Genomic DNA, 68,055 nt, shown 5'->3' with positions numbered 1-68,055 from the left:
TGTTAGATGGATTGAATTTGCTGGCTGCAGATGGTTTAAGGAGCTATATTGCCCAGGCAGGGAAATATGGACATTACATGTGAAATACTCTCTTTTTGTCTATGTAAAATGGGCAGAGTCAAGACAAACTCTGCCAAGGCTGAGGGCTCAGCCTTAGCCTGTTCTTGCAAGTATTATTGCTGACCTAGAGGAAAACAGAAAATCACTTGACATTAAGATTTTGTGGTCTAAAAACTAGCTCAGTTCATTTGCCCTAAAGCAGAAAGTGTTGCCCTGAGCAACAACAAAGCGTACTTACTCCTGGCTCCTGGAAAAGCTCCTTGGTCCAGATGCAATACTCATATATGCAAGATCATGAAAGCCATGGCTGCTTGTCTACTAAAGTCTCCCCATTTCTCTCTCATATGCTCAGTCTCATTATTCTTCCCTTTCACAGCTGTTGATGTAGGCTAGCTGGCTCCAGGTTCAGTGTCTATCTACTGGCAGGGACAGTGGTTCTCAGCCCACAAGGCTGGGGACGTTCTAACCACTGCAGCTGGAGTTGGCCACTTGACGGAAGTGTGACCCTTCGCTATACAATAGGTTTTCATCCCGCCTTCTTGTCATGAATATTATTATGCATGTTTTCAGCAGATCGTTTTCTGATAGCGGAGATGTGACAAGTCATCAGGAATTTTTGGGTCTCTTTCAATTTATAAAGAAACATGATCTCTGGCAGGTATTGTTCTCTCTCTTTTCTCTATACCTTAGTATTTTGCAAGTGTCCTCTGCATTCTTTTCCAATACATCTCCACTCTACTGACATTCACATGATTTTCCTTCCCTCCCTGTCTTTCTTGTCTAATATCACTCTGCATTATTCTTACTCCCTATTCTTTTCTCCCAGCACTAGTTCTTAGGCGGAGATTCTCTCTCTCCTTTCCACATCTCTCTCGGTTTGTCTTTTCCTCTTAATATTCTCAACGTTAATCCATCTCACTTGAACAACCCCCGCCTTTGTCTCCATCACCTTGGTTCCTAGTTTCTTTGCCCAGTTTATCACAATGTCACCAGTGAAATCTTCCGTCTCTGATTAGGTGCACCCTCCCCAGCATCCCTTCGTTGACCCAAAACCCTACTGACTCTCCCCAGCCTCATTATCTGGAAATGCCACCATCTGTTCCCAGCTCTTTTACACCCCATGGCTCCTTTTAAAAAAAGACTGCTCCCCAGCCTTCTTACCCACCTTCATATCTGTAAAACCCCACTGATGTTGCACAACCTCCACCCTTCCTTCCCACAGCCTCCGCTAGTCCCTTGCACTTCTCTCTCCCTCCAGTCTCTGGGAATTCAGCAGTTGCCGTAAAACTTCATTGCCTGCACTGATAGCCTTGAGCCTTTTTTGAGCCTAGAGGTAGAGGAAATAGGATCAGTTATTCTGCTTAGCTGTAGTTTGATCAATGCTACATATTGTGAGAAGTGATAGTATATAGAAAGGACAGTCTTTGCAGATATTTAGACATTAAAAGGTGATGCTCTTTTTGAATATAAGCACACTGCATTTTTTACATCTCATAGTAGGTCAGCCTAGATGTAGGTCAGAATATATCTGGTGATTTCACTCTGTTCACTCCAGCTTCATGGCAGACTATTTAGCCTGCATATCAATGGCTGAAAGCTCAATAAGCAGTTGGTAAAGTCAACCAAGTGCTGCGTATAGCTCATAGGATAGAAATACTGAAATTTTGCCTCTAGACCATGGCAATCATGTCACAACCTGCTGTCAGAAAGTTCAGAGAAGAGGGAGGAAGAAATGATTCATCCCAAATACACACAGAAGTTCAGAAATGTTTGCAGTAGTTACACAATGTTTTCTGCGTTGCAACACTCGTGTGGTACCCTAGCAAAAACACGCATACGTAGTTTCTCTGATAACTCAGTGTCATTCTGGGCAGAATGAACCAAGCCCAGTGCTGGTGTGGGTAGTCAAAATACTAGTGATGACCATAAGTGTCCATCTTTTAGCAGGACTGATGTGGTTTTTATGTACTTGCCCTGTGGTGATGTTACTGACAGGCATGTATGCAAATTACATGGCTATTAAGTATTATGTGCACCTGAATACATGGTTATTTTCTAAACTCATGTAGCTATAAATGCAAAATATGCCCTTGTGTTATTAGACACTTTCCTTTACGTAGGGTTGTACAGCTCATGCCACGGCTGGACGACAGTCAGGACTGAGGTCTCCACTTCAGAGCAGTCTAATTAATGGTCCCGTTGTTCCTGAATGATTTTGCAGCACTTCAAGTGTTATAAACTGTGTTCACCATCAAATTCCAAAACAAACACGGCAATGTAATTCAGGTCCCGATCATCAAGACATTCAGCAGCCTTGCTGTAGTTATTACTTCAGTTAAATACTGTAATAATATCATTCTTGCTATGGCAAGCAGTTGAGTGGGTGTATATGTAGCAATTGCCTCAGTGGGCAGAATTTGCACAGACGAAAAGGAAGTAGATGAGCTGTAATATCAAGTGTGGGTGACATGCCTCCTTCATACACCCTTTTAGCTTGCCTACGCAAGATGTACACACCAAACAAGGCAGCCTTCTGAAGGGCTGAAGGGTCAGAAAACCTTACAGGAACATGAGTTTTGCTGAATGGATCTGTCTAGGATGCTTTATGCTTCAGGATTTTTAGAGAAAAGTGCTTAACAAGACAGTCTTTAGTTTTGTGGAGGTTTTTTCCTAACACCTTCTCATGTACTATCAAGTAATTTTCATTTGGACATTTCTGAAACTGTAATTTCAGATAGAATCACAGAATGGTTTGAGTGGGAAGGTACCTCTAAAGATCATCTGGTTCCGACCCCCTGCCATGGGCAGGGACACCTTGCACTACACCAGGTTGCTCAAAGCCCCATCCAACCTGGCCTTGAACACTTCCAGGGAGGGGGCAGTCACAACTTCTCTGGGCAATCTGTTCCAGTGTCTCACCACTCTGCCTAAAATGAAAATTTTATAAATGTTTTCTTCTGCATCATTAAGAAAAGGCCGTGTGAATGATAATCTTAATTAAACCACAGCAGATAGAAAAGGTTAAAGCCTGTATGAATTTCTTGAGAATCTGAACGTTAGAGAACACATTTTTTTTCATAGAGGAATATATTTAAAGACAAATGAGAAAATATTGTAACTTATTTCAGATTACAGGAATGTTTCATTCTTAAATAAAACCAGAAAACCCAGCCAAAAATGTGACAAACCTCACATGTGTGTTGATGAGAAGTCAGAAGCTGTACTCAAGTTTCTCACTTGAGCAGTTTTTCTTTTGATATAAAGTACAACAGATTAATGCCTGTATAACATGCTTGGTCCAGCATCACTAAGATGTTTGAACCATTTGTTCAGTAAGCCACCCTTTCAGACAGAGAACAGGAAAACTTTTGGACTATTTTATATTTTTATTTATTTTTATGTATTTAAGACCAGGTTTTACTGGTAGGCCAGTCTGTCTCTAGTCCTGGTAACACAAAAGGCTGAATTCAACCACACCTGATGGACTTAACCATAGAAGGGCAGTGACAGTGATCTATGGTATCACTCCACAGACAAAAATGTTGCTCAATTCTACTCAAGGAAGTAGAGGGGCAACCCTCTATGGCCAGAGCGGGACTGGAAGGGATCAGGTCAATTCAAGAGGTGATCAAGTCCATCCCCTACTTAAGGCAGTGCCTCCTATGTCTGTGTCTTCATAGATGTTTGTCTGTATTGGTCTAATAAAAATCTACTGATAGGGATTACCCCACAACACTACGAGATTATGATTACTACTATTTTATTACGATTATTATTATTATTATTATTATTTTGTTATGAGTCTTCTGTAAAGCAGATAGACAGTTAAGAAGATAGAGGATTGGTCTGTTGGGAGGGATTGAAAGATGATGAATTAAAGCACTCTAATATTCCATTAAAATTAGTAGTAATCACCGATACACATCCATTTTCTTTGTTGCAATTTTAGATGTTCAGTTCCTGGCACATGAAAAAAAATTAGGAGATCTTCAGGGGTATGTAAAATTAAGTCATCTTTGCAATAAAACAATAATAAATCATGACTTCAGGTAATTTTGCAAAAGCAATGCTATTAACTGAAAGGAACCTGAATAATCGGGAAAAAAAATTAAGCTTATATTTTAGTAACAAGAAAGTGAATCCAAACCACCATACTTTCTTAATTAGACTGCTTTAAACCTGCATGTCTTTAAATCCCCTTTTCCTTTCAGGAAAAGCACCAAGGTTCTTCCCGAACATAGTTCTTTTTTCTAGATTTTAGACTTCTAGCTTTTCAGTGATTTTTCAAGACCTTGCTGACTAGCAAGGAATTAAATTGCTGATTTACAACACAGTGACTTTATTCTGTCTTAGATTTACTGGTATCTAACGTTACATTTATAGGTGTAATGGCTACTAATGAAAAGTTTTTAAAAAAATATTAACTCGACATGTTTCTAAAATAGAGCCATCCATGAAGGAAAACGTGCAATCTTTCGCGTAGTCATGTTTCAGATAGAATCTGAATTTAGGAGACATGATGCAATGTGTTAATCTGCATTCATTTTACTTCACTCACTGTGCCACAGATCTTTCTAATAACGCTGCCAATTCAACAGAGCAGGATTTTTGGTTCTCATCCACATTTGAGCTCATTTTACATGGCTCTAGCAGTGTGAGGACAGCTGAAAAGCTGCTTACTATTCATATATCTCTAGGGCTTCTTCACAGTCTTAGAGCCAGGTCTAAAATAAGGATTCTCTACAAATATGCAGTTCATATTTAAATGCAATTCATGCAATGAAAATGTAACTCATTTAAAATGCAGTTACTTTTAAAAATATATATTGTATTTTCACGCATATTCATGCCTATGCCCACCATGTGAAAGTGCCTATGCTCAGCCACCTGGGTTCAAATAACTTAGGGTACTCTGTAATAAGTACTGCTTGCACCTGTTTGAGGATTGAACTCATTTCATTTTCCTGTCTGAATAACTAGAGTTTTATTCCAGAGTTCATGAAGCGGTTGCCTAGAAAATATTTCTGGATAAGAAGTCTGAGCCACAGAACAGTCTATGCAAGTAGCTGACCAGCAGGAGCTAAGATGGTGTTCCCAGGTAAGAATGCTAGCCTTGATCTGGACAAAGAACTTGGATGTAGTTTTGCTTCTTTTGTCCCTGGCTACAGGAAAATAGGTAGGATGTAACAAGTCCTGGTGAGAGATATTCTCATCACTGATTGCCAGCTTTGCCTTTGAGAAAATTATGGAATCTTGGTCAACCCGATATATTCTAGCATGTCATGATTAAAATTGTACTTGATAATTTAGCATGCATATTCCCAGGTGTTTTATTCTGGATGAAACAGAAAAAAGAATTAAGTAAGTGGTTTTCATATAAAATTTCACTGGTTTTTTTCAGTGAGAAATCCCAGGAGTTTGCCTTTTTCTTCCCAAATTACTAGCACAGAACTCTGTGGTGCTCTTCCATCCCAACCCACGGATGCCTGACACAATGGCTCAAAAGGCTGCTCATCTACATTCATAGAATGCGTGCTCTTTTCTTGTAAAAGAAGTGCTCACTAACTGTAGAAATGGATCCATGAAACTTATTTGACAAAATACACCAGCTTATCAGTCTAATGTATTCTTGGGCCTTTCTATCTGCTCAAAATTTTTTTTAAATCTTGAACTGTCAGTTGGAATTGAAGGAGTCTACCATTTTTTTAGGTCAGGCAAGCACTATGTCATCTGGTAGTTAACTTAGGCCACTGCATGGCATTTCTATTTTTCAATATTTCCACAAATATACATATTTCAGTATTTTCATATCTAATTATGCACACCTTTTTAAAGGGATTGACCAACTTTTTCCTATCTGTAAAAGACTGTTGCTTAGTAAGGTCTGATGTCAGTATCCGCAGCCTTCCTGGATCCACCCTTTGAGCTCCTGGAGATTTATTCATTCCGTGTATTCAGGAAGGAGTTTTTCCCAGGGATAACAGCTGCCATGAGGCTGGAAGAGATTGAGACCAGGGTGACTGCTTCTTTAAATGTGGTATTTTTTTTCAGTGGGGTAACTCTGAGACTATTTTTTCCAGATGTTAAAATTTAATCAGAGAATTAAATTACCTGTTCCTAAACATTGCAACTCTGAGCCTGAGGTTTATGCTGCAGATATCAAGAAGGCCATCTCTTTTTACTTTCTCAACAATAGTTTTTTCAGGTGGCCTGGGAAGCTGATCACATTAGCAGCCAAGAAATCCAGAGGTACAGTCATCTCCACACTGAGAAAGCATAACTACTGTGGGAAAATAACAAAACATTGGCAAGGAGGATTGCAAACATGCTCAAGTGACTTGCAGCTGGGGTGTAGAAAAACTCATATATCGTACTGATCGTATAGTCTTGTGTGCTTGACAAGTAGAACATCTGTGTTTAGATAACATAGGCCTGTGATAGACTCAGAGGCACCTTGTCGAACACGCTTGAGATTCCTGCCCTGCTGTGGGAAAGATCAAAGCATGGTTGTAAAATACACCTGTGTGAATCCCTGATACATAGGCAAAAAGAACAGGTTTGAAAAACTCTCTAGGAAGGACTGAGCTCTGTGGTGCCTGCGTTCCTGCTTGTGTGCCTCTGCCCGAGTGCTGCTTCGGAGATCCCTCAGTTCGCGATGTAACGAAAATGATTTTACTCTTTGCATTTCATCCGTGGTTTTGTGGTTGTTCCTGCGTCCCGCCTGTGTCAGCTCACACAACTGCAGAGCAGATTGTATCGAGGCTTGTTATGACACTGCTAAGGTGGATGGAAGTGTCCTCTGTCATCACAGCCCACACCACCAGAGTTCAAGCTGTATTTGTGGCCTCAGTGTCCTGAGGATGTGTACTGCCATTCTCACATTGCCCACGTCCCATCTGTAACTGCATCCAAACTGCTTCCAACAGCCCTGCCACTACTGAGCCCTCCAGAAGGACTTCCACTAGTGATAAAGCCTTCCACATTTCTTATGTGCCTCAGGGATTATGAAACCCATTGCTCAGTAACTGTGAACAGCTCCTGAAGGTCTCCCATGCAGTTAACGTACATATAAACAGCCACTTGAAAGTAAAAAAGAAAGTGACTTCCCCCAGCTGCAGTCCTTTGGAATGTATTGCCCTTATGGATATTTACTTCTTGCCATTCTTCCTTTCTCCTCCAGAATCTGCTAAGAACATGGGTTCTGGGATTTTGGCATCAAGAGAGAGTCTGGCTGGCTTCAGACGTTTTCCGTCCCACGTACTCATGCAGTGGGCATGAAGAGAGTGGGAGGGTTCATAACCTACATACTCACTGGTAAGACTGAAAACGCTTTAAGCTCTGAGGACTGGACACACCAGCATGCAAACCTACACATGGATGGCACACCCTCAAGACTCCAGTTACTTTGCTGCTGAGAATACCTAACAGTTGGCATAATCTGGCTAGTTTTTAACGCAGTAGCAGATTTGATACAGGACACAGGCTCAGGACTGTCTCATGTCAGAAACAGTCCTAGCTTACTGACCTCGAGAAGGAAAAGTTTGTTCATTCCTAAGAAGTGAAATAATTCTGGTGAAAGATTATAAAAATATCTATACATTTTTAAATGCTCTATTATTACCTGTAATTGTTAGGTAAAGGATGAGTCCTAAAGAGTGCACTCCCTGATGATTTGGTCATGTTATTACAGATTTCATCTTGAATGAATGTCCTCTTTCAGCTGCTGCCCTAGGCCTTGTGACTGCATGTCTGCTCTATGACTCAGCACCGCAGCTGAGATCATCCTTGTTTCCAGCCATCAAGGGTACTGGTTGTCCACATAACTCCAAACCTAACTGAAACTGCAAACAAAATTCTGTTGCTCCTGGTAGTATGTTCTTACTCCTGGTAGGATGTCCTTACTCCTGTCATACGCAGGTAGGAAGCTACTGAAATTTTTACCATTTATATTTGAGAATGTGTAGTTTAATTCATGAATCAAAGAGTACCTGAAAAAAAAGTCCTTCTTAATTCCCTGAATCAGGACACACAAACTAAAAATACGTTTTCTTATGTTCTTTTCAATTTTTTAAATTTTTATTCATTTTTATGTGCTTAAAATACATTTCTTAAGATACTTTAAAAAATAAAGGATATTTGTTGAGAAGTGTCTACAGTTAAGGGCAGCTGTTGTCACACTGACGTTTTCTACAACATTATGAGCTAGGTAGATTGCTAGATAGCCTACTTAGTTAACAGGAGTTTCAGAAGTTCTGCTTTATAGTAATATAATCCAAAGACCCTTAACAAAACACTTGTATCCTATACGCTGTAGGGTTGTCAGAGCAGTGTTTTTGTCAGAATTATTCACCCAACAAAACAGTTCTGCTAAATGTGCAGCTGAGAGTAGCCCATAAGAAAAAAAATAATTTGAGTAGATTTTTATTTTCTTAATTTTCTTGCCTCAGTGCTGTGCCTCCATGCGGTGATGCCTCAGTGAAAAAGCATCTCCTGACCATCACAAATGTGGCCAGTATGAGAAGCAGTTTAAAGTCGGGGACTTCTTCAAGATTCAAGATCCTTTTGTATCCTGGTCAGAACTTACCAGGATCATTAAAGTAAAAGTGAGAGAACAAACCATTAATTGATTTCACATCTGTGGGTCAAGACCATCACTGAAACCAACAGGAGTCTCATTTACCTACAGTCATAGAGCTATATTAAAGTTATACTTCATAAGCAGTTTAATTGAAATTATAACAAATAATTAACTCCTCCATTAACACCGCCCAGATGTGGAAATAATCTTATTAATCATCCCGGATTAGAGCACTGCCTGTAAATAATGTTTTGTAAGAGCTGACATTATCTAAAGCCTTTCTGCATCAATATTTTTCTTTTTCTTTATACATTTTATATATGTCTAGATACAGACTTTGTTTCTGGGTTTTGTTCTTTTTCTAAAAAGAGTTTCCAAGAAGAGGATAAAAAATGCTATTTAACAAGAAGTTTTTAGAAGAGCAACAGCAATGTTAAAAACAAAAGGATTCTTCGTACTTTAGTGCCTTGATGCATCTGCATCCACTTGCACCAGCTAATATGTGTGTCCTATGAAAGGAAAATTATGCCATATTCATCTACAGAAGAGATCAGCTAATGTTGCAGTAGTGAGCCTATATTGACAATTTATGACTTTACATTAGCAAATCTTAATATCCTTTCTATTTAGTGCTTGTTTGTATAAATTACTTGTAAATGATACAAAACCAGATTAAAAGGTCCTAAGTATTTTACATGCATTACAGATGTATTTGCCTCCATGTGATAGTGGAAGTTGCATTGTTTGTTGAAACAATCTGTCAAAATTCCACAAGACTAGATGTATTTTAATACAAGGTTACCATTTCATATTCCACTCCTTCTATTTGTTAATGAAATTTTCTTTTCCTCATCTTACACAAAATTATTCCGAATCATTTAAAAAGGACATTAATTGCTTAGGGTTAAAGACCTGGCACCAATTTCAGAAAAGGTAGCCTGCCTTATGTTTAAAGCTGGAGAAAGCTAGTAAGATGGTTACTCCCAGCGTAAATGGAGACTTTGAGGGAGGTTAGAGGCAGTTTCTGACAAAATTCATTAGAGTACCACAATTTGATATCTGATAGATTAGAAACTCCTGTTTTATTGACATGTTACTATTACTTCATAGTTTAAAGAAGTCCCTCAGGCATTTCTAAAAATTGTGCGTACGACGATAATTGCCACTTTTCCTAATTGGTTATGAAAAGAAGTCTTAGGTTTGGAGGCTGAAATGTCTTTTTCATCTGTGACATTGTATGCTGTATGGCCACAAAAGGAGGACCAAGACTTTGAAAAAAATAGCCAGGCATTGCAGCAGTGGTCTGAAACGTTCAAAAGCATTGGCTGCTGAGGCTCTTAGCAACCTGATCTCAGAATATTCGCCCCACTATCATCCTCCCAAATTATCACACCAGAACCAAATTCTAACCAGGTTCACATAAAATGCAGTGGAATTCCTGTGAAAAAACCCTGAGATACAGCGTAAAATTATAAAATGCAATGCAGAAACTCTAAGAGATCATCTTGACCATCCCTGGTCTAAAAGAAGTTCAGCCATCTCTGATTATCTCTGACTGACAATCATTTCACATTTTAAATGAGAAAGCAGGCAGCTCTGCAGTCCGGAACGATCAGGATTCAATGTCTCATTACTTCGCCCTGTAAAACTTAGGGTCTGCCACTAGAACCCATTAACTGGTAGTGTTCTCCTATTAATGGACTTCCTATCCTTCATATTTTCTTGTTTGCTTTTCAGACAATCTCAGCACCTTGGCTGGCAAAATCTTCTCTGTCTAAATATATCTAGGCTTGAATTAGTGAAAGTGCATTTTTGAAGTCGCTCTTTCACCACCATTTATATGATGGGTTCACAGATTTTTCTGACAAGTGAATTGAAGTATATCTGTAATTTCCTGATTAAATGCGTAGCCATAATACATAGAGTTGTTTTGCTTCCCTCTCTTCCCCAAAATATGTCAGACAGCTAGTATTCAGTTCTTGAGATGTGTTCATGCAGCCTGCATGGCCACCTTCGTGGACCTTCATGCAGCTCCACTAAGTGCCAACACACTGGCCTCAGTCGTTGCATTCCTAGAAAGTAATAATTACTCCAGAAGGTCAGTGGCATTAGACTCTACAAAAGGGATGACATTTGCTCTCAAAGAGTACAGATCTCCAAATATATCTTGTGGAAGGCTGTAATATTAAGTTTCATTCATGACTGCTTAAAAGATTTTTGAGTTTGTTTTTTTTTGATCATCCTGAGATTCTGGCAGTTTCTCAAGTAAGGTTCTTGATAAAGAGCAATTGATGGACTGATCTCACACCTCCCTTGATATATCAGTAGAAGAGAAACCAAGTGAAAGGTCACATTTTGCACAGATGTTTCTTCTCCAACATGTGAATTGTTATCGAAAGTGTGAACACAGTTCCCTCAGTTTGCACAAGCTAAATCTGGATTGCATTGTTAACAGTTTTTGACGAAATGCGATTCCAGAATTTTTTTTAATCTTCTATAAATTAAAATTCTTACTTCTCACAGTATTATTTTTCTTTGGCAGTTATGATCAGGAACAAGATTATTTTCTATTGAAAATAACTCTTAAGTTCTCTAATCATAATTTCAATATTGGTGCAACATGAGGTTTTTGTACACAGCTCCACTTGCTTTTGCTTTCCTGCTTGAAGAATACTGTTTCTTAACAACTTAGAATGCATAAATTTTTAGTATTAAGATTCCTATTTGTCAATTAAATTTTGAAATATTATTAGGGAGATACTTTTCTTTCTGGCAACATTTGTACTGTTTTAATTTATTTCCTGTATTGTGATTGATATTTTCAATAAAAGTAGTTCAAAATCAGTTCTAGAGGCAGTTCCTTGAAGGAGTCACAGAGCTTGAGTAACCACACAGCTCATTCTACTGATAAATTACAAAGACCGAAAGCTGCTTGTACAATTTGAGTCACAACTCAGAAAAAAGATCCTGGTCTTATCATCGAAGGTTGTTTGAAATCATTAGCTGAATGCTTAGTGGGAGTTAAAAAACAAGACAGAGGGTGTCATTTTGTGACCATACAAAAATATGGTGCTCCCAAAACTTGAGTAATTTGTCTGGTTCAGGTAGCTATATCTTACAAGGTCTGTAAGGGTCTGGACAATGAGGTTAAATGTCTCAAGCATTCATCTAAGGTGCTAATGTGAAGGCCAGAGCCTGTGAGTGTTGGACACAGGGCCGTTGTACTTCTCTTGAGCACTGGTCCTGAGCAAAAGGCCTGCTCATCCTGGCGCCTGGCAGCCTGGTGCTCAGTCACCCAAGTGACACCTGGTCCGAGGGAGAGACCCTCACAGCCCGATGCTGCTTTGGTAAAGCTCAGCAGAACACTTGTAATTGCCTCCATATCCAACTCCCTTTTTACAACTAACAAGTCAATAGTCCTGCACCGGGAAGAGGTCAAACAGAGGTAGATGTGGTAAGGGGAGATCACAACCACCCACTCCATTCAACACCCAAAAGACTTGCCCCCCCCCTACCTGTAAGGAGCATGCGTGCTACTTTACATGGGAAGCGAGGTTAACTTAGCCTACAACAGAAAGTGTGGTTATCATCAAATAATTAATTAGCATGAAAAGCGAAAAACTCAGCTAAGGGGAGGGGGCTAGCTACCTATAAAAACTGAGAAAATCACTGTGAAGACGACGTCCCTCAGGACCTGGACACACACCTCCACCCCCACCCCCCGTTTGCTGGATCAATGCTGGACCCAGGACTGGTGATACCTTTTTATTTCTTCTTCTTCCTCTTTTCCTCTCTAACTTTGCTTTTCTGTTCCCCCTTATGTTCTTTTCCTTCTCCTCTGAAACTATAAAGCAAGGTTTATCATAATCATACCACAGTAACTTGTCAATCATAATCACACTACTGTAGTTTACTTGCTGTAATCATACTACCATAGTTTGCTTGTTGTAATTGTACCACCGAAGTTTGCTTACCATAATTGTGACCATAATCATGCCACAATAAGTTGATTTATCACAATTATGAATAGACCTTGTAAAGTAATAAGGACCTCTGGTGCCGTTTCACCTTAACCCAACCAAGGAGATCGGCGAATCTGAGTCACTCTCGTTAATGGATTGGGGCATTTAATCGCTCTCGTTATTGGGGTGTGACAAGGACATAGTCAAGTTAGAAAGGGCATAGAGAAAGGCAACTAAAATGATGAGGATAATGAAACAGCTGTCATTTGAGGAGACACAAAAACCTGAGAATCCTTGGTTTCCAGAGAAGAAAGCTGAGGGGGATGTGGTTGGGACTTATCCTGTCGTGAAGACAGCAGCAAAGGTGAACAGAGAACTGTTCATCAACTCCCACAGTGCTAGAGCTAAGGCACACTCAGTGAGACTAGTAGGAGATTGCTTAAATAAAGATAAAAGGAAATACTTGATTACATAGCAGACAGCGGACTTCTGCAATTTGCTACCAAGGAAGCTCATAAAGGCAGAGGGTGTCAATAGGTACAAAAAGGGATTAGGAAACATCATGAATAACTGCTCCTTAAAGCGGCACAGAGAAGGACAGGCAGAAATGTGCCCTCTAAGACTCCTAATACATTTCTGCATGCTGGGGAAATACATAGGTAAAAGACTGCAGAAAACAGCCATGCTCACATGGACTTCCTGAGGAGCATCTCCTGTTGCCTTTCTCAGAGCATACTGGGCTAACTGGAATCACTTCTCTGTTGTAGTACGGCATGTCTTATATTCCTAAGAAAAAACATTTATTTTGTGCCCGTTCTAGATGCACCTCCTTGCAGTGTGGCATCATTTAATTACTGTATATGAAATGCATTTGTTATGCTGATTTAAAAGGCTATTTTAAATGGTTCATATTTTTGCTTGCAACTCTGACATCAAATAATTGTAAAAATAATTAAGTAATTAATTCTTCCAGCTGACAGCAGTTGTGTCTGAATCAAGCATAAGTGAAATACTGAACAGAAAAATGGAAAATCCATTCAGTATATTGTGGTATGAAGGCTGGTGTCTGAATTTAGATTACAAATTTAGGCTCTAAACATCTTATTTACTATAGAAGTATTTACCTGGTATCCTGCTGATAAAGTGATTAGTTGCTGAGTGGCAGAGCTAGCCTGTGTTAATGCAGAAATCAACTGTAATCTGTAAGAGCAGCATCATGGTAATAAGCAATAAGCAAAGGTCCTTCCAGTGTGGTTTCTGTATCATGCTGTTCATAAACGGTCAGGTGCTCAGAATGCTGTGCTTCCAATAATAGCTTTAGGCAAGGCATCCTGCAGTTTAACTCTTTGCAACATGCTGAGGATGCAGTAAATGAAACTACACATTAGTCAACATTCAGTGGGCAGTCAAGAATTAAATATTTCAGCAATTATCGTTGAGTCTTGGCAGTCAAACATTTCAGAATTCTAGTATGGTCGAAACACTGTGAAGACAAACCAAGAGCATAGCATATGGCATGCTTTGCTTGTGAAGCATTAATTTTACAGAGGTCTAAAATTTCTTGATTATATTGCTTCTGTGACACTTGCGTAGTTCTTACAAGTCAATGCAATAGCAGCTTTTTTAGCACCAGTATAACTTATGTATAACTTATGAATACATGAATAGGTGTACCATGCTATAATTTGTAAATTAAATTTATGCATAAAAATAACATCAAAATAAATGAGTACATGAGGGAAGTAAGAATAATTCTGAAGTCAGCAAACTGACATGACGAATGTGAAATCATCACATAGCTGAGCACAGGAGATCGTCGTAATGACAAAAAGTTACCCATTTTTGTGATCAAACTTTTCATTACACTTTGCAAGGAAGCTGCTTAAGAAATCTGCACCTGAGATTTTATTTGTCTCTTGGATTATGCACAATGTGGCGTTTGCGCATACAATACAATACAATCAAGAGTAGGTACCTACTTCCTATGAGAAATATTCAAATTCATGGTTTACTTCTCTGGTCATTGTGATTAAAAAGAAGCAAGCATTGCACATGCTTGTCCAAAGAGGAAGATGAGTAAAGAAATTCACACTTAATTCAGAAATGTGGAAGCAAATGAAGACTCCTAATGAAAACGGCAGTTCTGAAAGCAACACCCCACACACACAATTTCAAAATTCGTTTTTTAAGAAAGCAGAACTGGTAAAGAAAGGCAATCTATCTAGGGACAGTCCTTTTGTTTATTTTCTAGGTAGCACCAGGACCTTCACTTCCTGCAGTCTAAAAGCCTCATGTGAGATTGCACTTCCATTTTCAGCTCAAAAATCAAGAATTCTCACAGACTTCCTGCAGTATTTTCTGAAGTGTTTGAAGAAGACATCTGAACAGTTACAGGCTTTACAGGCTCTTGGATTTGATGACATTGTAGCAATACTCAGCTGATGCAGAGGCTTCTGCCAGCTTGAAGAAACACCTTTTCCAGAAGAATACCTAATACATGTTTCCCTTGGATGTAGACATAATAACTAGACGATACTAGACAGTCCCTTTTGTACAAAACAATTGTTGCCAGAGAACATCTCTTCATATCTAACTCCTAATAAAAACCAACTGTAAAGATCAGGAAATATTTTTATTTTTAAATAAAAACAAAAAAAATTCTTCAATAAAATAAATTTATTTTTAGTAAAACCACAAAGCCACGAAGATGATCAAAGGGCTGGAGTACCTCTCCTATGAGGACAGGCCGAGAGAGTTGGGGCTGTTCAGCCTGGAGAAGAGAAGGCTGCGGGCTGACCTTAGAGCAGCCTTCCAGTATCTGAAGGGGGCCTACAGGAAGGATGGAGAGGGACTTGTCACGAGGGTGTGTAGTGATAGGACAAGAGGGAATGGCCCTAAACTAAAAGAGGGCAGATTTAGGTTAGATATTAGGAAGAAATTCTTCACCATGAGGGTGGTGAAACACTAGAACAGGTTGCCCAGAGAAGCTGTGGCTGCCCCCTCCCTGGAAGTGTTCAAGGCCACGTTGGATGGAGCTCTGAGAAACCTGATCTAGTGGAAGGTGTCCCTGCTCACGGCAGGGGGGTTGGAACCAGATGATCTTTAAGGTCCCTTCCAACCCTTACCATTCTACGATTCTACGATTCTAAAGAAACAAAGCTATTTTAAAGGAAGTTGTAGTCACTTATTACATATTGATTCACATTTTAAATAGAAGTGATTTAAAATAATATTTCCAATGTTGTTCTTCAGAATATGCATATTCCAAAAGACAAGAGTATTCTCTTGGAAATTTGGGATAATTTTAGAAGAAAACTTCCTTATCTCCTAGATTCCAGCAAATTTTTTTCCTGGTTTTTTTTTTTTGTTTTGGACACTCTGTAGACAAATTTTTCATTAATCTGGGCTGCTAGAGAGTTCGGAAATATATTTGGCTTTGAAGTTCAGAAGTATATTTTGGTCTATTTGAGTTTTTGAAATGACGTACCATGGACTTGCCTTTCAACAAAAGACTGTACTTTTTCAATGTTTGTCCCCAAACCAGGAGAAAAAATATATATATAAAATGAAAATAAAATTTAAAATAAAAGGTAGAAATGAAAACCTGTTTTCTGACCAGCTGTGGTTTAAAATAAGTAGCAGAATACATATGTCACTACAAACCTGCAATAATATTCATTTGGAAATTTCAAGCCAAAATTACTTTGAAAGCACTCTAGTAATAAAACCAAGGGAGTGTTCTGAAGCAGCTTCTCATGGAAGCAGGTGTTGTGGTTTAACCCCAGCTGGCAACCAAGCACCACACAGCCACTCGCTCACTCATCCCCACACAACAGCATGGCGGGAAGAGAACTGGAAGCAGAAAAGTGAGAAAACTTGTGGGTTGAGATAAGAACAGTTTAATAATTGAAATAAAATAGTATTAATAATAAAAAAAATGTAATGAAGAGGAAAATAACAAAGACAGACAAATAAAACCCAAGAAAGAAAAGTGCTGCAAATGAAAACAATTGCTCACCACCAACTGACCGATGCCCAGCCAGTCCCTGCGCAGCAGCCCCCCAGCTCACCCTCCCCCTAGTTTTGTGGCTGAGCATGGCATCATATGGTGTGGAATATCCCTTAGGTCAGTTTGGGTCAGCTGTCCTGGCCGTGTCTCCTCCCAAGTTCTTGTGCACCCCCAGCCTACTCGCTGATGAGGTGGTGTGAGAAGGAGAAAAGGCCTTGACTCTGTGTAAGAGCTGCTCAGCAATAAGTAAAACATCCCAATATTATCAACACTGTTCCCAGCACAAATCCAAAACATAGCCACATAAAAGCTACTATGGAGAAATTAACTGTACCTCAGCCAAAATCAGCACAGCAGGTTACGGCCCAGTGCTCTGGAAGCTCTTTGTTTTTAACTTCTGAACATCAGGTTCAAAGCTGCACAGCTCTCCTGCAAGTGCTTTTCCAAAATGAGTGAGGCTGAAAGTAGCCCATGACTGCTAACAGAGATGGCAGCTGAGAATATAATTAGTAAATAGTAGCATTTACTGTGCTAAGGAGTGGGGATGAAGACATGTTAGCATAAAAATGAAAGCGAGAGGTAATAAAAGAACATGGCTAAGGCTTTGACAGGTAAAAGGAGCTGGGGTAAATGAATCCCACTGGGAACAGTTAAGCAGCAGAAACTATAATCATTTTCCTGCAGACACTGTAGTAGCAACCAATGTTATGCCGCTATCAGCAAAGATCTTTGAAAACCATTGGCAAAACACCTCCTGCTTGCAGAGACTCACGAGCTACCCGTGCTGTGGCATGGACAGCCCTAATCCCACTGACAACAGCAAGGGAGTTGAGTGAACTTCACAGTGAAAAATCAGCACAGGAAAGATATGGACCTGTTGCAGCAGGTCCAGAGAAGGGCCACAAAAATGATAAGAGGGCTGGAGCACCTCTCCTATGAGGAAAGGCTGAGAGAGTTGGGGCTGTTCAGCCTGGAGAAGAGAAGACTGCGGGGAGACCTTACAGCAGCCTTCCAGTGCCTGAAGGGGGCCTATAAGAGAGCTGGAGAGGGGCTTTTTACAAGAGCAAGTAGAGGTAGGACAAGTGGTAATGGCTTGAAGCTGAAAGAAGCTATATAGATTAGATATAAGGGAAAAATGCTTTACTGTGAAGGTGGTGAGGCACTGGGACAGGCTGCCCAGAGAAGTTGTGACTACCCCCTCCCTGGAAGTGTTGAAGGCCAGGCTGGATGAGGCTTTGAGCAACCTGGTCTAGTGGAAAGTGTACCTGTCCATGGCAGTGGGGCTGGAACTAGATGGTCTTTAAGGTCACTTCCAACCCAGACTATATTCCTTGGAAGAGTATAGAGAAGCTGCCCAGTTGTGTAGGGATCGGGTCAGGAAGGTCAAGGCACAGCTGGAGCTGAACTTGGCAAGGGATGCAAAAAATAACAAGAAGGGCTTCTACAGGTATGTCAGCCGGAAAAAGATGGTCAAAGAAAGTGTACCCCCGCTCATGAGCGAGACCGGCGAACTGGTAACAGCAGATGAGGAGAAAGCTGAGGTACTCAACAACTTTTTTGCCTCAGTCTTCACTGGCAACCTCTCTCCTCACCCCTCCCGAGTCAATGGATGGCATAAAGGAGACCAGGAAGGTAAAATCCCTCCAGCTGTAAGTGAAGACCAGGTTTGGGACCTCCTGAGGAACCTAAACGTACACAAGTCCATGGGACCTGATGAGATGCATCCCAGAGTCCTGAGGGAACTGGCTGATGTAGTTGCCAAGCCACTCTCCATGATATTTGAAAAGTCATGGCAGTCAGGGGAAGTCCCCAGTGACTGGAAAAAGGGAAACATTGTGCCCCTTTTCAAAAAGGGTAGAAAAGAAGACCCTGGGAACTACCAACCTGTCAGCCTCACCTCTGTGCCTGGGAAGATCATGGAACAGATCCTCCTAGAAGATATGCTAAGGCACATGGAGGCCAGGGAGGTGATTCGAGACAGCCAGCATGGCTTCACCAAGGGCAAGTCCTGCCTCACCAACCTGGTGGCTTTCTATGATGGTGTAACAACAAGGGTGGACAAGGGAAAACCAATGGACGTCATCTATCTGGATTTTTGTAAAGCCTTTGACACGGTCCCCCACAACATCCTTCTCTCCAAATTGGAGAGCCATGGATTTGATGAGTGGACCGTTCGGTGGATAAGGAATTGGTTGGATGGTCGCAGCCAAAGGGTAGTGGTCAACGGCTCAATGTCCAGATGGAGACCAGTGACGAGTGGAGTCCCTCAGGGGTCCGTACTGGGACCGGTGCTGTTCAATATATTTATCAATGACATGGACAGCGACATCGAGTGTACCCTCAGCAAGTTTGCAGATGACACCAAGCTGAGTGGTACGGTTGAGACACCAGAAGGACGGGATGCCATCCAGAGGGACCTGGACAAACTGGAGAGGTGGGCCTGTGTGAACCTCATGAGGTTCAACAAGGCCAAGTGCAAGGTCCTACACCTGGGTCGGGGTAATCCCCGGTATCAGTACAGGCTGGGGGATGAAAGGATTGACAGCAGCCCTGCTGAGAGGGACTTGGGGATACTGATAGACGAAAGGCTGGACATGAGCCGGCAGTGTGCGCTGGCAGCCCAGAGGGCCAACTGTGTCCTGGGCTGCATCAAGAGAAGCATGGCCAGCAGGTCAAGAGAGGTGATTCTGCCCCTCCATTCTGCTCTGGTGAGACCTCACCTGGAGTACTGTGTTCAGCTCTGGAGCCCTCAGCACAAGAAGGACATGGAACTGTTGGAGCGGGTTCAAAGGAGGGCTACAAAAAAGATCCGAGGGCTGGAGCTCCTCTCCTATGAGGACAGGCTGAGAGAGATGGGCTTGTTCAGCCTGGAGAAGAGAAGACTGCGGGGAGACCTGATTGCAGCCTTTCAGTACTTAAAGGGAGCCTATAGGAAAGATGGGGACAATCTTTTTAGTAGAGACAGCAGTGACAGGACGAGGGGTAATGGTTTTAAACTAAAACAGGGTAGGTTTAGGCTAGATATAAGGAAGAAATTCTTTACAATGAGGGTTGTGAAACACTGGAACGGGTTTCCCAGAGAGGTAGTGGAGGCCCCATCCCTGGAAACATTCAAGACCAGGTTGGACAGGGCTCTGAGCAATCTGATCTAGTTAGTGGTGTCCCTGCTCACTGCGGGGGGGGTCGGACTAGATGACCTCTAGGGGTCCCTTCCAACCCAAAACTTTCTATGATTCTATGATTCTGTGATTCTATGATTCTATGATTCTATTCTATGATCCTATGATTTACTAGGATTTTCCTTGAAGTACTGAAAATGAAGCACCTGTATGCACAGATCTGCTTTGAAAGGAAAAATAAATTTGTGAATGCTGTGCATCTGATGTCTGGCTTTGTATCTCCTCTTATTCTGTCCTCAACACTACAAGACTTGTTGTAAAATCTATTGACATGGCATATGGATGGTGTTTCCAGAATAGTCTTCTCGTCTCTTATTTTCATTTTAAAAATCAGTTTGGTAATCTAATCTCTCATCACTTACATACGAATCCCTGAAGATTAGCAGGATGTCACTTGCAGGGTTTTATGCCATCTATTGCACAGCCAACCTTTCCCAGATTCATAAAGATGTCATTCCTTTTATCTGATACCCTACATTCATATGCTACCTTGCCCAGAACATCCCACGGTACTTGCAGAGTGTGTAAAAGATCCTACTTTTTTCTCAGATCTTTCCACTCCTTTAAATACCCTAATTTATGCCTTTGAAGCCATCTGTTGTGTGCCCAAGTGCCATGACCCTCTTTTTTCCACCCACTGCCCCAACCACTTGCTTTCTATTCAACCAACAGAAAATCCCTGTGTTCTCATCACTGTATCAGAGCCCTGTTGGAAACACAGAATCACAGAATGGTAGGGGTTGGAAGGGACCTCTGTGGGTCATCTAGTCCAACCCTCCTGCCGAAGCAGGGTCACCTACAGCAGGCTGCATAGGACCTTGTCCAGGCGGGTCTTGAATATCTCCAGAGAAGGAGACTCCACAACCTCCCTGGGCAGCCTGTTCCAGTGCTCTGTCACCCTCAGAGGAAAGAAGTTCTTCCTCATGTTCAGAGGGAACTTCCTATGCTTCAGTTTGTGCCTGTTGCCCCTTGACCTGTCGCTGGGCACCACTGAAAAGAGTCTGGCCTCATCCTCCTGACATCCACCCTTCAGATATTTATAAGCACTTATAAGGTCCCCTCTCAGCCTTCTTTTCTTCAGGCTAAACAAGTCCAGCTCCCTCAGCCTTTCCTCACAGGAGAGATGTTCCAGTCCCCTCATCATCCTCATAGCCCTCCAGGAGGACTCTCTCCAGTAGCTTCTCATTTTTCTTGAACTGGGGAGCCCAGAACTGGACACAGTACTGCAGATGGGGCCTCACTAGGGCAGAGTAGAGGGGGAGGAGAACCTCCCTTGACCTGTTGTCCTGGATAACCTCCCTCGACCTGCTCTTGTCCTTCCAAGCGAGCCTCTGAAGGGAGGGAAAGGCCAGCCTTCAGGTGGGAGAAGCTGCTCCCCCTTCAAGGCTGGTATTACCCTGTGTTGAGGATATTTCTGCTTGGATCCTTCCAGTCTCCACTCCAGCCTCTTCCACCATCTGCCCCACAGCTCAAGGGAGCAGCACCACATGAAGTACCGACAGGGAGCCTGCTGGGACCTCCTTGCCCAGCCCTTCTCCCTGGTGTTGGCCTGCTTTCAGCTTCAGCACAGCCACCTGTCTCCTGGCCTCGGGTTTCACACTATCATCCTTCCTGTCCCAGGAGCAGACCTGCAAACTAAAATCTAATGCCACCCGAGCGACATGCTGAATGGATGCCGACAGCAGCTTAGTGTGGTCAGAAGTAGCTCTAAAGGAGAGGGAGAAGGGAGCAAGGTTTGGGCAGTTAGTTGTGCCAATCTTCACATCCATCTCTGGTTTGTCATCATCCTTCCCTCTGTACTAACTGGTTTTCCTCATCAACATTACCCTACTGCACTTCTGTCCAGTTCTTTCAGCTCCTGCTCATCAGTCAGGGGACTGAAGAACTGGTAAGGGGAGATATTGAGCTACCTAGACCATCCCTTTACTGGCCCTGCAGAAACCCACCCTTTTTTGAAATGAAGATTAGACTGGACTAAAAGCATCTGTACAGCTCATTAGCATGTATTCCTGCTCAGGCCTTCTGCAGAACCTACGGTGCCATCAAAAGTCCCCAACACTTAGTGCTGCTGGATTCACATTCAAAGCATGAACTGAACGGCTGCTGCACGGGGGGCCTTCTGAGCCCCAGCCAGCCTTCCTTCCCTAAACACGATGCCTGCTCTGTAAACTCCAAACCCTTCACATGGCAGTAGTTGCTGTCTTACCATTCACTGCTCCCAGGGGAAATGTCAGGTGGCTGGAAAGCTCAGACTGTTCCCTGTAACAGACAGTGGGGAGTCAGTCAGGCTGCAGTTGAACCATGGCCACAGCATCTTCCACAAGGCAGGCTGCGCTGAAATGCCTGGCTCTGGTAGCACACTGGACTTCCTGCAAGGCCTGTCTTCCCAGAACGCCTGCGGCTGCATCGACGGAGAGGACGTGTTCCTGATGTCTCCTGTAGTTTCATAGTGACATCGGTTTTATGTTGTGCCTAGCATTGGGTAAAGTGAAACCAGTAGCCAATTTGAACAGAATTCATTGTGAAATGAAGCAGTGGAGTGCTCACGATGGGCTTCCTTTTGCTTTCAGAGGGCATACAGACTCTGCTCAGAGAAACACATTTTGTTGGCATCAGCTCTGGTGTTCTGAGCTGTGAAAGGCAGCCTGCCAGGGGGGTCAGTACTGACTCGATGTGTTGGTTACTCGATGAACCATCACTTCACTCAGTTAAAGAGACTCGCATGTTAGGACAAATACTGTCTCCTGTTCTTAATTCAACTCTTCAACCACTATTTTGTTTCCTTCATGACCACAAACCGAAACAGCGCAGCCAGCTAATATCCTTTCCTTTCTTTTCCAGTGCCCTGATGGGGAGTGCTTCTGATCATCCAGAAGTGTACCATCCACACATTCATTTATATTCCAGGATTACTTTGCCTAAGTATGGAAAGAATAAGCAAAAGAAAGGGACATGCATTTTTAACTGATTTCTTTAAGATGTTGCTGACAAATTAATTTAAAGGTAAGAGGTCTGTAGTTCCTTACTTGGCTTCATAATGCTATGTTTAGTATCACCTACTCATAAACTCTCCTGATCACCTGAAGAACTACTTGAAATGACTCTGAAAATTACTGTCATGCTCCCTTAGTTCCTTTAAAAGCTGTTTATATATCATATATCTCTACAGCAATAAGTTATTCTATTATTTAAACATAATTTGTCGTTCCTTGTTCTGCTCTTGAGGTTCCAGAATAATTAAACACCAGAGCTTAAACAGAGTACCCCTTCTCCTCTTTCCTAAAACATCACCATAATATTATTTCTAGTACTTGCCTTTTCTGTAGTCTGACAAAAACTGTAATGTCTGTTTCTCCCTTTTATATATCTGTATCTCCATCTATATTTGATACCTATATCCAGCCTTGTCTTATTCCTGCTGGCTGGTATATTACTATGTTTTATACTTACGTTTTCTCTGCCTTGTAAGTGTGCTCTGACCTCTCCTCCAAGTTTCTGTGTGCTTGTCAGGTTTGGTTTTATTTTGTAGCTTTCTTTACTGCAGGGTTTGGAGTTTTTCTGCTTTAACTTAATTGACTACATATTTTGTTTTCTAAACTTCCTGAAAAATGTGCCAGTCTGTGGAACAGGCAGCCCAGGGGCACGGAGAATGGGGTCCTGCATCCTACACCACTCCGGCAGGCAGGGTGTCCCACGGCAAAGGTGACACCAGGACGGTCCAAAGGAGTGGGGCTGCCCAGGGCCCACCGTGCACGGCTGCCGAATGATGTCTCTGGGAGCCCCTGTCAAATAACGCACTTTTGTCTCCGAGCCCTGGACTTCAAGCTGTAACAAGACATTTAATACAGATAAGACAAAATCTCTGTAGTTAGGCTTACATCTTGTTTATGTGGGGGCTGGTATTACCCACACTTGTTACCCACAGAGAGAGGTATCAGCATGACAACAGAGACCAGTTGAATGTGTATGATTCACCGCTTCTTTCTGTATCCTTATCACATCAGAGGTGATTTGTTTACATTGTCATTGCAAACCACCACTAAACTGATTTATTTTCCACTTTCTTCTTTAATGAATTTTCTTCCAGAGCTTTCTTCTGATATTTCTTCCCAAACATGATGCAAGGCAGAAGTTTCAGATACATGTTTTTTTTGATCTGTCACTGTCACCTCCAGACATCATCTAATAAAATAAGGGGTTTATTTCATGCATTAAACCACTTAATTTTTTTATATTTATGCTTTATTATCAGGAATAGTCTTCTTTTTTGACTGCAAATTCTTTTGTTTTTGCTAACTGTGCTACTTTTTGTTATTATTTATTGGTCTAATTTATTCCTCTTTCTTAGGTACTCCAGCAACACAATTAGTTGCTCTAACAAACAAGGGTTTCACCTTGTAAGTAAAAAAAGTAATTCACACTTAACAACGTGTACTTTTTCCTTTTGAAATCAGTGAGAGTTTTTTCATAGGTTTTAGTGAGGCCATAGCAAATACCTAGGAACTTCACATATATGTATATGAATATATAAAAAAATATACACACACACACATATGGAATTATCATTAATTTCAGTAAGGCATCTAAGGGTTCTCTGTTATGTGTGGGATTGGGGTACAGACTGGCACACTGGAAACTGAAGCTATTTTTTTTTCCATTTCAAGCTACAGAACATGTTCAGAAAATATAGTAGCAGCACGAGCTTCCCTGTGCTGGTACTTTAACACTCATCTGAGGATCCACCTTAAGCGCCATGTGATTCAGTCTCCTTGCTTGTACCTACCTTAGCAAACCAAACAGGACAACTGAGTTCCTTGGCCTTGAGGACAAGAGGTCCTTATGTTCATGGGACTAAACTCCCTTCTCCTCCCTCTCCCAAAGCAGGGTAGCTTCATCCATTCTGCCTGATGGGAACAGCCAGTAGCTAATTCTCCTTCTCTGGAGATATTCAAGACCCGCCTGGACGCAGTCCTGTGCAGCCTGCTGTAGGTGACCCTGCTTCGGTAGGGGGGTTGGACTAGATGGCCCACAGAGGTCCCTTCCAACCCCAAACATTCTGTGATTCTGGCCCCCAGACTGTGCCCAGAAACTGTCTGGGAGGCTGCTAGAGGGCTTGGGCCAAAACTACTCTAGGGACTATGCCAGCATTTAAACAGAAACATTGATTGCATCTCAGCACCTGACCCTTCCCTGTCCTGCTTGATTTCCCGGCATAGTTAGCACCTGAGGCTGTCAGCAAGGATAAACACCACCAGCTATGTTGATGTTTGTTGTCCTCATGGCTAACCAAGCTAATCTCAAGCTTATTTCACATCAGGCAAACAGCTTATATGAAGATGGAAATAGCCTTCAACCATTAGTCAAGGATGAAATAAAAAACACAATGTACTATATTCTGTATTCCACTTGCTAATGCTCTGAATCATACTGTCCCCTCTTCTGATCACCCGTAACCACATTTTAGCTACCATCTTTCAGTTTATCTTTGCAGTCCCTGTATCTCAACCCTTTCATAAGGCTGTGCGTAATGCCTTAATGATTGTATGTAAAAGCCATGATATATATTTGTGAAACTCTACCTGCGTCAACCTCCCCTATGCTGTTCCCCCTGAGAGCAAGAGAAGGTCTCTGTAGGAACTGCCAAGCTCCCTGGATCGTTGGTTAATACACACTGTTTACACACAGGTTTCCTAATGGATGAGGATCGGATAAATTTTCAAGGTGTGCTGTTTCGGATCGCTGTAAAAGAGGATAAAGACTGAGAGATGATTGATGGTCATAGGGGACCTTCAGGCTTTGCGCAGACCTCCTTGCTACAAGAAAGTATGTCTTAACTCCTAATCTGCTTATCATTAGGCCAAATGTGTTTTGTCTATTATGGTTTGTAGTAAACCTGGCAGAACTTAGACACTGAGCTAAACCACTGTAAAAACAAGTCTGAATGCTGAAGTCCCTTCCTTATGGTTTTGCAAAGTGTCTGAGACCCCAGCCTTATACATCAGTAACGCTGGAAAAACCCCCGAGACACATCAGCAACACTGGAAAAACCCCCACAGCAGGGCCAGCACTGAGACAACCCCAGCGACCAGCAGCCACACAGATGGTAGCTGCTCAGACAGATGGTCTTTTCTTTTTGATCTGTTTTTCTGGTTTCTGTGGACTTCTCAGAAACAAGTCTAGGAAAAAAAAAACCCACCATACATTTCATATTCTAATCATGCTTTAATATGAAATCGTATCTCTCTTTCTACAGCGACAGTATACTTGCTCCAGCATCACCAGGACAGGTTATTACCCTGGCATGGAGCTGACGAGAGACTGAAAACATGAATTTTCTTCAGATCCAAAATCTCTGCCTTGGATTTCTACAGCGTTTCCTTTGCATCATCTTGATTTAGGCCAAATGTTTAGGGACTTGTAGGTTAAAAGAAACTGCTGGTAAAATCACACAACTGTGAATAATTTTATCATACAGTACAGAGTTTTGCTTTTCCAAACACTGAAAGACACAAGCAACCAGGGAAATCTTCCCTATTCACAGTTCAAAACCTTTTTTGGCCAGCACCGTGATCCAAAACACATTCTCCCAGGCCTCTCTCAGGGTTACAAGCCACTGCCGCTAGGAGATACTGAAACATCCTTCTCTCTGTTGAACAACACAACTCATTATTCCCATCTCTGATAAAGTACTGCCCCTCAAAGCAGTTCGACTCATAACAGTTTTGCATTTACCCATGTTTTAGGGAATAGAGTATTTCATCTTAAATGAAAAGCAGAGAATAAAACTACCACTTAAGTCAAATTTAACAGAATGGAATTAGAAGAAACAAATCATTGGTGTGGATTAGCAGTAGAAACAGCTTTTCTAATCCCTGTGGTAGGACCTGGCGTGACACCCTGTCCAGACTGCCCAGTGAGCCCACTCCTGTGTCTTGAATTGCATTCATGTGCCAAAGTCCTAGGAGTCTTACATGCTTTAAAGAAACAGCCCAGCAAAAAAGGACTAAGGCTGCTTCCTCTCCCCTCCTCTCCTCTCCCTCTTTCTAATTCAGAAGAAATGAGTGACCGTGGCTGATCCAGACTAAACATGGGCTTACAGGGCATCCTACAGGGCCCATATCCAAACTTCATTACTGTCTGATACTGCCACAGGCACACTAATTCAAAACCTGACCTGGCACACTGATGACTTGTTTGGACCTGTGTAAAACAGGATCAAAAGAACCTTTCAATTAACAAGAGCCTAAAATATACACAATACACCTCCTATAAAATTGATATTTACTAGGCTACTGAGGATTAAAAAAAAAAAAAAGGCAAAAACCCAAACTCCATTAAGCAAAACAAATCCATTGAGTTTGTCTCATTAAAATAAAAAAAGTACATATGAAATTAGTAAAAAAACGCTATCCTTTTTTTTGTTAATCCCCATATAGTAGCAACAGAAATGATAATTTCTCTCCATGTTACTTTATCATATAGGTACCTTTTGCAAAAATCGTTGCTAAAAACAAGCATGTTATGAAATAAAAATTCACGGTAAGGTGAAAATGTTGATAAGAAAACAACGTAGTAATAATAGACATGAAAATAACACTAATGGAAACATAGAGGGATGAGAGCAATGGCCTACCAAATGCTGCCTTAAACTCTCTTTTAAACTCACTTTTTTTTCTGAAATGGACAGTAAACACAGTTCAGAGTGATAAATTCTTTCTGTGATTCAGATTGTCTGATTCTGTATCTCTTGTTTGGAAAACAGGTAGTAAGTCTTTTGATGTTTAGCTAAAACAGATGGAAACTGTCTGTACAGTAAACCCTTGTGATGTTAAATAGAAAAACAGTTCAACAAAAAACATCACCATTTCACTCCCTGTGACTTTACTGTTACATTCTCACTCCATAAGTAGGTCATCTCATCTCTTGTCCTGTCTAGAAGCAGCCTCAGATAGAGGCTAAGAGAAACAAAAATAAGGAGGAGCAGAATTTCTCAAGACCCAGACCAAATGCTTGCACCTGCTACTTAAAGTTTATAGCAACTAGAGGTCAAGGAAGGTACAAGCTTATCTGGAATAGATAATATACCTCAGACATTTTATAGAAAAAAGAAAATCGACTATGAGTACAGTGACTTTGACTTTTAAAGAAAATACATTTAAATAAATCTATTAAAGAATTTCACAAGCTCTAACATTTCATTAATTTGAAGATTTCTTAGGATAAAATATTTCAACATATTCAACTTATTAAACATATTCAATATATAAGTCAACTTTCTGATGTCCATGAAATCTTTCTAATAAAGCTCTTAGCATGTTTCCTGGTGGTTTTTCATGTCTGTCTCTTAAAGTCTGAACTGAGATTTTTGCCCGTTAAGAAATGAAAAAAGAAAAACAAACACACACATCTCGTAGTTGCAGGAACTTCAGTTTTTATATTTATGACATACACGGGTAAAATACATCGTCTAAAAGGCTTTAGAATTTATCTTCTAATCTGGAAATGCAGTTATACAGGCAACGTTCAGAGGGAACCCCGCCTGAGAAACTCATTTTGAAGAATTTCACTTCTGGCCACCAACATGTTACCGTATATTTGACAATAGCTTAATTCCTCCAAAGAAGTTTGCCCATATGGAGCTCAAGTAGGACTGGTGTTTATATCCAGCTCGTTCTCAATGATGGCTATGTACATGAAATCTTCCCTGTAGCATAAAAGCAGCAAGAGAGATGGAATAAATAATTAGGAGATACTGGAAATGCAGCAAACACGAAGTATCAGGAGACAAGGAAAGAAAACCTAAAGAGGGAGGAGTGCTTCCCTGAAGTGTTCAGCTGTATGTAAGGAATATTCTGCACTGTTGTAGTTGCAGGCAAAAAGCAGTTAGAGGGTGTTTCACAGCATGAACAGTGTGATGCACATCAGACCATCACAGAATATCTGTTTATTGATAATGAAATTTTTTCCTTTGAGCATATAAATTTTAAAAAATGTGATTTTCATCAAATATTTCACCTCTACCTCTTTGCTGGCTTTGTATTGAAGGCAGGAGGTCTTGCACCATGGGAAACTAGATCCTTCATAGTTTATACTTTTACAGATACGTGGCAAGCACTTTATCATGCTGAACACAAGTGATTTCTTTTGAAGGCTTTCCTGCATCCCTAGGGCCCAAAGAAAAACCTTCTGCCCCGGTGGCTGCTGCTGCCTTTCTGCCAGAAGCCGCTGCTCTCACACACCAGCTGGTGAAACAGCTCGTGTGGACGCTCCTGGCCTGTTTCAAACTAAGTCAGCCTGTTTGGTTCACCCTGCTTATTTACATATTACGCTAACTCAGCTTATTTTGTCTCTGGTGGACAAATGCTGGTCACAAATGCTCTCCCTCCTGAGCAGAGCTGCGGGGATGGTAATTCCTGTCAGCGGAGCATCACTAAACTGGTGAGCAGGGTGATGTCCTTCACTGCCTCATCCTCTGGCTAAGTCCTCACCTGGCCACAGCTAGAAGAGCTTTATTTTAGAGCTTGAAAGTCAATAATAAAAACAATTTAACAATGCATTATCTAACTTGTGTTATTTCTAGGATGTCATCCAATGTCATGTTTTCTCTGGTGGCAAACCGGGTTTAGCAAGTCCGCGGCCCTTGCTCCCATGTCCCTGTCACGTGCTTCTTCACTTTTGGCAGTCCTTAAGGCAAACTATGCTCAGAACTGGATCAGGGAACTGGCATTTTAAAAGCACCGAAAAATCAAGGTGCATGGAAAGAGGATGGAAAGGAAATGTCTTGGATCTACCTTAGATAAAATGCAATGTTAATAAAAGCGACACAGAGCAGGAGAAAGGGCACTGCTGTGCTTTGTGTTAATAATGCTGTGTTAATGGCTCCTGGAAAGCTATGTCCCCTTAACAATTGTGAGCAACAGCACACCACAAATTTCCTGAGACTAAAGTCTTAGAAGTCACATGATTTCTGTAGTGATAAATAAGCTCGATTTGGGATAGACAGTGAAAGTCAGCTAGGAAAGAGATCCAAAACTTTTAACAGATATTTTTGTGAAAATGTTATTACTGTGTCCCATGCTCAGTTATGGTCAACAGCAAATTGAATGCTGGCAATTACAAGAAAATAAATAGAACACAAAACTGAAAATATCATTATGCCACTATATATCGTTCAAATTTATCTGGGGAACTACCATAGCACACATGGCTTATTTTTTTCCTTAGCCTTGGTTAGCTACTGTTGGCCATGGCTGAAGAGTGATGACTAGGACAACTGCCCCTTTGGTTTGTCTCTTTATGTTACTCTTTTCTGATCAGAATTACTGCAGATACATATTTGTCTTTGAGTTTCTTCACAATATTTTCAGTTAAAATATTTCTTACTTCACATTCTCTCATACAATTAGAGTATTTCCCTGGTATATGAAATGTGAAATGACCAGCATATATTCTGGCTGGATAAGCCAGCAACGAAGTACAAGGAGTCAGCAGGGATGGCTCCAAGGCAAGCCATGGACCACCTGGCATTTCTTCCACCCCATGAAGCTCCTCACCTGTCAATAATATGAAATGTTATAATAGTAATTTTCTACCAGTCAAGGTTTGAGGTAACAAAACCTCCTGACAGACCTGTCCTGATAGCATGGCCTGGATAGTAACTGGTGATATGGCAGGAGTGTGAATGTAAACAGCCCATGTGGACAGGACACCTAAAACTGCCTGCTCTGAGCAGAGGTTACCCCAAAACAGAATGAAATGGGAAACAAACAATGACAAGGTTTGTTTACAATAGGCATCCGTTAGCAACCAGGGGATTACCAAGAGGCTTTCGAGAAAAGAGAAATCTGGAGAAGTATAAAAGATAGAAGGCAACCTGTGACTGCGGAGTGAGACCTGGGAGCGGGAGGGCATTGAGCACAGCAGCCACACTCCCACCTCGGGGTCTGCCAGGAGCCACCCCGCTGCCACCATGCCCCTGTCCCAGCCGGACGCAGCGTCCTCCCCGTGCCACGCAGAGAGCAGGGCTGCCAGCGCTGCGTGCAGCAGCAGAAGGACCCAGAGCTCGGGGTGCGTGCTGGAGCGCATGGGGTGCCTTCCTGCCAGCACACTTACCCGCGGGCGGCTTTCAGAGCCAGAGCAACCCCACCTCTGGCAGGAGAACGTGTGTGGCTGAAAGAGCCGTGCTGTAAGAGAGGGGTGTGCACACATGAGCGTGCTCCTGCACCATTAGAAATGGTGGGGATTAGGGTGTTTAGAAACTTGTAAATGCTCTTTAACATCTTGCAAGTGTTTTGCACTCTGGTTTATCTGTTGGATGGCTGATACTGATCCAGAATGCGAAGTCCTCTGACTGCCAGCTAATGATGTGTCATTAATAAATCAGTAAACCACTTTGATCCTGGTTTGAGCTCAACCACATAAGTCGAGCAAGTCTTCCCTGCCACACTCCTTTGTGTTAAAAAAGTCATATGCTATTAAAAAAACAGTAAGCAATTACCTTAAGTACCCCTGAATTACACTCAAGTTACAATAGCTCTTTAACTCAGATGATTGACTATTTCATTTCCTAGCATAAATGTAGTTAGAAACTAACAAGCTGCTTCTTGATCCTCTAATTATATTGCTCATCATCTCAAAGAAAGTTGCTAGTTTGGTGCATTCCTGTCCCATTCCTCTCTATATGTGGTCACCCTTTAATATAAGCTTGTAATAGAGAAAGAAATTTCTTATTTGTAAATTATGTTTCAGTAGGTAGTCTCTCCTCACACACGTCAGTGTTATTTGCAGCTGAACCACTGAATTTGGGAAAACACCTCCCAGACGAAGAAACTGTCTATAGTTTCTCATAGTCGTATGCTGTAACTAAGGAAATTAAAAATACTCATGGGCTAAGAGACTGCAGAAAGAGCAGAATGAAATAAAAGTTTCCCATTCAGAAAAAAACATTGAAAAGAAAAATGTAACTAAACCTTTTGGATCCTCAAATATGAACTGGGAAGCAAAATGGTTCAATGATGAGTTCCAGAGAAACAACAGATCCCGTAGAATTTTACCGAAAATACTAATCATGAAACACAGCAAATAAATTTAAAACATAATACAAAGGTACCATGAAAGAAATACACATATAATTGTTATGAATTTAATAGGAAAAAAAAAAGTTACTGGTCACTTAAAGTTTTAACATAAAAAGAAGCTCTAGCAAGTGGCCAGCCTATTACTGCTAGAGCTCGCCCCAACTTCAGATGTTAAGTTGCAGGTGAGGGCATCCTTCCATCTGCGGTCAGGCCCTCAGCAGGACCAAGTTCAATGTCAGAGGAAAAACCCTGTATGGAAGGCCTCCTTTTTATTATGGAAGCACTAACGTTAAACTGCTTTACTGCAGATAGGCAAGGGCATGTCCCTTATTTGCCACCCTGTTTCCTGGGAGGGTAGATCCATTAGATTAGCTTTGTTATCCTGCAGTTACTTAAACTAGTAGGATCTTGTTTTGTTTGATTTGTCTTTCTTTCACATCACTCTTTGGCCTGAAAGCATAAAAAGTTGCTACCCACTCTTTAGATTAGAAACAATCTTTTCACTCAGTATGTACATACTATTTAGTATAATGGATATATGATTAGGGCTCTTTTATACAATGCCAAAAAGTCCACAGATTTGCAAGTAGAAACAGAAAGTTATTATTTTCAGAGCTACATTGGAAAACAGAGATGTAATAAAGCACTATAAAACTCCGTTACAGGAATAGGCACAGAAGGCTGCACCTATGAAAACTAACTCAGTTCAAAGAGCAACATACTTTATGGTAAAGAAGAATGAAAGCTACACATCTTCAAACTAACATTTCAAGATGTCCCCAATGTGTTCACAGCCTTAGGATGTGGTCTCCTCTGGCTGACACTACACCAGCAGCACTTCCAAATGTGCAAATGAATGGTCACTGCTTGAAAAATAAATGGTTACGCCCATTATCTAGGACTATGTAACTGGATATGATTTATCTGCATGTACTACCACACAAAAAAAAAGGAACATAAACAGCTAAACCAAAGACTACAACAATGGGCAGAAACAGAAGTATTAGGTTAACAGTGTCTGATAACTGGCAAGACCAAACAGGTACTGTTCCAACTAATTATGGTTTCCACGGGATTCAAAGGTGCTTTGAAGACAGCAGGCACTGACAGTATCCATTTGGGCTGTGAAGACATATGGAACCAGGGACAATCAATGCCATGGTACAAGCACTTTAAAAGTTATCTGTCATCTTTCTGGTCTTTCTGGCTTTTGCCTCCAAGCGTGAGCTAGAAGACTCTTTATGCAGGAATTACAGGTACCAGCAATAGCTGACGGGACTCGGACTTTCCAATGCTGCAACAAACCAATTATCTATTCTGTGGCAATTTCTCTACTCTGGTGAAATGTCACATATGCTTATTTGGCCTTGTCTATACAGAAAAAGAAACAGAAAAGACACCACCACCACCAAAAAAAAAAAACAAAAACACCAAAAAAACACACGTACACAAGAAAAAAGAAAATCCAAACCAAAAGAAAAGAAAAGAACAACAACAAAAAAATCCCAGAGCCCTTCACTGTACAAAAATAAGAGCAATTAAAATTCATATTCTGTCCTGGAATCAAAGGATGTGGAGCTGTGACTGAAGCACCCTTTATTTCTTGTTTTCCAATAGACTTTCTCTCAAAGACCTTTGCTTTTCTTCTGTGAAAGTGAAGTAATTACTCTTTAACAGTGTTATTGTTTCACTGTAATTGCAAATGCCAAACAAACCATCACAGCTAAGGCAACCACAATGACTACAAGAACCTGTATCTCCCACAGATTTGTCTAATGACACAATCTGAGTACAGCTACAGCATAATCAGAGGATTCTGCCCATTGCTAGCAGGCTGAGACTTAAGGTGTCTTTAAGCAGGCAATTAGGGGATCAAAAATGCACCATATAGTAAGCTACAACCTAAATAACATGCCTGGATACCATGTTTGCTTTGTGTCCTTTTAAATGTTTGTTTGGCTCATCAATCATGTAAAGAAAATACTGAACCTAGCTGGGATGGCTTCATGTATTTGAAAATAAAAGCGAAAAATTGTTATGTGATGAACAAGAATTAGAAGTGCAAGGTTCTGGGGACTAGAAAAGTTTAATTCTCACTGAGACAATGTTGCCACACAAAATTATTTTCTCATGTGCCAGATCACCCATATTTAGACTTTGACACAGAAAAAAAAACCTTCTCTCACAGATGGTCACAAAATCATACGTCAAACTACCTTGACCTTATGACTTGCAATTGCTTAGTGGCCTCTAGTCTTTACAAAAAAAGTGAAAAGGAGATAGTAGTAGTACTCTAGTTCTGCAAGTCATGAATAATATTTGAGTATTTGCTCATTTATACATTGACAAATACCTTTACAGCGGACTGGAGGGTCTCTGAAGCTTAAGCGAATTGTACGTCCTTCTCTGTACATCTGCAAATGGAGAAGTGACATTTCCTCCAGTTCCTCCTCTCTATTAGAGGCTAGTAAGCCTCAGTAAGTTTGCAGATGACACCAAGCTGGGCAGAAGCGTCGATCTGCTTGAGGCTAGGGAGACTCTGCAGAGGGATCTGGACAGACTGGATCGATGCGACAAGGCCAACTGTATGAGGTTCAACAAGGCCAAATGCCGCATCCTGCACTTGAGTCACAACAAGCCCATGCAGCGCTACAGGCTTGGGGAGGAGTGGCTGGAAAGCTGCCTGACAGAAAAGGACCTTGGGGTGTTGGTCGACAGCCAGCTGAATACGAGCCAGCAGTGTGCCCAGGTGGCCAAGAAGGCCAACAGCATCCTGGCTTGTATCAGGAACAGTGTGGCCAGCAGGAGTAGGGAGGTGATCGTGCCCCTGTACTCGGCACTGGTGAGGCCGCACCTCGAGTACTGTGTTCAGTTTTGGGCCCCTCACTACAAGAAGGACATTGAGGTTCTGGAGCGTGTCCAGAGAAGGGCAACGAGGCTGGTGAGGGGTCTAGAGAACAAGTCTTATGAGGAGCGGCTGAGGGAGCTGGGGCTGTTTAGTCTGGAGAAGAGGAGGCTGAGGGCAGACCTTCTTGCTCTCTACAGCTACCTGAAAGGAGGTTGTAGTGCGGCAGGTGTTGGTCTCTTCTCCCAAGTAACTTTGTAATGGAATGAGAGGCAATAGCCTCAAGTTGCATCAGGGGAGGTTTAGATTAGATACTAGGAAAAGTTTCTGTACTGAGAGAGTGGTCAGGCATTGAAACAGGCTGCCCAGGGAGGTGGTTGAGTCCCCATCCCTGGAGGTGTTTAAAAAACGTCTAGATGTGGCACTTTGGGACACGGTTTAGAAGGCATGGTGCTGTTGGGTGGATGGTTGGACTTGATCTTAGAGGTCTTTTCCAACCTATGATTCTATGATTCTATGATTTTCAACCTAAATGAAGAAATCCTCACTTATCACACCGTAATTTTCCATACAAGTTCCACAGATTTGTCACCATTTGCCACCTTCTGTCCCACAGTTCATTGGAATAATGTCCCTTTAAGCCATCCTTTCTCTTGGAAATGTGAAGCAAAAGACTGAAAGGGTACAGAACACCGGGCAGAAAAACCTCAGGTACAAAGAGCACTGTAACTGGCATCTGGATCCGCCAGAACCAGGGCACACGTTGCAGAAAGTTGTCCAGATACTTCAGCCGAATAAATTCTTCCAATATATAAATTGCAGAGATTAGAGATTCTCACATATGGCTTTCAGGTCTACATATCCCTTCCTGCTAAGAGAGAATACAGTACACCAAATTTAATGCTCTCAAATATTTCTCTCAGCTTACTCACTACAGGAGGATGATAGAACTACTTGTCTTTTATTAACACATAACTTAGACAATTTTACTGTTTAAATACTGTTCTTAATTTTATCTGCCTATAAACCATGATGTTGATAAAAGACTTGGGGTTTTTTTGTTATATTCAAATACATACATAATCTGATAATATCCTTCAAGAAAACAGTGAAGGCTCTATTCTATAAGCTCTTACATAAACATATAATAAACCCCAGCTTGACTCAGAAATATTTGCCCTATTTCTCCAGCACTTCTCACACATGGCAAGGGAGACTTGCAGGTAGGGCTGGAGCTCAGAATTACATGAGCAGGTAAGAACACATTGTATGTCTTTGCTTTTATTTTATTTTTAATAGCTAAGGATGCTATTATCAGCATCTCTCAACTTATCGTTAATTGGTCAGTATCTGTCATGGAAGTTAGCCTGGAAAAGGGATTTAAAAAGAAGGAAATAATGAAGAGCTTTAAAGTCAGCTGGGAGGCCAGGTCACGTTTTGAGAAGCACAGATAAAAGCAGCAAAGCCAGGATAACCGGGAAGTGGAGGTCTTCACTATCACCGAAGATATATTAAAAAAATAGCAACAGATAGGTTCAAGAAGGGCTTTGAAGCTGAGGCCCAAGATGGTGTGTGACAGCAAGGAGCCAGTAAGGGAAGCGGAGAAGGAAGCATTTCAGAACAGGACCAGCCAGAGGAAAGCAAGGGCAGGCAGAGGAGGGCAGGCAGCCTGGGGAGCAGGCTGCAGAGCCGCCAGCTCCTTTGGCTTCACTCGTGTGGATCAGGTAAATCACTTCAGGTTCCAGTGGAAGGACATGTCAGCCCCGTACTGACTCAAGGTGAAGCAGTCCAATGTTTCCCTAAAGGACAGACTCCTTGTCAAGCGCAGACTTAAACCAGCTTCATTAGATACGACTTTTTAGATCGGCAGCATCTCATCAGTGGATATTTCTTAAGGACGTCTTATTTTACTTTAACTTGAGCATGTTATTTGCCAGTGCAAGCTAAACTGAAACAAATGTTGCTACAAGCACCGTTTTGCTAGTTAAAGAGTAGCATCTTAAAATCGTATCTGCTAAAAATGACACTCCAAGTGCACTGCCCTGCCTAGGTCAGACGTATCAGCACAGTCATGGTCCAAAGGGGATGTCGCTGCTATGATACAGCATAACTAGAAAAAGGCCAGAGAAGAATGACGAGGAAAAACAGAGGTATGGTATAGACTGGCTGCTGGAGAAGGAACATTGAATATGCCAGGGCTCATCACCTTGGAAAAGAGAAAGATGACAACGACTATGACTGACATCTATAAAATCCAGTGGCACAGTAGCTGAGTATGGATAAATTGCTCACTTACTCTTCCAACAGAGGAAGCTTCACTTGAAGCTGGGAGAAGACACATTCAAACTGAAAAAGGTGAACGCTCATGGAACAGCTGACAGACCTGTGCAGTTCACTGCTGCATGATGGGTGCAGGGTAAAACTGGACAAGTATCATGAGGAGAAATCCACTGCCTCACTAAACAGGCAGAAACCATATGCCGTAAGATGCAGAAGGCTGGAGAACGGGAAAGTATTAGGAGGCATTCCCACACATCTCTGACCTTACCTGCTGGTGGCTGCTCCTGGGGGCTGCGGGATATCAAGCTTGGATATTATAAAAGAACAGCCACCTTGTTCTTATACAAAAGTATTCTCTGTATTTCACTTGAAACACAGTATTGTTTCCTCAAGGAGTATAATAATTCTCAAACTATTTTGCAAATCACAATTCAACTTTTATACATTCAGCATCTGTATGTTGCTAAACAATTTGTGTTGAAAGATTTTTATTTTACTGTATTTTCCATTTTGAAATATGAAGGTGATGTAGCATCCTAACTGCAGACGCAATTATACCCATATGAGCCCTAGAACTAGTGTAATCTTTCCCTGTATTTCTAGGTATTTAATTACTGTGGCGATAGATATATACAAGTCCTAACTAATAATGGCATGTAATATTTTTGGTTATATCAGATGTAAGATGGCGCATGATCCAGGTAACAATTAAGATTGTTTTTTGTAAGTGGACGGAATTTGTTGTTGGATGGTAGTTGTGCTACTGTCACCTGAATGGTCAGTCCTTCTGCCTCCAAACGCCCTTCTGCATATTTCCTACATCAAACGTCTTAAAAATCCTGAGGACATCTTGCATCCTCATGAGACTGTATAGCCTCGTTACCCAAAACGTACTGATGCAAGCGGAATGAGGCAGCACAGCAGACAAACCGCAGGGCACATCATGTGATGAACGTAGCTAACGTAAAGCCCAGTATCCCAGCTTGCCAAAAGCAAACAGCTTGCAGGGGGCCTAAAGGCAGGGCAGGCTTGTGTGACATACTGCTAAGGCTCCCCCAGCATCCAGTAGGTAGGCTAGCAGATGAGAAGAGATCACAAAGTCCATTATCATCTGAGAAATCCTGACACAGTCATGTCTAGGATGGCTTGTAATGGTTTTCAGAGAGACCTGGATTTCATGCACTTTACAGATAAGCTCTGAATAACCTAAGTAGTGCTGAATAGCCCATTGCTCAGTGGTTTGCGTAGGAAATCTCTCAAACCTTGTGCATCATCATATAAAGTCTCTGCAGTACAGGCGAAGATAAAATCTAATTTTACAGGGGCAGCACTCCACAGTCTGCTCAGCATCGCACCTGCCCTTCTCTCCCACCAGCCTCCTGCTCTAAACACCCTCCAGCTCTCCCAACAGCTCAGCAGGTCTCCCAGGTAAAGGTCACTCCAACTGCACAATGGTGTTCTACCGGGTTGTATCTGGTCCCGTGCCTGCAGCAGGACCCCACAGGAAAGCAGCCTGTGGGCAAAGCACCATTCCCCGTGCCTCTGCACCCCACCAAAAGTTGCCGCTTCCCAACGCTCTCCCTCCTGCCTGCCAACCCCGCTCCGACCCTGCCCCCTGCTCACCGGCCTCCGACCTCATCATCCTGTCCCCATTCCCTCCTCATTTTAAGCTCTCCTGTCACTTCTGCTCCAGTCACTACTCCAAGCTCGGGCTTTCATAGAATCACAGAATCATAAGTTAGAAAAGACCTCTAAGATCATCAAGTCCAACCATCCGCCCAACAGCACCATGCCTACTAAATGATATCCCAAAGTGCCACATCTACATGTTTTTTAAACATCTCCGGGGATGGGGACTCAACCACCTCCCTGGGCAGCCTGTTCCAATGTCTGACCACTCTCTCAGTACAGAAACTTTTCCTACTATCTAATCTAAACCTCCCCTGATGCAACTTGAGGCCCTTGCCTCTCGTTCTATTGCTAAGTTACTTGGGAGAAGAGACCAACACCTGCCGCACTACAACCTCCTTTCAGGTAGTTGTAGAGAATGATAAGATCTCCCCTCAGCCTCCTCTTCTCCAGACTAAACAGCCCCAGCTCCCTCAGCCACTCCCCATAAGACTTGTTCTCTAGACCCCTCACCAGCCTCGTTGCCCTTCTCTGGACACGCTCCAGAACCTCAATGTCCTTCTTGTAGTGAGAGGCCCAAAACTGAACACAGTACTCGAGGTGCGGCCTCACCAGTGCCGAGTACAGGGGCACGATCACCTCCCTACTCCTGCTGGCCACACTGTTCCTGATACAAGCCAGGATGCTGTTGGTCTCTTGGCCACCTGGGCACACTGCTGGCTCCTGTTCAGCCGGCTGTCGACCAGTCACCCCAAGGTCCTTTTCTGCCAGGCAGCTTTCCAGCCACTCCTCCCCAAGCCTGTAGCGCTGCATGGGCTTGTTGTGACCCAAGTGCAGGACTCAGTACTTGGCCTTGTTGAACCTCATACAGTTGGCCTTGTTGCATTGGTCCAGCCTGTCCAGATTCCTCTGCAGAGCCTTGTTACCCTTGAGCAGATTGACACTTCTGCCCAGCTTGGTATCATCTGCAAACTCACTGAGGGAGCACTCAATTCCCTCCTCCAGATCATTGATAAAGGTGTTCAGACTGGACCCAAAACTGAGCCCTGGGGAACATCACTTGTGACCGGCCGCCAGCTGGATTTAACTCCATTCACCACCACTCTCTGCACTCGGCCATTCAGCCAGTTGTTTATCCAGCAAAGAGTACTCCCATCCAAACCATGGGCAGCTGGTTTCTCCAGGACGATGCTGTGGGGAACAGTGTCAAAGGCCTTACTAAAGTCCAGGTAGACAACATCCATGGCGTTTCCTTTGTCCACTAGGCGGGTCACCTGGTCATGGAAGGAGATCAGGTTGGTCAAGCAGGACCTGCTTTTCATGAACCCATGCTGGCTGGGCCTGATCCCCTGGCTGTCCTTCACACACCCAGTGCGCACACTCAGGATGAATCGCTCCATAACCTTCCCCAGCACCGAGGTCGGGCTGACAGCCCCGTAGTTCCCGGGACCCTCCTTCCGGCCCTTCTGGAGACGGGTGTCACACCGGCGATCCTCCAGTCGCCCGGGCCCTCCCTGTTTGCCAGGTTTCCACTCCTGTTTCCCGCTCCTGGTTTCGCCAGAGTTGCGTCGCGACGCCCTTCCCCCCCAGCTCCGAACACCGCCGTGACGCGAACGCTCCTCGTCACCGCCAGCGCACGACGCCATCCGACCGCGGCTGCCCTGACGCCGGCGCCCCACAGCCCCGCGGCCCGGCAGCCCGGCGCGCAAAGCAGGGCCCTGGAGGCCCAGCCCCCAGCTCGGCTGCGGCGGCGGAGCCTGCAGCGCGGGAACCGCCGCGGCGGGACCCCCCCCCCCCGCTCGGCCCGGCCCGGCCCGGCTCGGGCGCCCCCTCGGCGGCAGCCGGGCGGGCTCGGGGCGGGCCGGGCGCTCCCGGCAGTTCCGGCGGAAGGAAGCGGGCGGCGGGGCCGTGCGGCGGCGTGGGTCTTCCCGGCGGGATGGTGCAGGACCCGCGGGGGCAGCTGGTGGCGGAGCTGCTGCTGCGGGCGGGGGCGGCCCGCAGCATCCTCTGCCTCTGCTCCCGCGCCTTCGTCGAGTGAGTGGCGGCCGCGTCCCCCGTGGCCGCGGGGGGTTGCTGCGGGGGGGGCCCACTCGAACGCCGGCTCCCGCGGGGGGCCCTCGCCGGAGCGGGCCGGCCCTGCCGCGGCGGGGGCTCCGGCGGGGCCTCGCGTCCCCTTGCCCCGAGCGGGAGCCTCCGGGGCCCAGCGAGGAGGAGCCGGGGGGGGAGGACTGAAATATTTGTATTTTCGGGCTGGAGACTCTAAATTCCACCCGCCTGAGCAGAACGTTTTTGTGGGCAGGCAGTTAAATTCCCGGGTGTGAATTCTGCGTAGCTGCGACGTTTTCTGGGCACCTCCCGTGTAGGCTTTTCACGTCGGCCTTCAAAGTGCTGCCTTTTCCGTGTTTTTCTGTGCTTGCTGCCGTTGGGACCGCAGAGCAGCCCGGGTGGGGAAGGAGCCCCAGAGATCATCAGGCTGATGGAGTTGGGGCTGCTCAGCCTGGAGCAGAGAAGGCTCCGGGGTGACCTTACAGCAGCCTTTCAGTGCCTGAAGGGGATGGAGAGGGACTTCTCACGAGAGTGTGTAGTGATAGGACAAGGGGGAACGGCTGTAAACTAAAAGAGGGCAGATCTAGATTAGATATTAGGAAGAAATTCTTCACCATGAGGGTGGTGACACAGATTGCCCAGAGAAGCTATGGATGCCCCCTCCCTGGAAGTGTTCAAGGCCACGTTGGATGGAGCTCTGAGCAACCTGGTCAAGTGGAAGATGTCCCTGCTCATGGCAGGGGGGTTGGAACTAGATGATCTTTAAGGTCCCTTCCAAACCATTCTATGATCACCTGGGCCAGCGTTCTGAGGGAAGGAGAGCCTCGGTGAGGTTGTCTGGCACCCTGCTCGATGGCACCTTAAAACCTCTCGTGATGGGGACTCTCCCAGGTTTGTGGGGAGGTTGTTCTGCTGAATGACTGTTTTTACTGTAAGAAAAAAGTCTGTTTTAATGATGACCTTCTGCATACATGTCTCTCTTCATTTTTACAGAGATCGAAAATTATATAAACTGGGATTAAAAGGATTTTATGTTAAAGATGACAATGACAGTACAGGTAAGGTAATGAAATGTATGGTGCAACATGATGTGCAGTTAAAGTGGATTATGTGTGGTCATTTAAAGCACAGGAAGGCTGTATAACTGCTAACCCATAGTTTTGTTCTTCTTTCTGACTTATTTTTCAGTGCTTTTGTTATGGGGGTGGGTGTGAGTAATAATTTAGCACTTGCATAACTTTCAAATTACTGCAGTCTTGATGTGGAAGTCTATGTCCAACCAGGTGTGATGCTTATTCCTGTTTGCAGAGACTTAGCAGCTCACGTAATCTCTACTTGGTGCACAGAGCATATTAGCCCACAAGTGCCTGACCTGCCCTCAAATCGTAATTTCAGCTTCCCTAGCTCAAAATTAATTATATAACTATCATAGGTGTTTGCCTGGGAGTCAGGCAAATCATAGATATTTGCCTGGGAGTAGTACTGTCCTGCTGCCTCTGCCCCAGCCTAGGACATTAGCTGCTGATGATTAATCTGCTGGGCCAGAAGTAGAGAAGAAGGAATAGCCCTGATGGGGGGAAGTTATGGCTTGCATGTACTTGAGAAATGTTAAGAGAAGGACTGGAGGAGTAAGTCTCTCCCTGCTTGCTTGTATTTCAGGAATAATCACCATGCATGCTCTGGCAAATTCACCACCGGTCCCTTGCTCTGTCCTCCCAAATTCCGCACACATGCCTATCTGAACATAATTCATTTGGTATCTGATTTTTCCATTGCTGTCTTGCTAGCTCCAGCATCATATAATAGCTTGATATGAAAGGAAGGAGTCTGAACAGAAAAGAACGTCCATGGAAGCTGAGAATAAATAGCACAGGTTAGGTGGGGGCAGTGTGAGTGGAGTGAAGAAGGAGAATGTAAACCGTGGTTTTATGTATACATGACTGAACTGTGGTGAGAGTAATCTGTTAAAAACAGAAGACTTGTGCTGTGTGACAGTTTGGCAGTAAATAGATCCTGACCAAAAAAAAAAAAGTTAAATTTTTCAGTTTTATCAAGAGCTTTTGGAAGTTCCATCAATATACACTCAGTAGTATTTGTCATTTTATATACATATGACATTGCTTAAAAATTTGTTAAGATGCACAAGCAATGTTTCAATAGTTGATCAGTTATTTCTGTGATAGTGACGTTCTGTAGTTCACACATTACATTTTTGTAAAATCATATTATCTTTGTTGGTGTGTTTTTGAAAGATTTGTAACAAAACCAGCAGTTTCTTGTATTTTAAGCTTGCTCTGATACATGCACAAAAGAAATCCTGTAAAGAATTTTCTTTTCCTAATGCTACTTTCCTGTTGTTTGCTGGGTTTTGTTGTAGTTTTCTCTGCAAGTTATTGAGGCGAATGTTTGTGGTGGGTTGACCCTAAGCACCCGCACCCTCTACCCCAGTTTTTATTGCTGAGTGCCACGTTATACAATGTCGACTATCCCTTCAGCCGGTCTGGGTCGGCAGTCCCAGCTGTGTCCCCTCCCGATCTCTTTCCCACCCCAGCCTACGCGCTGGGGAGCACGGACTGGGGAAAAGAGAAAGTTATGATGCTGTGCAAGCGCTGCTCAGCAAGAGCCAAAACCTCGATGTGTTAGTCGCACTGTTTTAGCTACAGGTCCAAAACACAGGGCCATATGGGCTGCTATGAGGAAAGTTAACTCCATCCCAGCGAGGCCCAGTGCAGTGTTTTGGCTGTCGAGGTTAGATTTTGGTTCCTGCTGATGGCTGTGCGGGAAATAAGATGCTTACGATGAAAATCTTGGATGGGAAAGGAAGCTTAAGAGGCAATTCTGCTGGTTTTTGTATGCCAATCTGTTGCTTTGAGGTATAGGAACCAGACTGTATTCACTTAATATATTTTGTTAATAGGGGAGGAACAAGCATCCGAGGAGGAGAACCGTTGTCGTAATGTGACATTAAAGGTGGATACTAATTGTGCTTTCGACCTGGAAGAAGTTGAACTAGACTCGGAGGCTGAGCTTATGAAGAGTATGGGATTGCCTCTTCAGTTTGGTGGGCAGTCAGCCCACAGGGACTTTGTGGTAAATCTTTAATTGCTTTATTTGTTCTGTTTACTCTTGTGTTTACAGTCATGGGGGCATGTCTGGTCCTCGGTTATTTTTGAGACTGCAGTTCATGGAAATGTGTCTGAGCTGGCTTTGAGCTGCCTGTCTCTCCTACTTGTAACAACACACAGCAGTTTGTAAAATCTGCGTGCCAGTTTGACTGAACAGGGTCCAGCTGTGCTTTATGCTTCCATATCTATATTCCTCTTGGTGCTAGAGACAGCTAGTTTAAAACAGCCATGGTAACATTGATGCTCTGCGTCGGGGCAACTAGTACACTCCAGTCTGAGCACGTGTGTTCACACTGTCTGCTTTAACTGTTTAGCTTTAGATACTAATATAAAAAGCTAGTTTTTCAGATCCCCCTTGCAGCTGATAAAGCCAGGCTGTTCCAAAGGTCAGGAGTGAGGCTTGGGTGCTCTGCTTCCCATAGGGAGCATCTGGGCTTTAGAGGAAGACTGAAGTTGTTCACATATGAGAAAAAGACAGTGGGATATCCACATTGTCTGCTGTATGGAATACAGAGCTCCCTGACAGTGAGAGAGTACTTTTGTGCAGAGCACTCCATGGTTCTGACCTGGTTAATTTGTAAGTAAATAGGACAGACTTGTACATGATTTTAATTGGTGGCAGGTAAACAGACCTTACAGGCATCCAACTTCAAGCCCAAACTATACATGCAATTTTTGTTGCTAAGTAGTAATGCTGCAAATAAGTTGAATGAGAAAATAATGGATGTTTTTTACTAGATTACTAGTAACCATCGTGTTTTGCACTGTGTGTATTAACATGACATTGTGAGGGATGTGGATGAAAGATTCTCTGAACCTAGCTTCTTTGTAGTCTACCTTATGTGTTTGTCGATGCAACAAAATTAGCGTTTGGAGCTGATGGGACATTTGGAGTAGTATCTGTACGTTTGCAGTCTTTTGCCTGTGTGAGTTATAGTCCCTCGTCGCCGCTGCCTGTTTACCTGTCAAACTTAATTTGGAAGTTTATGGAAAAAAATCGGCAGATTTATCTGATGGAAAACTTGCTTTTCTTGGATGCTTTTATCTTGTTTATATCTGTAAGCACAGGAAGCCCCACTGAAACAAGGGGAGTTGTATTTGATGAAACCAACAACTTGCCTTAGTGTTTCCTTTCAGTAACGGGTTTCTGTCTTCTGTTCCACTAGACAACTGCAGTAGTCTGAGTTAGTTGTAACAAATGAAATAGTTCTATTGCACAAATGAAAGGGCCACCTGCTGGAGAGGAGGCTATTTCCGTGTGTTTCTGTTGGCCAACTTGGACATCAGTGTGAGATGGGAAGAGTATTACACCCCTCTTTTGGGTCAGTGTCTTCAGATGTACAGAGATTCAGCTGCAGGATTTACAGAGCTTACGAGTATAAAGCGATGCTTTTTTTGTTTAAAGCACCCAAAGATGGCAAGGACTTAACATTCTGTTAGGCTGAGCGTTGTATGTTCACTACCCGGATAAGACACCTGAGCAGTGTTTGCTGGCCAGGCAGATACCAGGTGACAGTAAGAGTCAACCTCCCCAGCCCCCTAAAACAGGTCCTTGGTGTTACTGAGATACTGGTTTGCTGTTGATCTCAGCCCAGTGACCTCTCAGCTCCTGACCAACCTCCCTTTAGGATTTTGTAGTGTTTCATGTTGAGGTCTTTCCTTCTGAATCCTGGAGCTGCTAATGACGCCCCTCTCAGCAGCCCCACTTCTGTCTGTAATGCTGCCTTTTTTCTTGTGTGTCTTTCTATAGACTTTCTCACAGTTCTTTCTCACAGCTTTCTCTGAAAGTCAGCCAAGGTTATGCAGCAGGGGCCTATCAGACCCATAAATCCCACAGCCGTTTGTGGGGAGAAAACCAGCAGTGGAGCTGCAGTGAGAGGGAGGGTTAGAACAGAAACAAAAATGTGCTTGGGGAGAGGAAAAGGAAAGACTGCGTATAGATTGTGGACTTCTAAGTATGTTTTTCCACTATATTTTAGGCAACAGAACATTATAGAAAGAGAAGTAACATGAAGATTATGAAAAAGAAAAAGAAGAAGAAAAAAGAGTTACAGCAAAAACATGAGGATAAAATGGGGCAGGAATGCCAGGATCAAGCTCGTGGTGATCATATCCAGTCCATTTCTGGTGAGCCTGCCCTAGCTCCAGAGCAAAGTGGGAACAGCGGCAAACCTCAGGATGTAAGTGAAGGGAACTGTGAAAGTTCAGAAAGTCTTGCCAATGAGGCTTTACCCAGTGAACTTAGAGAAAAATGGGAGAAGTACTGGAGTGAGTACGGAGAGGGCCTTCTTTGGCAAAGCTGGCTGGAGAAGCATCAAGAGGTCTCATCATCTGAGGCCACAACAGCCTCTGAGCCTTGGAATAGTCCAGACACCAAGGAAGAGTGGGAGCAGCATTATAACGAACTGTACTGGTATTACTGGGAACAGTTTCAGTACTGGACGAGTCAAGGGTGGGCTACTGAGAGCTCACACAGTGACAAGGTGGAAGCTAACGGGGTTACCCAGGAGACGGATCTTTCGGGAAAAATGGACTTGGTTAGTCCAAGTGAAGTGCTGAGCTTGGACCTGTCTCCCTCGAACACCAGAAGTGAGGAAACACTCCCTTCAAGTGCTGAGCCCCACAGTGAAATAATCTCTGGGATTTGTAGTTTAAATCTGAGTTTGGAGGAAGTGGAGCAGGACAAGGCAGCTATAACAGTAACCCACCGAGGTCCCCAGGAGCAGAGTTCATCTGACAGCGAAAGCCAGAAGGAGCCCTGTGATGGAGGAGCCAGGAAAAGGAGTGCTTCTTGTGAAAATAAAAGTATTAACCAGTCAGGTAATACAAAATCAGCTAAAACAGATTCTACAAGAATTTCTCTAGGTGGTTGTATATAAGAAACAAGAGCGTGTCTGTATGACGCGATTTTTAAAAAGCCGATCAAGTATTTTGTGGAATGATTGCACACTTGATTCCTTTTTCTTCCCTCTGCTTCTCTGGGTGATCTCTCTCTTCTCTAATGTGTATATTGAATGTGTTCTTCAACCAGAAGTGATTTTAACAGAACGTGTACTTCATATATCTTCAAATGCACTACAGAAAGTGGTGAGAGAGCACTGTTAGTGTGCATTTATTTATCTTAGTATTGGTATTGCAGCTGTCTCATTCTGCTGATGTGTCCTTTTTCAGTGATAGTCTAAAATGAATGAAAACTCAGGTTGATGTTCCCATGAATCTGACAAATTTTAAGAACAGGTTTTTGAGGAAAAAAAATAGTTCTTCAGTTCTGGAGGGGGGCGGTGTGTGTGTGCCTTCCGTCTAAAAGCACCATACCTGAAAATAAATTCTTACTTTGTTGTACTGTTACTGTGGACTAGAAGTCTTCCAGAAGTCTGTTCCATCATTAAGTTGTCAGTTAGGCAGTGACCTGCAGTCATCTTCACAATCCCAAATTCATACGTTCACAGCTAGTGCTAACAAGTGAAAGTGCCAGGTCACGTAGTTGCGTGGTGCAAGCCAGTGGCTGTGCCTCACACTGCTGGAGGAGCTTCTGTGAGAGAGATGCGAGAGCAGGCTGGAGACTTTTTTGCCAACCAGTTCAATGTGCAGAGAAAGGAGAGAGCCATCTTGTTTGCCTGCCTGTTCTTCCTGCCAGCGTTTGCCGTAAGCAGCCGTGTTATGTCTTTCCTGACTGTGGTATGGTTTCTCCTGCTGAACAGGAGGGATGAAGCATGTGAGTTAAGTGTCAGCAGCTCGGGACTTCAGTTTGGTGGGAAACCTTTGAGTCTGCTGCTAGTGGCTTTCTAAGGAAGGAAGAAGCAGATGTGGTCCCATCGTGATACTACAGTACAGTTGGAATAGGAGAGGGGAAAGGAAAATCTCGTTTCCAACAAGAAAGGAGAGGAGTGTTGGAATCATCTCTTATTAAATGTGTGTGAATATCTTTGCATAGCTATGAAATGGAAACAGAATTTCCAGGGAGCAACTTTTGAATTTGTACCTTGTAGGCATTTTATTTTTCTTGGAGAGCTGAGATAATTTCAAGTTGGTCCTGCTTAAGTCTATTAACTCTACAGTATAACTAGTACTGGAAGCTTGTGTTGGTATGTTGTCCCTCTAACAAAGACAGGTAAAGATACATGTGATTGGCACTTGTGCCTTAATTGTCAGCTTCAGATATGTCAGACAACCTAACCGTAGCTGCAGCCATACTCTGGGGACAGGAAGATAAGGAATCAGTTTATGCAGAAGGAAAATATGAACTCATCTATCTATTTTTAGGTTCACAGGGGTCATGTAGCTCGAATTCAAATGACAAAGAACAGTTGCTGCTTCGTAACCACGATGAAGATGAGGATGAAGAGCCTCCTGAATACAGACATGCCAAAGTCAAGAGAAGGCAAGTCATGAAATTAAGACGCACTTTTTTCTCAAGAAACCCAGGTCCAGAAGCCTCCTGATTTATAGTAACTGTTTGATTGAGATTGTGAGTTAAAACTTCGGTACAAAGCCACATAGTCTTCCATCACTGCTTATCACTTTACCTGGCAACAAGCAGTGGTATGTCACGTCTTCCATTGCTTTATGTAAACAACGTATGCCCTTGATGACAGTGCAAGGTGACAGTACTATTCTTGTGATACTGAAGTATAGAAGATTGTTAAATCGAATAGGATGACTTGCTATCTAGGCCTGATTAGTGTAGGTGATGCAGGAATGATAGCAAATAATTTGTATTGTTTAACTGAGTTGTATGCTGCCAGTAAAGTGCTCAGTGCTATGACAGTCTTAAAATAGCTAATCTCTGCCTTGTCGCAGTCTTTTTTCTCAAAGATTTATAGCCTTGAAGATGATAGGATGGCTTTTCCTTTCTAATAAATATAAAAACTCAAAGGTGGAGGGATGAATAGAATTATTATCTGCTAGTGATGTGTTTTGGTTTTGTTCTAATATTTTGCTGTTGCTATGACATTAATAATAGATAATAATTTAGAAAACATGATTAAGTTAATTTGGAAATAGGGTGAGCAAACACTATCTTCATCAGTGCCATGTAGGGCTTGATACTAAAGATTTTAAGAGATAATTTGGAATAATTGGAATACTATAACCCCAACAGAAGGACATATGTCCCTAGAATTGTGTAAAAAGAAAAAAATAAAGTATGTGCTCATGCATATGAATAAACTGGTGTTACCTGCCTTGCTTGGTTTCAGCAGTGTGTGGAAGAACTTACTGAAGAGTACATTCAGATGTTTTCAATACATGAGTTTCTTAGGGGTATATCTGTAAAATAAGAGTGTTTTTTACAGTAAGTAACTTTCTCTTATCTGCATTTTTTCCCAGCCATGAACTGGACGTGGATGAGAACCCAGTGGAAGATCCTGAGGAAACCTGCTCTGTTTTGGGTTTCAAGTGTGGCACAGGACAAAAGTAATTGCTCATGAGGAACTCAGGGTTTATTCATAGCAAGCCAGCGCTCTCATTATTATTCAAACAGACCATTCATCTCCATTCCCATTTTGTTAAACTTTTGAAGATGATTCTTAAAGTTAGTCTCTGGTCTTAATAAAATTGTCATCATTTGGCTAGAGAGAGAGATGCAAAGTTACAGAAACTATTTAAAGAACAAGAAAAGTGCTTTGAAATGGAAGTGTAACTCATAAGGTAATTGCGTTTGAGTGAATAATGTTAAATGGCTGGTCAGCTGCTTAGATCAGGGATGCTTAAAGACGCTGACAAGGAGTGGTCCTCTCACTTTGGAGTCCTGTGACCTTACATCAAAATTTATAGCGATATCATATTGGAAATGAGGTCATGTTATACTGGTGAAATGCTGATGTATTAATAAAGCGTTGCCAGGGTAGTGATCAGTGAAATTTCATTGTTGGTCATAGAACCTGAAGAGAAAGTGATCAGTGCTACAGAAGCAACATCATAGGGCACAGGTGGACTGCAGCTTAGGTCTAGGCCTTCTCCATGATGCAAGTTGTTTGGTACACACAAACACATATTTATATATATATATATGTATGTTTCAGAGTAGTGTGTTTTGTAGTTGACAATCTCTCTTCTACTTTTATAAAAACTATTTAAGTGAATTGACCATATTTCCTCTTTTTTTTTTTTTTTAATTGCATTTGCCAGGAGACAAAAGTAGCTGTTCTGGAGGTTGTTGGTTTTTTATACAGCCACCAAAAAGATGTTTTATTCTACTAATCAAGATAACTTTTTATTTCGTATTTTTCAGGCTGCTCTGGGAAATTATTTCCACTTAAAGTTATAAACCTATTAGAAAAAAAAAAAGTCTAAAATTAATTTGAGTAAACATTTTCAAATAAAAATATTTTAAAATTTTCATGAAGGTATGTTGTTTTACAGGTACATCCAGTGACATATATTTCAAGAGTGGAGCAAATGTCTCATAAATAAATAGTATAGTTTAAATCATCTTCTGTAGACATCAACATTTGTGTTGAAGCTTCCAGATTGGAAATTGGCCAACTAAGTCCTTCTTTTTTCTTTTTTTTTTTCTTTTTTTCTTTTTTCTTTTTTTTTCTTTTTTTTTCTTTTTTTCCCTTTTTTCTCTTTTATTTCTTTTTTTCTTTTTCTTTTTTTCTTTTTTTTCTTGTTTTTTTCTTTTTTTTTCTTTCTTTTTTCTTTTTTTTTTTTTTTTTTAATTTCAGGTATGGTGGAATTCCAGATTTCACCCACCGAAGTGTGCAGTACTTGGAGAAAAAAGCAAAACTCAAGTCCAAATTCTTGGATATGCGTAAACCAAGGAAGAGCAAAAACACACACATCTTCTTTACAGAGGGATCTGAAACATCTTGCAAAAAAAGTAAAACCTTGAAGAAGGTAAGTTTAATTGTTAGTGTTGCTGTAATGCATAGACTTATCTCCTTCCTTATCTGTTGTTGAATTATTAAAATGAAAAAATAAATTCCCAGAGTAGGTGGTGTTTTTTAAGTGTCAGTGCACTGCTCTTTATTTTTTTTTTTTTTTCCTCCCCCTTGCTTAGATGAAGAATAGTTAGGTTAGGGTGGATATGGAAGGGCATTGCTGGGCTCTTGGCAATCTGTCAAAAGGAATGTGAGCTTAATGGTGAAGTTATGTGGAAGTCTTTCCTAACATCTGGGTGCATCATTCCTTTAGAGTTGTGTGTAGGTATCTATCATTACCAGAAGTATCTCTGGTTTTAAAATGCATGCGAGGGCATGCATGGTTAGTGCTGGCATTTCAGCAGTGAGAGAAAAACGTTTGTATAGGTTAGTGTATTTTGTGAAACTCCATATTCTTATTAATTTATATCAACATTTTTGCTTATAGTTCTACGTGCATTTATTTTCACGTGTTACTTCATGCTTAAATATATTTTTTTTCTGTAAATCAGAAGTTAGCAATAAGTAGAAAAACTTATTCATTGTAGATTTTTTTTTTTCATGTCAAGTCTCCTTAAAATCTGTTACTTCAAATTTTAAATGTTACTTTGCCTTCATCTGGGGTGCTTGGCATTCTGTAACACCCGAGTGCAAAACACTGTTTTCTGGTGGTGGCTGCACATACTGCGTTGAACTGCAGGCCCGTTGCTATAATTTTTGATCGAACGCTTGGCCGTTGGCATCTGAGGCCAGTACAGTTCAGAGTCGGGACAGGCGTCTGCGCCTTGGACGGACGTGATGCTGAGCTCTGGGCAGCTGGTTGGCAGCACCTTCTAATCGAATTGACACTCGCAGGTGGAAGTGTTCCTGAAGCAGGTCAGAGAACCTGGGGAGTCAGCCGCACCCCCGACGGGCTCCCCGCAGGAGACAGCAGAGCTGTCATCCCCCAGGAACAGCTCCTCGGAGGAGGATGAGGACGGTGCTGCTGCCGCGCTGAACGCTGAAGAGCAAAAGCCTCCATCCTCCATTGCAGCCGTGGCAGAACCTGGGGGCAGCGACATTGCAGAGGAAGCGCAGGACGCGGCAGCGAGTGGCTCCGATGGCCAGGATGCAGGGAGGCAGGAGCGCGGCTGCGGGCGGCAGCTGGTCCCACTGGATGTTCCCGATTATCTCCGGGCAGAGACGGAGGACGTCGGCCAAGGTACGTCAGTTTCCTACAGACTGGGAATGGATTGGCAGCGGGCTTCGTACTGCCTTCCCAAATTACAGCGCTGTGTGGTATTTACTTGTTCTGTTTATTCAGAAAGGCTTATTAGGTCCAAGGGGTAATGAGGCTGGTTGAGAGCTGCCCTGGTGGAAGCAGCTTATTTCTGGAGCACCGGAATCCCAGGTCTTGTATTTAATATTGGCAGGATTTCGTTACAGATAAACAGTCATTGTTGGTCCTAGGCATGATCTAACAGGTCTCCTAATTCAGACCCTTTTGCCTCTGTAAGGATGAGGGTGATTAACTTCAGGTGGATGCACAGACCGTCACGTTTTGGGTTCTCGGATGTGCAGTGCTGAGTTTTGGGAAGCATGTGTGTGTTAAAATTATTTTCGGGGGGGGGGGGGGGGCGGGGGGTGGAATTATATGTATTATAAACTCTTCTATTTAACACTGTAAACAAAGGAAAACAGGATTATTCAGGTTTCTACATATAGTTTAATCCTTCCTATAGTAATTCAGTTATGATACATTTCTACTGTAAAACTCTTGTCTAGATTGGTTCTTATTCCTTATTTATATAAGGACATGAAGTTGGTCTCTAATCCACTTGATTACTTACTATATAGAATTCATAGAAGATGACAACTAGCCTGTTAAGGCTCTGGAATAATGGGTGAAGTGTTATGATTTTTAGGACTGTGACTGATACCTGTCAGTATTCCCTTGAAATACAGGATGCTCTTTTTTAACTTAAACCACTGATCTGCGTAATCTGGCAAACAGTAATAAAGGACATTCATCAGTGTTGTTAAACATGAGCATCTTATATCTTGACTCTCACCTACCCTACCGATTACATTCCTAGCCTCCAAGAACAGTGATTATTAACTTTTGCAGTGTCTTTCAGCTGTAGATGAAAAGATGAAGGAGAAAAAGAAGAAGGAGAAAAAAAGGAGAAGAAGGAATAAAATTGCGCTGGGAGCGATACCTGCCGAGATTGCTGCAGATCCGGAGCTGGCCAAGTACTGGGCGCAACGCTACCGGCTGTTCTCTCGGTTTGACGAGGGAATTAAACTAGACAGAGGTGTGTTTAGCACAAAGTACGCAGTATGCTGACTTTGGTGGTATAAGATGTATCCAAACCTGTGGCCCTTCTTGCAGGTTCTTACTGATTTTCTTAGGAGCATTACTGAGTGTGCGTTTGCATCTCTGGATAAATTCCATCCCCAGCAGGCAGGCAAACAGAAGTCTTGGACCTCAGTAGAGCTTCTAGCGTGGGACACCCCTGTTTGCATTGGTCCTGATCTTTGCCAAAGATCATACTGTACTCAAATTATGCTGGGACAGGGCTTTTTCAGAAACTCAATGACATTTTTCTATTTCTATATTTTATAAAATTTATTTTTTGGAACTTCCAAATATGCTGATGGATCCAGTCTTGTTCTGTTTTGTTCTGACTTTCAGCAGTCTCTTTAGAAGTTACTTTTTTTCATATTTGCATGGAAACCACTTCCAAATCATAAATTTATAGGTAAAGGAGGAATAAGGATTACTGCTTTTTGTATCTTGGGCTTGTTGGTTTTATAAGCCTTTCACTTCTAATGCTCTCCCACATAAACACATAGATTATTATGCAGACCAGACATTGCTGTCAGGTAAGAGAGAATATGTTTCTGATTTTATTTGTTACAGAGTATAATCACAATGTACAAAGTTTTTCGTAGCTGTCTCGGTGGACTTGTCCTTTGTAAGCCAGAATCCTCAGCACCAAGTTCAACAAAGCATTTACTGAGCTTCAGGCATATCTGTTTGCTTCAGCGAGGCTTTGTTTGCTTAGCGAATCGCTAGACTGACCAGAGTTTATCGTCTTCAAAGCCTGTATTTCCTGGTTGAGTGCGCTAAGCCAAAATTGTTGGGATTAATGCTAAACCTTCAGTTGTGTGGGGGGATTGGTTGGTTGTTTTTGATTTGGGTGACCTTGAAAGAAGAGGCAAAAACACACTTCTCCCCTTTCATTTGCAGAAGGCTGGTTTTCTGTTACTCCTGAGAAAATAGCTGAGCATATTGCTGTCCGCGTTAGTGAGTCATTCAACTGCGATATCATAGTGGATGCATTCTGCGGGGTTGGAGGAAACGCTATTCAGTTTGCGTTGACCTCAAAAAGAGGTAAGCAGGTGGTGTATGTAGCATCTTATTTTGTTTCTTCAATCTTTTTCCCTAAAAATTTGGGTGTGCACTTTGTTCACTGGTTTATGTTTTTTTCCAGTGCTTCTGAAGCAACAGAAGCTTTTTTTGCTTCATCACACTCACCTTATGAGTTTTCTGTTTTTAAAAAGGACTATAAAACTGCTTTTCTATTTTAAGTCAGAGCTGGGTTTGTGTTGTACTGAAGTTATTTTTACATGGCGTAGTAATTAGCCTGTCGGATGCTCTGAAGATTGCTGGTAAAGGCTGAGTTCCGTCTGCAGTGCCAACCTGCAGAGACGCCGACAAAGCTGCTGCTTTTCCCACTGGTTACACCGAGTTTGTGTACTCAAAGCAGGTTATGTGCAAATAGTACTTAAAACACTTGAATGGGATCACCTGCAGGTGCAGCAGAACCAAATACAGAAAAGTGATAATAACTTAATATTAGTCTGAGTTCCTGTTGCCAGCTAATGAAATTGCAGTGAAACATGGAGAGTGCTTTCTGTAAAAACATTGACTACTTGCTATTATTCCTCTACTCATCAAACACTCTGGTATTATACCAGCTCATCTAATGCTTCTGAGTAATTTCTGAGCAAGACAAATGATAGTTTTCTGCTGCATGAAATTTGGTAGTCTATGATCCGTTCTATAAATATTTTCTAAATTTCACTTAGCTTTTTGTATTTCCTGGCGAAAGTCTTATTTCTGTGATTATGTACTGCCCTTGTATCATCTTTTGTGCTGTATTGGGTGTTGTATTTTTTTAAACTGAATTTTCAGTACAGTGTGATCAGCCACAGATAAATGTTGAACACAGGAGAAGAGCAAGTTTCTAATTGACACTGTTTAAGCTGTCAGGCTCCTGCCAAGACCAAAGCAAGGAGGACTTCCTCTCTTAGGCGAACAGCCTTACCTGTCTGCTACTTGAGCTCAGGTAGAGGATTGTCATGGTAGTAAATGTACGACTGCCAAAAGCTAAAGCTTCGCAGCGTTGCAACAGCAGCTGAGCCTTGCCAGTCTTGGCTGCGTGGCTTCCCTCGCTGGTTTGTAAATGCAGCAGTTCTCCTCTTGGTGGAATCTCTGCCACGCGAGGGCAGTTACTTCCCCTCTTAGGAACTGTAGCTTCACGTCTACTGTAACCTACAAAACTGAAGTAGTTGCCGCACCACGGTAGACTATAGATGTGAGTGGTGGCTGCAGAAGAACACCTTCCTTCTGAAGCATTGTTTTGGTGATCAGGTGGCATTCTCGGTTCACGTCGACCTGTGCGTTTGCTCTCTTTCGTTTGCAGTGATCGCTATTGATATTGATCCGGAGAAGCTCAGTCTGGCGCGCAACAACGCTGAGGTGTACGGCGTGGCGGATCAGATAGAATTCGTGTGCGGAGACTTCATGGTGCTGGCTGCTGACCTGCAAGCAGATGTTGTGTTCCTCAGCCCGCCCTGGGGCGGGCCTGACTATGCCACTGCCGAAATCTTCAATATCCAAACCATGATTTGCCCAGATGGATATCCTTTCAAACCTATGCGTTGTTGGGATTTTCAGTCATTTATGAGTGGTTTTCTCATTTTCTTCTCCTCCCTCTCATGATAGAGGCTTTGCGTGTCCAGTGGGCTGACTGGGGATGATATGACCAGCAGCTTGAAGTTCCAGATGCGCTGCATTTGTTTAGTCCTCCTTCCCCAACCTCAGCTGTATGACTGACCAGCTAAAATTGAATATTTTTATTATAATTTTTTATTCTAAAAAAAGGTCTTAAAGAGTTATTCTGAAAAGTAAAAAATCCTTTAAAGAGTCATAGTAGCTTCTTAACTTAAAGCACTAATTCAGCAGTTTTAACTCCTTTATATTATTATGTTAAGATACCCTGAAATAGTCAAATAGCCATGTGGTGTGTGTATATATAGGTAATAGTTAGTTACATGAGCTATGACTTCGTCATTAATTCCACTTTTTAATTGATTTATGAAAGTATGGCACCTGCCTATGACTTGGTAAATCACAGAAGAGTGCAAGCAAGATATTAACCCTTTTAATTAATGTATAAAATTCCTTACTAATTTATTAACAGTGGTATTGGGCACTTGTTCATCTGGGAAGCTATTAGCAAAATAGTGTCATCAAATACGAAGTGTGGGGTTTTTTTCCCCCAAAATTTATCTCAGTTGTTTCATTTTTGGCTAAAATGTAGCCATATTCGTAAGAGTAAGGAAATCTTTGTCTGCATATGTGAGAGATAATCCACGAAGTGGATTAGAAAACAAATATCAAATCAATGTACTAGCTAAAACTACATTCAAATTTATCAAACACTTCTCTGTAGTTCAGTTAAATTTTCTTACAAAGTGAGGTGTGTGTTTGGGTTGGGTTTTTTTTTTTCCTGCTTTCTAGGGCAGTAATGATGAAGTAGTTTCTGCATTTAGACAATACTAATTTCTGCTTTCAGAAAAGTATCTATACACCCAGAAGACTTAACTATAATTGCATGATAACAGAATTTGGGACATACTTTCAAAATGAATGAATATAAAGCAACTCCTTCTGCCACATTCTTGTTTTTTCCTTTACTGGCTTCTACATTTGAAATTTTCAGGCTCTCCAAGAAGATCACCAACAATATTGTGTATTTTCTACCTCGAAATGCTGACATTGACCAGGTGTGTTACTGGATAAGGGCTTGGTAATTGCAAAAAGCTCAGCTGGCTTAAAATATAAGTATTATAAGCACAAACTTAAGACTTTTACGTCTGTTCAGCTGAATGCGAGGCGGGGGGGGTTGTTTTAAGGTTGAACGTTATGTTAAGTGATTTGTGTGTTTGCAGTCCTGTTGATATATTTAGAAATGGGAGTAGTAGATTATTTCCATGATTTTTATATTGTTCCTTCATAATGCAACAGATTGGAGGTTCTTATAGAAGATCCAAAGCCAGCAGATTTCTTGAGTGCCAGACAGATACATCATTATAAAAGAAAAAGAAAATATTTTAATCAGCTCTTACTAGCTGAGTCCTACACTTTTATGGCTTTCTGTTTATGAAGGAATTACATGAAATCACTGTACAGCCTGCAATCGCTACTATCACTGATGAGTAGATCAGAGACAAATGTCGTGCCATCAGAGATGGTACTGATACTGCCCACACAAGTGTCTGGTTCCATACGGGCTGCTTGCATTGCAGTGATTAGGTAGTTGGATGCATCACTGACTTGATAAACACACAATTTGTTTCACTGGTGTGGGGTTTTTTTTGTATTAGAGATTTTAGTTAAATAGATTGTGCCAGTGTAAGAAAAAAAAAAACAACAACCCTAAAGGTTGATGATCTGCAAGCAGGGAAAGAGAACGAGCATCTAGCCCGCTGTTTAGGGAAATGTAGTCTTAATCTTGTGTCAAAGAGGTGTGTCAAACATGACCGTCCCAAATGTTACCTTAGTGGATATTCTGGTCCATAGGAGACCAGTTACGGGTTTGGCTGCCATCATCTCTGCCTGTATTTAAGAATGAAATTTCTGAATTTACTGCCACTGCACTTCTAGGGCCATGAATCTCCAGAAAAAAAGAAGATTTATCATTGAAGTTCCTTAATGGTTAGTGGAGACAGTTGTCTGCTCAATTTGCTCATGATTTTGCCCACAGTTCTCATCCATCTACTTTTCTCATGGACCAGATAGGGTGGCTTCTGCTGGAACAGCTGCCTTGGCAAGGGCCTGTGGACACCACTGCTAGGGTGTAATGATGTAGCTTGGCTTGTGAATGTAGTCCATCAACTCTAGGGGCCTATAAAAGCTTGATGAAGTAAATCTTAAACATTTTTTGCAGGAGATTAATACCTGAAAACTGAATAATTCAGATAAGGCAGTATTTGCTTCACAGATTATCTGATGCCTTAGATTTGAATGAAAATTTAAAACCTAAGTTTGATTTGCGATGATGTTGCTCAGGCATATAAGATTTGCCTCTTCTGTGTCCTCAGAAATTAACTCTGTATGCTCATATACATATGTAAGGCTTTTGGAGATTGCTTAGCTCCTAGAGTAGTGGTCTAACATGCTTAACATGTAAGGTGGCAGTTGTTAAAACTTAAGTACTCTGCCTCTTGTCTCTCATTGACTGGCTTGAATCTACAACCGAGGTGTGATTTTGTGCTTTGTGAATTAAAATTGATTTAGAAGCTGACATAATTGCCATTACAAACCTCCATGAAGATGTTTATACTGACTGTAAGCCCTTGTATCTGTGCAAGTTTGCTTGTCTGACAGTGGATCTCAAGCAGAAATGGAAATAAATGCCCAGCAGTTAGAAGCAACCTTACAATAAAAATACTGTTTAACCTTTAGTTAAGGTGGCGCAAATTTAGTGGAAAATACATGCTTCTTTTTACAGTTAGATAGATAACATAGAATAGAGATCCTGCTGCTGGTATGGAAGCAGGTGGTAGCCGACCTTGTCCTAGCTGTGTCGGACTTGGTTTTCATTGCCTTATTGATAGACAAGACATCCAGCCTTGTTCCACGGGGTTTTATTGCAAAAACAGTGCTTACTATGTCTGCAGGCACGACCTTTTCTGTGTGGAGTTAGCCTTGTAGAGATAGAGTTTGTTGAATTCTCTCACAATCACAGAGTTCAGGTGGAAGAGGAGAAACGAACTTCTGTACTTCTGCCTCAAGAGGGAGCAGCGAACCAGTGGAATACGGTCATGCGTTTACAAGAAATGTGAAACATTTCCCTTAATTGCATCAAATCTGCTTGTTTACAAGCATTTACTTGTAACAAAGTTTCTAGTGTACACAGGTCCATTTTTAGGTCGAATCTATCTTTCGAAATATTCTTTCTAGTTAAGGAATGATCAAGAATTGTTATGTATATGTGTGTGCACATACATAAAAAATATATTGTTTTATTAATAGTGCCTGTTATGTAGCTCATGTGTGATAGCCGTGTTGGTACCCATCTCTTTGCAGCATCTTTACATCTGAGTCTTTTCTTGCTTCAAGTTTTTTTCACATCCCTTAAAGAAAAAAGAGGGAGAGTTATCAGTCAGAAGTATATTAATACTGCTTCAGTTCTGGGGGGCTAAATTTGTATTTGGCTGCCAGTGATGTTTTTGAAAAGCAAAGCAAAAAGTTTGACCTACTTAGAATTCCCACAAAGTAGGAAAGAATTAGAAATCACTGTTTCACATAGGCTTGCGTACTTAAATCAAAAATATACCCCAACAAATGAAGTGAAAACACTTGATACCTACTTGGGTAGTTGAAAACTGTTCTTGCCTTCTATGAGAAGAATTAATGGTACTAATTTGAGCTGATACTATTTAAAAAAAAAAAAAGAGAGAGCGAGAGTGAATATGCATGCCTTGGGGATTTGGATGAAAATAAATTTCTTCCTCTTGCTCTGCTGCTGATTGACTCTAGTGGCAGCAGGGAACCTGCAGTCGGGGAATGCTCAACCTTCCCCAGCATCCTTCCCCTTCCTGGCTGGTTCATTTCTGCCAGATCAAGGGGAAGAAAGATGAGATCTGCAGGAGATACTACATTTAGGTCTTAATACTCCAGCAAAATGTAACAGAGACCTCCAAGAGTGACTTGAGAAGCAAGCTTGTTGAGACAGAATGATTAAATGTTGTTTGTGAAGTGTTTAGCGAGCTCTGCCTCATTGTGTGGAGTGGGAAGTGTGTGCTCACCTCAGGGACCAGGACTCATCCCAGGGAGCCCAATCTCTTGGGCTGTTTCTGTTTTCTGTACCAGATAATACTTCTATATCTTAATATTTGCAGCAAATGAGGAGGAACATGGGATTTGTTGCTGTAGGACCTTATTCTTAATGGTGGGATAGCTTCTTTTCACCTCGTTGCAGAAGGAATACTCAGTTACGTAAGATACCAGAACATATCCTCGCAAGTGTTGACATACCAGCACAGTGGTGCTCTTGACTCTTCTTGGGTGAGCACTGCCGTTGAGGTATCATTCTCTCACCGGTGGTCACAGTGGAGTCAGGCTCCCCCAGTAAACTGATGAGCCTAAAATGTTGGTGACCTGGTGTGTTATGAGACACATGACCACATCAGCATTTTACCAGCCTAGCCAAGTTTGAGAGACAGTACTGAGGAATCGGGAGTTTATTACTTAATCCTGACCGTGGATGGTTAACTGCTCAGGATACGGTGTTGTGCCTTAGTGATTGTCCTAAACTTCTTCACCGTTCTTTGAAGACAGTCATATTGTACAAATTTACAGGTGAAGGTTTAGTTCAGAAACACATTTTTCTCTTTTAGCGAAAAGACGATCTTAGACGTATATCTGTTTACCATGGGGCTGTCTTTAAGTCTTTCTTATTTTTAGCTGCTGTAAATGTAACATCTCAAGCATACACTAGTGCAAGTTTTAATTTTGGGTCGCGTGTTGTTATATCAAAACAGCAGGAAAATAGAGGCCAGTTTTCAGACAACATTTCAATCTTTATGACCCTCATAGTAGAGCAAGCAAATGTATTAGAATAATATTGGTCTGCTCTTAAGACAGAATACAAGTGACTTTGCTAGTTGAAGGTGGTTCTGAGAGTAAAATGCCTGATTATTCAACTGGAGAGTTGTCTTTTTGAGTTAGAAAAATTTTGGTCTACCCAAGAGCCAGCCTGTGACAAAAGAAAAAACAACGCAATTTGAGAAAGGTTTGTCAGTGTCCTTCCTCTCTGTGTAGGTGAGTTGAAGCTTAAGTGTAGATCGCTAGAAGGGCTATGGCACTGTGGCTCTGCTCAGTGGGTTATAGCCACCACGTTGTGAAGTCGCATCATGGACTTTATTGACTTTCTCTACAGTTCTTGCACTAGCAGGCTGCTTGGTGGTATGGGGTATGAGAAAAGATCTAATTTAAAAAAAAAAAAAAATGTGTCAAGAACTTTTAAAAAGTGGAATGACTGAAAAAGCAGCCCTTCTTCAAAATTTTAGTCTACTTCACAATCCAGTGTTAATATAGTTCTGGTTTCATAAGCAGGAACTGTTTTATTTATTGAAAATAATGGCTTTTCCTGTTAGAGTTGCTATTAAACTTCTGCAAAATGTCCCCTTTTTCAGCCAGATGTTTTTGCGCCTTACAATAGTGTAGGGTAACAGAGAGAGAGGAGCAGTGCTGCTTTTTGGGTAATGCATGTCAAATAATAATATTCTTTAACCATTTTTGCGTATTATTTCTTCATCAAACCATGTACAAAGTTTTGTACTTCATAAAGTATTGGAGTAAATTGCTATCATAAACTTTATCATTAAGAGAACTGTTAATTGTTGATTGCTGTCCACGTCAACCATAATTCCGTAAATTTGACAGACCAAACATGATACTTTTGTTTAAAATTATGAGCAGAAAGGTATGACAGGCAAAACATTGTCAGGTTGATGGTTTGGGTTTTTTTAGATGGCTACAGATAACTTACTGCTCTGTGTCTGCAGGAGTTTTTCCCCTCTCCTTAAAACTTTAGAGAGCACCTCAAGGGTTTGAACTGAAGCCTGTGCAAAGGAAAATCTGGTTCTGTCTTTTAACTTTCAGTCAAGGCTGTGTTTTTTGAACATATAGCCAAGACTGTAGCACTGCAGCCTACGTTCTCCGTGAACGCTTCGTTGATGGATGAAAAAGCTTTCAAAAACGCTTGTGTCCTCTGAGCCTTGCTGAGAGGGGCAGCCGGTGCGGCTGTCGAGGAGCATGGGCCCGCTGGAGGAGCACCGGGCGGTGGCTGGGCTGCTGAGGGTGCGACAGCAGCGGTGCGGGGAGGATGCGCTGCGTGAAAGCAGCTGTGGCGGGCGCGGGGTGACATTTCGCATACACGTGGGAGATCCGGTGGGAAGTAACAGATGCTAGCAAGGTGTTCGCAGGCACATGTGTAATATCTATATCATTTATGGTATTCTCCCACATAATTCCTACTGGTTGGCTGGAACTAGATAACCTGGGATCATAATGCAGCCTGGCAGCCTCTCTCCACTGAAACTAGCTAGTGATTTATGTATTACCAGCCAGTTGTAGTTCTGTCCGTCGTGAGCTGACCTACCGTCAGTCTGCTTGGTGTTTAGGTTAGTAACACAGTCCCCACTAGGAAGCTCTTACAATCTGCTTTTATTCACTCAAGATACTATCTTTTTAAAAACTGAAATGGGGGGAGAAGCAGGGAAAGGTTTACGTTGGTCTTTATGCACTGCTGAGAATTTTTTTCTTTTTTTTTTAAACAGTCACTTTTCAGACCTCTTCCTGTTTCTGTATTGCAAACTGTGTGTGCGCCTTTACTGTCTGAAGATTTGAGGAGTGGTGTAAAACTTTATAAATTGGGTAGATTCCAGGTTTTGTGGGTTTTTTGGATTTTGGAGGCGGGTGTTTGGTTTTTTAGTTGTTTGTGATAGCTGTGCCTAATTTAGTGAAATTTCACTGCTGTTGGAACTTTTGCTGGCCTAAATGTTGGTGTCTCAGACCTGGCTAATATTCCAAATACTGCCAGAAGGTACAAATTGCCTTTTGTTCCTTGTCTAGTGTGTAGAGTGATTTCCCTGAGCCCAGAATTAAGCAAAGTGCTCTTGACCTGGATAGTCATACAAAGAATACTCCTCATATGGGCACTTTTTTTCTTGCCTTTATTCCCACCTCATCTTCATTGTCAATTTTGAGATAATCTGGAGTTAGACAGCGAAGCCTCGTTCTTTCTGCAGGGCTGGTGCCTGGATGGGACGGTGTTTGCTGTGTTCCTGTTTTTGAAAGTGCAGTTGTTACAAATGACTGGTCAATGAAGGGAGTGTAAAGATGGGTAAAACTTATTTATTTATTTTAATTCTGTCTAGTGTCATTCAGAGAACACAAAATCATGCCAGAGAGATCAGTTTAATAAAAGAATATATGGTAACCTCTGTGAATCAAGAAATTTGATGGAAGGCTGACTAGTAAAACAACCGCTGGCCCCTTTCATTTAGCTGTGCTTTCAGACTGGAGACCTGGCCAAATGGGACCTGCCAAGTAATGTCATGTTTATTTGGGAGTAAATACAGCAATGAGCAAAGCAGGGAGTGAGAAGCCAGGAGATGAACTCGGATTAATTTGATTGTATTTTTAAGATGCTTGTGTATCAGGGGAGTTGGCAGGTAAAAGACTATGGGTTGATGTGTTTTGCAGGCTGATGGTTTCTAAGTGGACGTGATTGCGTACACTTCAGCTGTGGCCATCATGTTAACAACAACAGCTTTTAAGAGGCCCACTTCAAATTCACATCTGATCTCTGTCCTTGATAGAAGATAAAGCCAGAGGATACCCCCAGCATACGCCAAACTTCAGTCTTCCTAAGGGTTGTAGCACTTCCATACTGAATTATAGTTTGCCCACTGCAAGTTTTAAAAAAAAAATAAAACCTTTAGCCTGTCAAAGGGTGGCAGCACCGCTGTGGCAGTGGCATAATTCACCTGCAGATCTGTACGTTTTGAAATATGCTGCCTGAGAGCATTTTATTACATTCACTGTAAAAAATACCATTGTGGTTTTTTTTCAAGTGGGTTGGGGTTTATTTTCCTCTAGCCTTTAGGTTGGTTGGTGGGGGGAGGGGCAGGGTTCCTCTTTTTACTAGGGTTCTATAAAATAAAACGAATCATAGTGTGACTGCCTGTTAAGCCAAAAAGCTTTTATTTCTCGTACACTAGAAAAGTTTCTTGGAGGGAAACAAATGACAATAGAGCTTTTTGTCCATAGTAAACTTAGTTGGTGGCTGGAACAGATAGGAAGTTACTTTACTAAAAGAATTTCAGTGTGATTAAAAAAAGCCTGCAAGGCCAGCAGGAAAATCATTGAGTTCAAAAATATACCTGAACAATATAAAGCAAGTTTGCACCTTAAGCAACTTGTGCTCCTGAAGTAATCTTCCATGTTTGTTTCCCTTTTCATATTTCTTTTCTGATGCCCTTATTTTAAACCTGAGACCAAAGCTCCTGGCTCCGTTTTTAATGCTCTGTGGCTATGTCTGTAGCTGTGGACCCTTTCCATCAGCAGTCACTGAGCCGAAGGAGGAAGCATCCAGGTGAGGGGGATGCAGGGAGGCATTAAGTGAAGCTGCATCCTTTGCCCCTGGCCCGGGAGGTGCGTGACACATGCAGAATTACCTGCCGCATTAAAGGAGGCAATATCTGTCCCCCCACCCCCGGAGTACGTGCGTTTGGGCTAAAGAACAAACCAGGATGAGGAGAATCGCCAGCAGAGAACCTTGGTGCTTGCACAGAAAAATGCAAAATAAACAAATGTTAGACTCGTCGAATTTTGTAGAGAAGCTAAGCCTTTCCGTACTCACCGTTGTTGTTCACCTCAAAAACAGGAGATAAGCATTAGTATTTCTAAAGCTGGGTGAGCACCTTTGTTTTTCTTAAAGCTCCGTTCCTCAATCTGCTGTTATTTTTAGAGGGCATCCCTCCCCCAAGCTGACACCTTTCTGGAGCCTGGTGTGTGACAGCTTTCCCTTGTTAAGCCGTCAGGGCTGACCGAGCTCTTCCAAGGAGAACTTGGCAACTCCTACCTAATTAAATTTGCAACCTTCAGCAATTTACAAATAAGCATTGTCACAAAGGATTTGTGTTTCTCTCCTCTGAATATGGGGAGGGTTGAGGAGCGCACAGTGCTGGATCCGTCCCTACAGAGCTTACGCCCGTAAGATCATTAGATCTTTGTCACCGTTTGGTTTATCAAGTACTTCTAGTAGTTGTTTGAAGTTAGCCTTAGTTATCCTGGTTTTAACACTTAGAGACTAGACGTAGCCTATGTAACTTCTCAGGTGTCCTTCGGTGGATGCCACCCCGGAGTGGAGGAGCAGCATTTACCTGTGATGCCGATGAAGCATTTTGCTTTACTTTCTAAGAGAAATATTTACTAAACAGTTGTGTTCAATATCAATGCATTAGTCATGCTTAGATGTGGTAGTGACACAAATTGTGCCCTGAAAGCAGGAGTACATAGCCCCGACACTGTAATTTCAGTATTTTTATATCAAGTTGACGAATCTAATTAATATTTTAGAATATTTAAACAACAGCAGCTGTAATGTGCAAAGCCTCTAACGTTTTTTGGAAGGGACATTACAGCTTTTATTCACAATAAATTAAAAGTACAAACTTAACGTCTTCCTAGAAAAAAACCACAGATCACTCCACAATGTTAACTGCTTTTAGGATTTCAAGTACGAAAAGATAAGTTGTAAAATTAACATTCCTGATCCCTTGCCAATTTCAGATTCTTGTGCTATTTGTAAGTCAGCCAGCTTCTGCTTTTTTACTTAAGTGGCAGGTTCCTCTTTGACAAGAACGTGGAGATTTTTTTCCTGTTACCATTAAATTGAAGGATGAAGCTCACGCATTTGGTTTTGTCTGCAGAAACAAAAGAATGAAAGGGGAGGAAAAAAAAAACCCCAAAACAGAAAAGTAAATGCTTGATTTAGATAGGTGTGGTAATTTTCTGGGCAAGTCAATAAAGGTTCAAAGTATAGTTTAGATTAATCTGTTATTTCCTCCTGATAGTAGGCTGGTTTTTTACTTACAAGTGAAGCAGAGGAAGTTCAGCATGTTTATATTTAAACCTACGCTACAGAGTGAAGTCTCAGAGGAGTTTAGGAGTGTTAATAATGCAACCTGAACTTTAAGTTTCAGCTGCTAACATCACAGACTGCTTGGTTTAAAGATCAGTTAAAGTCTGCTGCAGGCTTGTAGACCTTGATCACTTTGTCTGCCTGGGAAGTTTCCCTGCATTGGGGAGTATGGAAATACATTTCCTGCGGCAGGCAGGGAAAACACCAGCACGGAGCAGAACTGGCCGTGGAGCAGGGACCCCCACCACAGCACAGGTCCTCGGGGTCCACGGGGAGGGTGGAGCAGTCAAGGCTCAGTTTTGGTGTTCTTCTCGTCCTGCTGTCTGTGCAGTGTGTCCTGGTGAGAGATCGGTCACCTGTGTGGCTGTTGTCCCCCGGAGGGGCTGTGCTGGGCAGCGTGAGTAGGAACAGGAGAGAAGAGAGCGTTGCGTGCTCCAGTCCAACGTCCGCTGCAAGGCGCTGTCCGTCTGTAATCATTAAGTGTGAAAGGTGTGCGCCAGGCTCGGTCAGCAGAGCGTGAACGGTGAGGTTCTCACTCCGGCGATCGCAAACACGCGAGCCGGGGCCCGTGCTGCCTGACGGGCTCTCCCTGCCTGCAGTTGCTCAGCTGCCCACAGCCTCACCCTCCGCGAGGCCTGAGACGCCGCTGCACGCAGCAGATATTATTTTGGTTGCAATAACAACAACAAAAAACTGTAACTGTCTCTTGTGAACTTCTCTGTCTGTTTGGGTTTTGAGTTCCGCCATCCCCCCCCAGCACAACCTTAATGCTTCCTAATTTTCAGGATTTGTTTTTTCTCTTCCCCCAAAACTTGGGCTTTTGACACCTACTGATCGCAGTTTGCAGCTTGCTGTTGCTGCAACTGGGTGTTTCAAATGCCAGGTGCCCTGCAAACCAGAGCCGAGCATCTCTGGCCTCAGCACAGCAGGTGAAATGATGCCTGCTGATCTCTAGTCCTGAAGTCCTCTTATTTTCATGGCTTGGGGTGAGGGGGATTTTTCAGACACAAGAAAGCCACAAACCAAGTCTGTGAGTAATAGGAGACGTGGAAAGAGGACCAGAGGCGTTAGGTGGCAAGGCACATTGTCACCAGTATTAACAGAGCAAAGATGTGGTTTATGTGGTATTTCTTCTGAGTAAAAGGTTTGGGGTTTCACCTCTTTTCCCGTGCGTTGGTTGATTCGCCTTTTGTTCTTTGTTTTTCAGGTGGCTTCCTTAGCAGGGCCAGGAGGGAAAGTTGAAATAGAACAAAATTTCCTCAATAATAAACTGAAGACAATTACAGCTTATTTTGGTGATCTAATAAGGCATGACATCTCCTGAACTGAACTCGGTGTGGATTCTTCCAAACCCAGCCTCCTTGACTGCTGCTTTGCTTAAGCTTTTGTACAGCTGGCTGGTCAAAAATGACCTAAAGCCATTTTCCGCTTTAATGTTGTTTTACAAAAAAAATGTTCTGTTTATTGTTACTGTCAATAAATGTTTTATAATAGTTTTGACAGAATTCTAATCGGAGAGTGGCTGTCAGTGTAGGAACAAAGATCTTTATAAAATGCAGTCTTGCAAGGTTCAAGTTGAACCAGTCGAAGGGGAGTTCAGGATTTCTTTGTAGCTCTAATGTGTGCTGCTTCTGTACTTGCTCCGGTTTCGAGCGTTCGGGGGGTCAAAAAGAATAGCCTGAAAGCTGTTGTGTGTGGAGAACTGCTGTCTGCACTTGAGAAACAAAAGCATCTGAATGTAAGGTGGAACTAGACAGTTGGGTACACCACCAGAGGTTAGCCCCAGTTCACTTCTCTGCCTCCGTGCTCACTGGGAAAAGACCTTTTCAGGTTTTCTGTGTAGGCTGGAAGTCCATACGTTTCTCACTGTGAGTAGTCCAGCTTCTTGGAGCACAGGGTGAGAGCGGGGCGTGTTTGTGGCTGGTGGCAGGGCTCTAACCTCTCGTTTTTGTTACTTGTTTCATTTTTTTCCTCCTTGACAGCCCTCTTTGTTACAAAGATATTCTGAGGAAACCATCTGACTGGAGGTTTGTCTCGGTAACCAAAGGTATGTGCGTCCACCCTCTTCTTGGAGCCCTTTGGATGCTTGTGCAGGCTTCAGGGAGGGCAGAGGGAGCCCGACTCTCCACTCCCTCTCGGGGCTTGGAGGGCATGAGTGGCTTATGGGCACTTTTCCAAGCAGAAAAGAATCATAGAATAATAGGTTGGAAAAGACCTCTAAGATCATCAAGTCCAACCATCTGCCCAGCAGCACCATGCCTACTAAACCATGTCCCAAAGTGCCACATCTACACGTTTTTTAAACACCTCCAGGGATGGAGACTCAACCGCCTCCTTGGGCAGCCTGTTCCAGTGCCTGGCCACTGTCAGTAAAGACATTTTCCTAATATCTTATCTAAACCTCCCCTGATG

At 42.4% G+C, this 68,055-nt stretch overlaps 1 protein-coding gene across 2 annotated transcripts; it reads left to right on the top strand.

Annotated features, from left to right (window-relative positions):
* The first annotated feature begins 40,515 nt into the window (after positions 1-40,515).
* TGS1 (trimethylguanosine synthase 1) lies at positions 40,516-67,136 on the top strand. Of its 2 annotated transcripts, none has more exons than XM_075416135.1 (13): positions 40,516-40,653; positions 41,659-41,723; positions 43,583-43,755; positions 45,770-46,610; positions 48,054-48,171; positions 49,119-49,205; positions 50,459-50,630; positions 51,509-51,854; positions 52,771-52,947; positions 53,886-54,029; positions 55,345-55,563; positions 56,634-56,710; positions 66,851-67,136. In XM_075416135.1, the coding sequence occupies exons 1-13, from the start codon at positions 40,556-40,558 to the stop codon at positions 66,965-66,967; spliced, it is 2,634 nt and encodes an 877-aa protein (XP_075272250.1). In that variant the 5' UTR covers positions 40,516-40,555; the 3' UTR covers positions 66,968-67,136. The 2 variants fall into 2 exon arrangements, with proteins under 2 accessions (XP_075272250.1, XP_075272251.1); XM_075416136.1 differs by lacking the exon at positions 40,516-40,653 and adding an exon at positions 41,480-41,556.
* Positions 67,137-68,055: the final 919 nt, after the last annotated feature.

This window comes from Opisthocomus hoazin, chromosome 3 (genome assembly GCF_030867145.1).
Source record: "Opisthocomus hoazin isolate bOpiHoa1 chromosome 3, bOpiHoa1.hap1, whole genome shotgun sequence".
Lineage (NCBI taxonomy): Eukaryota > Metazoa > Chordata > Aves > Opisthocomiformes > Opisthocomidae > Opisthocomus > Opisthocomus hoazin.
This window is presented reverse-complemented; position numbering and strand designations above follow the sequence as displayed.

Bases quoted from the DNA above. Each gene is read 5' to 3' on its own strand.
- TGS1 (XM_075416135.1), top strand. From the start codon at position 40,556: ATGGTGCAGGACCCGCGGGGGCAGCTGGTGGCGGAGCTGCTGCTGCGG. The intron at 46,611-48,053 runs GTAATACAAAAT...ATCTATTTTTAG, and splicing joins TAAAAGTATTAACCAGTCAG to GTTCACAGGGGTCATGTAGC. The intron at 49,206-50,458 runs GTAATTGCTCAT...TTTTAATTTCAG, and splicing joins AAGTGTGGCACAGGACAAAA to GTATGGTGGAATTCCAGATT.